The sequence below is a fragment of the Myripristis murdjan genome, chromosome 17 (assembly GCF_902150065.1).
Source record: "Myripristis murdjan chromosome 17, fMyrMur1.1, whole genome shotgun sequence".
Classification (NCBI taxonomy): Eukaryota; Metazoa; Chordata; class Actinopteri; order Holocentriformes; family Holocentridae; genus Myripristis; species Myripristis murdjan.
Genome location: NC_043996.1, coordinates 29,593,808 through 29,665,896, shown reverse-complemented (window position 1 = coordinate 29,665,896; position 72,089 = coordinate 29,593,808). Strand labels below are relative to the sequence as shown.

Below are 72,089 nucleotides of genomic sequence, written 5' to 3'. Positions count from 1 at the left end.
AAGCTCTTCCTCTGCGTTCATTCCACAAACACTATCAAAGCCTCCAGAGAAAATGTGAGAGCAACATGACAATAGAACTGAGCTGATTTACCCCAAAACACAACAAAGTGGTGTCTTGATGTGCACAGCAGATCTGGAGTCACAGGTGGAATGAAGCAGCAGTTTGACCAAAGAAGAAACACAAGTGAAGAAGGAAAGAAAGGACAGTCCTGTTGTTCATGGAGCTGCTTCAATGTAAGAATGAAGGGAGTGTTCAGATGGAAAGGCTGAAGCACAGAGTGAATGGAGAACATTACTAAGCCTGCAGCCACAAAGTTTTCAATCAGTCCTTGATTTTTACAGCCACACTGGCTTTGTGCTCTTGTTCAATAAGCAGGGTTTCTTATAGAGGCCTGAAAAGCCTGGAGAAGGATCCAGAAGGAATTCCATCATTTCCAGCTGAAATTTGGGAGTTGTTAAAGAACAAAAGTCATCAGTTCAATAAATAACAACAAAACAGCTTCCAAAGCAGCGATGAGTGAGATTCTGTCCTTGTATTTTCTGTTGATGCAGTTTGAGGTGTTGGAGGCAGAGCTCTTCTGTTTTAATTTTACATTTTCTTTTCCTCTCCTGTGAGCCAGAGGATTTCTCCCAGGAAAGAACTTTGTTTTGTCTGACTGGACAGATTTTGTCGACTGAAATTTAACACAACAGCACCCTCTAGTGGAGGCTGTGGTTCACCTGATTCTGTTCTTGCTGGGTGTGATGAACTGTTTGAGAGGTGCTGGAGCTAAATCATGAATAATCTCATCGAGCACAGCAACATAGTTGTGACTCTGATCTCACTGAGATGTTTAGTGATGGGCTCCCACAGCGTTTTGTTCATGAGGTTTAAGTGTCTCCTGCTGTAGGAACAGAGAACTGGAGGTAAGGAGGGATTAAAGTGATGCTGCTTGATGTACCAGAGAGTGTTGTGTTGCTGTTGTTAGTGGCAGCAACTGGTTGTGAGGTTAGGAGATGGACAGCGTGGGGGACGTGCACTGTCTTATTGTTATGTTTTTCAGTCTTCCTATGTTAAAATCTAATAACAAATCGCCACCAGGTGGTGCTTTAAGACGAGTCAGTTGGAATTGTAAAGGGCTGAATTCACCAACAAGACATGATAAGGTGCTGAAACACTGAAGACATTTAAACACAAAAATTGTGTTTCTTCAGGAAACCCACCTTCAGCCTTAAGACCATCTCAGAATTGGCAAATCAGTCTATTCTCAAAGTCTGACACTATCACAAACTTACACAGGCGCCAGAATTTGACTGATATATTTGATGCAAACTGGGACAATGAAACTTCTTGTTTCCTCTCGCTGATTTAAATTCCTGCCAGCTTTTTCTCGGAGGTGACTTTAACTGTTTTCTTAACCCTTTACTCAACTGCTCATCTGACAAACCACCTGCAAGTTGGAAATCTTCTAAAGTCATTCATCTGTTTATGCAGCAGCACACACTGTCAGATGTATGGTGTTTTTGTTTTGTTTTTTTAACTCCTGTTCATCGTACTTTCTCTCAGACTGATTTTCTTCCTGAACAACAGACTCCTCTCCTGCTTCAGAAAGAAGAAAGAAATGAGGTTAACCAAACTTAACACATACCCTAATTTTAACCTCTAACTCTGACCCAAACCCCTAATCTTAACCTTATTCCTAATCCTAAACCTAACCTATCCCTGCCCATAAACCCTAACCCTAACCATAAACATTTCAGGATAAACTGAGCCATAAATTGTCAATACTTGAACAACCACCAATTTGGTACTTTGTACCAAATTGGCCGTCTCATCTGATGAAGGTGCTGGAGAGGCTGGTCTTGGCCCATCTGAGGCCGCAGGTGAAGGAGCTGCTAGACCCTCTACAGTTTGCTTACCAGCCCCATTTGGGAGTTGACGACATCGTCATCTACCTGCTGCAACGAGCTCATATGCATCTGGATGGTGGTGGCAGCACTGTGAGAATCACAGTCTTTGATTTCTCCAGTGCTTTTAACACCATCCAGCCACTGCTGCTGAGTGAGAAGCTGTGGGTGATGGGTGTCTACACCTCCATTGTCTCCTGGATTACTGACTGCCTGCCTGTCAGGTAGTCTGTAATCCAGGAGACAATGGAGTTCGTCCGTCTGGGCAGTGTTCTGTCTGATGCAGTGGTCAGTGATACAGGAGCTCCACAAGGGACTGTGCTGTCCCCTTTCCTTTTCATCTGATACATCAAAGACTTTCAGTACAACTCTGAGTCATGCCACCTGCAGAAAATTCTGATGACTCGGCTGTTGTTGGGTGTATAAAGGCTGGATTATGGTTCTGCGGACACTTGACGCAACGCGCACGCAGTTGCCACACAGATGGTGTGTGCCCGGTATGCCTCTGCATTAAACGCTAAGCAATTCTCCGCCAAAATGTTACAACCCCGGTAAGCTTCGCACAACCCCCGTACCCTTCACGTACGCAGAACCATAATCAGGCCTTAACTGGGGGAAGGGAAGGGGAGTACAGAGCAGTGGCGGATAAGTTTATAGAGTGGGCTGGACGCAATCACCTGAGGCTGAATGTCAACAAGACCAGAGAGATGGTGATCAACTTCAGGAAGAAAAGGATGGCTTCACAGCCACTGTGCATTCTGGGAGAGGATGTGGAGGACAACAAGTACCTGGGCGTCAACATCAACAACAGACTGGACTGGAAACCCAACACCGGAGCTGTCTACAAGAGGGGGATGAGCAGACTCTAGCCTACTTTCTGAGGAAGCTGAGATCCTTCAACGTGTGCAATTTTGCCCAAAAATCACAAAATAGTCACATCAACACCTAAAATCAGCAGGTATAAACACTTCATGAAGACTAAAATAGCCCATATTTCAACCAAAACTACAGTAGACCCTCTCTCCCTTACTTGAGATACCGCCATTTTGTTTCTTCTGTCAGGCAGCCATTTTGTTGCCACACAAATATGGGCAAATAGGATTCCAAAAATAGAAAAACACCACTTCCTACAATTAATATTTTAGTTATTGTTAGTCCTGTCATTATTAATCCTATCATTAGTATTAATAATCACTACTTCCAACAGAACTGTTCGTACTATTATTATTATTATTATCATGGTTGTCATTGCTGCTACTATTACTGATATTATCGTTGTTATTATTATTGTTGTCATTGTTACTAATGTTACAGTTACTGTCATTATTGCTATGATTGCCATTAGTATTACTACACAGCTCTACATAGGACTTAAATGGTAAAATGCCGGCTAAAGAGCGTGTTGTTAGCGTCCCTAAAAATGTTGGCTAAAAAGTGTGTTGTTAGCGTTAGCTAATGTTAGGTAGCACGTTAGCATTAGCTAACATTAGTGTTGGCCGTGTTGATAGGTCTATGGGGACGCCAGCGTTATCTAACGATAGGTAAAGCTAACGCTAGCATCCTGCTATTTTGTCGCTTTCTCTTGACACCACATCCCGCCGTGAGTATATCCAATCAGCACCAAGTAAACCCCAAGCCCCACCCAGGAGTTTTTCAAGGCCATTCAGAGCACCTTAGCTCCTGTAAAAGTTCCTGAACTCTGTCCTTCGGGGGTAGTTCCTGCAGTGGAGACACGCAACAACGGCCCCTGCCCCGTAAAATTACCCCTAAGCTCCTGCGGTGGAAACGGGCTTAGAGAGCAGACAGGGAGACAGAGACTGGTGTTAGGTTTTGTTTTAATTGGCCTTATAGTTCAATGTCACTTGTATTATCCAATGTATCATATAGATAAAACAGGAGCCAGATGTACCTTCTCTATCTTGTTAGTTAGATCTGCTGCAGTAGATACAAGCCCAGCCAGCATTCACACACTAGCATCACACATTCTAGAAACAAGGCATGGACAGTGGTTGGCCTGTCCATGTCCGGATAACTGGCCAATTATACTCGGTTGCGTATAAGTCCAGCCTATGTACAGGGCAGGCCCAGCCCAAGAAGATAAATGTGTATCATTTCCTGATATCAGGGCTCATTCTGACTGAGATCCTGTGGGAGCTCTGTCACTCTGAGCCCAGCACTGACTTACTTTATATGTGACCATAATAAATATTTCATCTGAGAGCTGAAGATTGACTCCGGTTTGTTCTTGGGCTTTCAACAAAAGAATCGGGTGCTAACAAAAGTACTCCTTAAAAAGAAGAGGAGGGCTTTCAGGTCTCGAGATAGAGAGGAACTGAGGAGAGTGCAGCACAAACTCAGGGAGATGTTGAAGGGGTGCAAAGACAGCTAAAGGAGGAAGCTGGAGGCCAAACTCCAGCAGAACAGTGTGAGGGATGTGTGGACTGGGATGAAGCAGATCACTGGAAGTAAAGGGAGAGAAAGGCAACCATCAGGCAGCCTGGAGAGAGCCAACAAGCTGAACGGTTTCTTCAACAGGTTCAGCTCACAGCCTTCCCTCACACATCCAGACCCCCATACACCCCCACTGCATCCACCCCTTGCCCCTCTCCCTTTTGTGGTGATTGCTCCTGTGCAGCACCTCTCCTCCCCCTCTACCTCCTCCTTTACTGAGGACACCAGCACCCTCCCCCACATGACTGTGACTATGGGCCAAGTTAGGAGACCTGCTGATGTCTGCTTCACACAAACAGAGCAGACAGAGAGACGGAGACTGGTGTTAGGTTCAACTGTGTATTGTGAGCAAAAAGGATTAAATCCCAGGGAGCACACGGTTCTCAAGTTTAATGATTTGTCATAATCTTCACCTCATGTTCTAAAGCAGAGCTGAACATACTCTGCCTCTGTACAACACATAGATCCGACCGAGCGATCTGATTGGTCAATCAGACGTTTAGAATGTGCTCAAATGAGCAATTGAGCACAAAAAAACCTCATCACTGAAAATATTACTCCGCCCAGCAATATTATTGCCGGAGTCTGTGTGGTTTCCATGGCAACACAAAACAAGACCTTTGTTCTTGTTATTAATGTGTTAATGTTATCAGTTATTAATCAGCCTATTAATCGTTATTCATTTTAGTCTTTATGAGTTGCCAAGGCCATTGATTTAATTAATTTGTCTGTACATTGAAATGAACATTTAATAAATCAACACATCTGTGAAAACTGCCGTCTTTATTTCAGAGGTAAATTGATAATAGCCTGAAAAGGTGATTAGCAAAAGCCCCCGAAAGGTGGGGTTGAAATATATAACTCTGTTCAGCCTTAATGTTACTGTTTATTTTCGTTACTTTTGCTGCTTAGCCACATTCATCGGAGCTGATGTTAAATTGGAGTGACACACCCCCAGCTGAAATAAAACATCTGCCGGTGAGTTTATGAAAAGACAGATGTTTGTTGTGGTGCCAACACTGGAAAGCAGTAGTCTATATTTAAATATATCTGTTAATATAAGTTGGTTGTACATAAAGATCAGCTGTGCTGCTGAGTCGCTGTCATGGCACTTGTTAGATTAAAAATGACTGAAAAGTCGGCAGAAGTATGACTATCAGTCCATTTAAAATATATTTTCCAGCGGATATTCTAGTAACAACATGATTGAGCTAGCAAAGCAGTTTTATGTTGCTATGTGTGGTATTTATTCAGTTTTGGGAAATCACAATGTCTAGAAAACATGATAAGCCCAAGCTGGCTGGCTGACAAGGACTAGTTAATGTCAGATCACATGTTTTCCGCTGAAATGGAGAGAATATTAGCCAAAAAATTTAATTTGAAACCACGCCTCTTCCTGGAATAAAGCAGAGCCTGATAAGCCGTCCCTCTTCCTCTAACTCTCAAACACAGCCAGTAGCATTCTGCCAGACGTTTCCTGGCTCCCTCCCCTTTCACTGATAGGACACTTTAAAGATGGGTGTAAACAACAGGCTGTGAAGTGCCAGAGCTGACAAGCCCGTTCACTGCAGATCAGCACAGGAACATGAAGAGGAGGAGCACACGTTTGTGTTGGATCACAGCTCAACTTTCATGGTTTCAGAGGAAGTGAAACTGTGAGACATTCACTGTCCCTGAGAAGTGACTGGACCGGTGTAATATTCACTCAGGAGGAAACTGACGGATTGCTATAAACTGGACTTGGAAGTAACACGCATACAAACAGGTAAGAAGCATACAAACACAACAATATGACACATAATGTCATAAATGAACTAGAAAATAGTCTCATATGCGATCATGAGCAGGGCAAGATGGCTGCTGTGGTGTGAGTGAATGTGAGAAGCTGAAGTCCGCTGGCTCAAACATTTGACTGTTAAGGTCTATCTAAATCTATCACTCTTTTCGTTTGGTGACTTTTAAAGTTACTTGTGCTGTCTCTGAAGAACCAATTTCGAGTATTTTTTCCATTAAATCCACAAGTTTTCTTTGTGTGTGATTATACTGCCTTCCTCACTGTGTGAGGGTGAAGCCAGCTGGCCTCACAATGAACCAAGACGCTATCTCCCTTCAAACTATCTGGGAGGGGATGCAGCAAATGAAGCTCGAGATGATTTCTCACATAGATGTCAAACTTGAAACTATTAACATCAGCCTTAACAAAATTTAAGATTCACTTTCTACACTTGGAGAGCATGTTGCTGAGCTTGAGCAGAGAGTTGGCGCTAATGAAGACACATGTTGACCGGCCCTTTGCGTAATATCATTTAGCCAGCAATTGTGCTTTATTCTTATTTTCTTTGCAATTATAGGTATGTCGTTTTGCTGTTCTTTTAAATATAAACTGCTTTACCCTTCAGATCAGAAAAAGAATTGTTACTCAGTTATTACTACCTATTCTGGACTATGCTGACATTGTATATCAGAACACCTTTGAAACACATCTTCGACCCCTCAATGAGTATGTTTACATGCACACCATATTCCCGTATTATTCGGAATATTCGCAATATTCTAGTTGCGCACGAGTCACGTAAACACGCACCGCAACCGATTAAGGTCATATTGAGGCATGTAAACACCTTAGTCGGAAAATGCCCCGCACCGGAATATTCAGTCGCCTCTGCACATGCTCGACTCACAATGAATCCTGGGGCGTCTTTGTTGCTATGGTTACTGCAAGCGGGGAGAACGACATGGCGAACAGCAGGGCGAAAAGCAGCAAGAGTCAGCATTTTTGGAGTGAGGAGGAGACTGCAGTCCGCCTTCAGCTAATGAAAGACTTAAATATCATGGAGTATATCGATGGGAGGAAACACAGAAATAGCGAGAGCTTCTTCTTCTTCTTCTTCTTCTTCTTCTGTATTTCCGGCAGACCAGACGCCTATACACATGCTGCTGCCCCCTGCCGCTGAGTGTCGCATTACGTAAGAGAGTGCCAAGTAACATGTAAATGGAATATTCCAGCTGCCTCAGCGCAGTTACCTTAACCGGAACAGTCACCCGAACCGGAATATGGTGTGCATGTAAACGTCATTTACAATAGTCAGATTTATCTTAAGGTGCTCATATTGAACACATCACTGCTCCATGTATGATTCTCTGAACTGGTTACTGGTTACAAGAAGACATTAGCATTGGCTACAATTCATTTTCAAATGTATTCAATTCAATTGCCCCGCGTATTCAAACCACACTGAATCCCATTCACATCTCCGTATCCTCTCAGACACACTCAGCAACCATTTTTCTTGGTTCCAAAAACTAATAAAGAATTCAGCAGACGTGCTTTCAAATTTAAAGCTCCATCGGACTGGAACATTGTTCCTGACAATATACGAACAATAAACTCATTTCGTATTTTTAAGAACTCACTATTTTATTTTCTCAAAACATCATGCAACTGCCTTTAGTGGTAATGTCTTCTTTACCCTAATCATAAACATTGTTATGCATTTGTATTTATGTAATGTATGGTATATATGATGTATAGCCTGATAACCCCTCCCTCTTCTCGTTTCAGAGAAAGTGAAACTGTCAGACGTTCACTGTCACTGACAAGTGAAATGGCGCAGAGAGGAATTCAGCTGGACTCGGCAAAATTCTGCTGTTCGATCTGTGTGGATCTACTGAAGGATCCGGTGACTATTCCCTGTGGACACAGCTACTGCATGAGCTGTCTTAAAAGATACTGGGATAGAGAGGAGCAGAGGGAAATCCCCAGCTGCCCCCAGTGCAGACAAACCTTCACACCAAGACCTGTCCTGGGGAAAAACACCATGTTAGCAGAAATAGTGGAGGAAATGAAGAAGACGGGACTCCAAGCTGCTCCTCCTGATCTCTGCTATGCTGGACCTGGAGATGTGGCCTGTGATGTCTGCACTGGGAGAAAGCGGAAAGCCCTCAAGTCCTGTCTGGTGTGTCCGGCCTCTTACTGTGAGCAGCACCTCCAGCCTCACTACGATGCACCTCCATTAAAGAAACACAAGCTGGTGGAAGCCACTGTGCAGCTTCAGGAGAACATCTGCTCTCGTCACAATGAGGTAATGAAGATTTTCTGCCGCACTGATCAGCAGTGTATCTGTTATCTCTGCTCCATGGATGAACATAAAGGCCACCACACAGTCTCAGCTGCAGCAGAAAGGACCGAGAGGCAGAAAGAGCTCGGGCTGAGTCGGCAAAAAATCCAGCAGAGAATCCAGGTCACAGAGAAAGACGTGAAGGTGCTTCAGCAGGAGGTGGAGGCCATCAAACGCTGTTCTGATGAAGCAGTGGAGAACTGTGAGAAGACCTCCACTGAGCTGATGAGTTTGATTAAGAAAAGATGGTCTGATCTGATACAGGAGATCAGATCCCAGCAGAAAGAGGTAGCGAGTCGGGCTGAAGAACTTCAAGAGAAGCTGAAGCAGGAGATCGTTGAGCTGAGGAGGAAAGACGCTGAGCTGAAGCAGCTCTCACATACAGAGGATCACATCCATTTTCTACACAACTACCCCTCGCTGTCACTACAGGACCTTCTTAGTGAGGAATGGTCCAAGATCTCACTTCCAGTAACTGGAGTGGATGTTCCACTGCCACAACCAGAGCCCAAGACCAGAGCTGAATTCTTACAATATTCATGTCAAATCACACTGGATCCAAACACAGCACACACACGGCTGTTATTATCTGAGGGGAACAGAAAAGTGACGCAAAAAAGAAAAGATCAGTCATATCCTCGTCACCCAGACAGATTCACTGAAAGGCATCAGGTCCTGAGTAGAGAGAGTCTGACTGGACGTTGTTACTGGGAGGTGGAGTGGTTCCGGTCAGGTGTTTCAATAGCAGTCGCATACAAGGATATTAGCAGAACAGGTGATGAGAGCCAATTTGGATCTAATGACAAGTCTTGGACATTAGATTCTTTAGTCAATGAGTTCAGACATAACAGCATCAAAACTCCCACATCAGTCCCTGAGTCTTCCAGAGTAGGAGTGTACCTGGATCACACAGCAGGTATTCTGTCCTTCTACAACGTCTCTGAAACCATGACTCTCCTCCACAGAGTCCAGACCACATTCACTCAGCCTCTCCATGCTGGAATTATGGCTTATTGGTCTGGAACCTTGGCTGAGTTTTGTCAGCTCAAGTAGACAGGAGTTATTAAAACAGCAAAATATAAGATTCTGTTTTTGATTTTTCCCTGAGTCATTGCAGCTTCATGTCGTCACTGAGGTGTTTCTGCACTTCCACCTGTCAATCAAACAGTGTGGGCGGGACTGTAACCTCTTCCTCCCTGCATGTTCCTTGCTGACCCTCTTTGTCTGTTCCATCATGGCGGCTATCGCTGCTCATCCTAACCACCCACATCATCTCCTGTTTCTTCCTGACAAACAGGAAACAGAAAACGCAGGAGAGGATTTTTCCCAGCAAAGAGCAGCCAGACGCTGAGAGTTCAGAGGACATTTATTCATATGAAAACATCAACTGTTGTCTACTGTTGAAGAAAAACCACTGTAGTCCAGTCTAGGAGTTTGCTGTAATGGTGTGAGTTTATTGAAGTATACCGGCACACTGGTGAATTGACCGACACAGAGAGTATCTGGTACGGTGAGCTGACCAAGAGCAATGTCAGGGGAAGACCTTTATGCAGTGAGTACAGACGGTATGTAAATAGGCAGAGAACAAAAGGTGAGGGAAGGTATAGTAAGACAGTGATCAAGGTATTGTAAGGCAGTGATCAAGGTATTGTAAGCCAGTGATCAGGTAGGGTGCGGTTCCAAATGGGAACAAAAGACATGATAAGTGTTCATGTGCACGCCCACAGGATTAAAGGCCAGGCCCAGATGACAGGATGGGTCGGTCAATTAGCAAGTCTGAATCAATCAGGAAGTCTGAGTCGCCCAAAATGTGTATTTTCCTTCCACACTACACACTCCTAAAATCTGTTGCATAATTCTAATATTTTCTGGTTTTCTGTTCCTTAATGGACTCATATTTTGTATTTTGTTCTGCTGGTACTTTGTAAATTTAAAAGTTTAAATTCAAATTTAGTAAATGTTGTTGATGTTATATCCAAGGGGAAGGAAGAAAATGTTTCATTATCATGGATTCAAATAAAAATATCATTGAGTTTGAGTTGTCTTTGTACACAGTTGTTTTATATGTTTCTTCATCTCTGTATTGTAATTTTTCATAAAGTACAATAACAATGACCCTTATGAATCGTGACATCACTATTATGATAATCAATGAAGAGAATGATCATTTTCAGAGGTTTTCCTCCTATTGTAGCTAAGTAGTTTGTATTATTACTTTGTTCTTTTTGCATTTTAGAAAGATTTTTATTCCATTTAGTAAATGTTCTTGATATGATATCCAATAGAAAAAAAAAATTTCAGCATGTCATTGATTTTTTTTTTCTTTTCCAAATAGTTGTTACAAGTGCTACTTTTTCTGTGGATGTTCTGTTATTTTTTATTTCTGTAAAATCAATAAACAACACTGAACTAAACTACCTTTGTTAAGAAAACAGTGTGAGAAATGAAATCATTATTATAATCAATAAAAACAGTGTGTATTTTTCCTGAAGGTTTCAACAATTAATTATGTTGAGTTAATCATTATGAGTTTTATCCAAGAGTTAATGAAGCTCTTCCTCTGCGTTCATTCCACAAACTCTATCAAAGCCTCCAGAGAAAATGTGAGAGCAACATGACAATAGAACTGAGCTGATTTCCCCCAAAATACAACAAAGTGGCGTCTTGATGTGCACAGCAGATCTGGAGTCACAGCTGGAATGAAGCAGCAGTTTGACCAAAGAAGAAACACAAGTGAAGAAGGAAAGAAAGGACAGTCCTGTTGTTCATGGAGCTGCTTCAATGTAAGAATGAACGGAGTGTTCAGATGGAAAGGCTGAAGCACAGAGTGAATGGAGAACATTACTAAGCCTGCAGCCGCAAAGTTTTCAATCAGTCCTTGATTTTTACAACCACCTTACTTTGTGCTCTTGTTCAATAAGCAGGGTTTCTTATAGAGGCCTGAAAAGCCTGGAGAAGGATCAAGAAGGAATTCCATCATTTCCAGCTGAAATTTGGGAGTTATTAAAGAACAAAAGTCATCAGTTCAATAAATAGCAACAAAACAGCTTCCAAAGCAGCGATGAGTGAGATTCTGTCCTTTTATTTTCTGTTGATGCAGTTTGAGGTTTTGGAGGCAGAGCTCTTCTGTTTTAATTTTACATTTTCTTTTCCTCTCCTGTGAGCCAGAGGATTTCTCCCAGGAAAGAACTTTGTTTTGTCTGACTGGACAGATTTTGTCGACTGAAATTTAACACAACAGCACCCTCTAGTGGAGGCTGTGGTTCACCTGATTCTGTTCTTGCTGGATGTGATGAACTGTTTGAGAGCTGCTGGAGCTAAATCATGAATAATCTCATCGAGCACAGCAACATAGTTGTGACTCTGATCTCACTGAGATGTTTAGTGATGGGCTCCCACAGCGTTTTGTTCATGAGGTTAAAGTGTCTCCTGCTGTAGGAACAGAGAACTGGAGGTCAGGAGGGATTAAAGTGATGCTGCTTGATGTACCAGAGAGTGTTGTGTTGCTGTTGTTAGTGGCAGCAACTGGTTGTGGGGTCAGGAGATGGACAGCGTGGGGGACGTGCACTGTCTTATTGTTATGTTTTTCAGTCTTCCTATGTTAAAATCTAATAACAAATCGCCACCAGGTGGTGCTTTAAGGCTGGTCAGTTGGAATTGTAAAGGGCTGGATTCACCAATAAGACATGATATGGTGCTGAAACACTGAAGACATTTAAACACAAAAATTGTGTTTCTTCAGGAAACCCACCTTCAGCCTTAAGACCATCTCAGAATTGGCAAATCAGTCTATTCTCAAAGTCTGACACAATATCACAAACTTACACAGGCGCCAGACTTTGACCAATATATTTGATGCAAACTGAGACAATGAAACTTCTTGTTTCCTCTCGCTGATTTAAATTCCTGCCAGCTTTTTCTCAGAGGTGACTTTAACTGTTTTCTTAACCCTTTACTCAACTGCTCATCTGACAAACCACCTGCAAATTGGAAATCTTCTAAAGTCATTCATCTGTTTATGCAGCAGCACACACTGTCAGATGTATGGTGTTTTTTTTTTTTTTTTTTTAACTCCTGTTCATCATACTTTCTCTCAGACTGATTTTCTTCCTGAACAACAGACGCCTCTTCTGCTTCAGAAAGAAGAAAGAAATAAGGGGGGGGGGGGGGGCACTAAAGATCCCGGGGGATCTATCTATCTATCTATCTATCTATCTGTCTGTCTGTCTGTCTGTCTGTCTGTGTCGTTCTGTATGCCTGTCTGTCTGCACAGATAGATAAATAAATAGATAAATAGATAGATCGATAGATAGACAGACAGACAGTAACGTGTGGTGGGGTGGGGAGCACTGGGGACAGTTAATGCATCAGAACTCAAATTGCATAGCGCTTGCATGTGAAATATCTATTTTACAACAGGTAGATCCGACTTAGCAATCTGATTGGTCAATCAGACGTTTAGAATGTGCTCAAATGAGCATGACAGCACGTCGAGCCGTGCTCACATGAAAAATACCTCATCACTGAAAATGTTACTCAGTCTATATCTTATTGCCCGAGTTTGTGTGGTTTCCATGGCAACACGAAACATTTCACTGAAACCCTGCATAAACGGACCGTTTTGTTGTCAATTTTGATTTAATTGGCGACGTAAGTTTGGATAAATGGCTTAATGAGGAAGACAAGACAGAAGAGAAAAAGCCGAGATACGCGAGAGTGACGAGTGTAGAGCTGGATCAGCTGGAGAGGTCAGGACATTAAGCCGGTACGGCCCGGTCAACGTCTTGGGCCGTCAAATGTAAGACTACCTGGCAAACACCGGGCAAACAGCTGATTTCTCAGCTGTAAGGAAAGAAGAGCTAAACAAGATCCTCCGTGAATTTTATGGAGCTTTAATTTCCATAATAAAGAATAAAATGACTCAGCAGATTCAGCACCACGGATAGTACCCGCTGAGAGCGATTCAGCACCACGGACAGTAGTAAGATTTTCCACAGAGATGTGCAGCTATAACTTTGTTCTTGTTATTCATTTGTTTAGTCTTTATGAGTTTCCTAGGCCATTAATTTAATTAATTTGTCAATTTGTTTGCATCTGTACATTGAAATGAACATTTAATAAATCAACACATCTGTGAAAACGGTCGTCTTTATGTCACAGGGCAGAAGTGTGGGTTTTTGTTTTATTGTGTAGTGATTTTTTATATGCTTGGTGTTTTTATTATTTATGCATGGTTTTATTTGAATTTGGTTTTATATGAATCTGTGTTTTATCCTTAATTTTATTTGCACTTGGCGCGTGACACTGGCAGCACCATTACTCCCGAGACTAACAGTGGCTCTCCTGTATAGCTGCAACCGAAAAGGCTACTGCCCGAATGTTTCTTGTTTCCGCAGGTTGTTGCAACGCGGTGATCCGGTGGCCGAAGCATGGCGCCAGGACCCACGAACGGGACTAGGGCTGAGCCAAGGATTACACGGCAGCTACGTTATGGACTTGTTGAGACTGTAGAGTGGGAAACAAGCATTGTCAATAAATCCCCTTTTTATGGTATGTTATCTGTCTGGTCATTTTAACTCTCTGCTCATCCTGATTTTAAAAGAACCTGTTTTTAGAGTCCTAGGCTCTTTCTCCTAGGTGGCGTTGTCGATCGTTTTTAGGTTTTTATCATTTTTTTTTTTTTTTAGGTTATTTTATTTTATTTTTAGCGTTGTTTTTAGGCCTTTAGCAGCTGGGTGTGACATTTATGTCAGAGGTAAATTGATAACAGCCTGAAAAGGTGATTAGCAAAAAAGGTGGGGTTGAAATGATATAACTGTTCAGCCTTAATGTGACTGCTTACTTTTGCTGCTTAGCCACATTAATCAGAGCTGATGTTAAATTGGGTGTTAATATAGGTTGGTTGTAGATAAAAAAAAAAAAAAAAATCTGTTTGTTTGTCATTGTCACAGCACCTGTTAGATTAAAAATAACTGAGAAGTCGGCAGAAGTATAACTATCAGTCCATGAAAAAAATATTTTTTTCCAGCAGATATTCTAGTAACAACATGATTGAGCAAGCCGAGCAGTTTTGTGTTGCTATGTATTGTATTGATTCAGTTTTGGGGAATCATGATGTCAAGAAAACATGATAAGCTCAAGTTGGCTGGCTGACAAGGACTAGTTAACGTCAGATCTCATGTATTTCCGCGGTGTATTGACCGTTTGAATGAAACGACCAAATTGATCGTCTAGAGAGAGAGAGAACACTGTAGCAAAGTAGATAAACGTAGCCTACCTTCTGCCTGGAAGCTAGCAGGTCAGCTCAGGGTATGAAGAAGCTTTGTAATCCCACCTCCAAATTCATTGTCGTTTCAGCCACGCAGTCATTTTATAGCTAAAGTTAGACAGAGTGTAGCTTTGTGGTGTCTGTAGCTACTAGCTAGCTAGCAGACAGAAAACTAAAGGAAGTCCAGACCGTCACTGTAATCTTGCGTTAGAGCCAACCGACTTCAAATGTTTCTTCCTGCCTCTTTAGGGCTCACTCACAGCTAAGCGGCCGGCATTGTTCATGCTAAAATAATTTAAAAATTGTTTGCCATCCATATTTGTAATTAATTTACTCCGATCAAGTTTTTTAAAAGACTAACGTTAACCGTCACTCACTCCCCTTCCTCGCGCGGCACACGAACATGAATCCTTGGCTGTGATTGGTCAGGTTTTAGGCCAGAGGAGTTTGATGGTTAAAGTAATATTAGGTAAGCCAATAAGATGCTGAATAGCCCGGGAGGCATCACAGAGATTTAATGTGCTGGAGATTTAACTTCGACAGATTTACCTTAAAGAGACAGTAGTACAACGTTTCGTGTCAAAAAAAAAAAAAAAAAAAAAGCTTTTCGGCGTTCAGGGCGGGCTCAGCTGATGATCAGGGAAGGGACAACCCCCTAAAGCCTGTCCTTGAACACGGGTCTGGTTTTCCCTCGCCAAAATTTAGCCAAACTTTGGAGAGATATTTAGCCACCTTACTGAAAACCCAGCATGACATTTCTCAAATGCATCCTATGCAGCTGCAAATTTTCTATATTACCTTTTCCACACTCACTGTCTGCTGTGTTGAATAGAGCTACTCTCTGATCTAAGTCGACTATTTTTAAAAAATTATATATTATAAACTCCTATTATGATTTATGCTTGTCATGTATTCATCTGTTGGTAGCAGAGAATGAATAGTGATCTGTAGGTTTGATTCCAAATGTACAGTGCATTCAGTAAGTATTCAGACCCCCTTCACTTTTTTCATGTTATGTTGCAGCCTGATGCCACAGTCGTTCAAATTCATTTTTTCTCTCATTAATCTACACTCAGTACCCCATAATGACAAAGTGAAAACTGAATTGTAGATTTTTTTTTTTTTTTTTTTTTTTTTTGTCATATTCTGCACTTCATTTCCTCATCAAGCACAAGACTTAAATCCCAGCTTCACAGTCCCTCTCTGCCAGTTTGTTGTTGTAACCTCTGCAGTAACTAAACACGAGGCCAGTTCCTCGTGAAATTCTACTTGTGTTTTGTGCAGAAATTTTCCAGTGTCTCTCTGTGCTCTAGGACTCCTCTGCTCACCTGCTCGGCTTGCCCATCTCCAGGATTTGACCCATTCATCTCTTCGTTGTTGCCCCGCTGCTCTGCCTCAGGACCTCCCCACCGTCCCCACTCATCATCACTCCATTTAAATTTTCCCTTGAGAATAAATCTGTTTAACCAGTTCAGTGTCCAAGTCTGCATGTTGGGTCCAAAGAAGGAAAATACATCCGTTGAAACACTTATAAGGTACTGAGTGTAGAATAATGAGATAAAAAATGAATTTAAAAGATTGTAGCATCAGGCTGCAACATAACAAACGTGAAAAAAGAGAAGGCAGTCTGAATACTTTCTGAATGCACTGTTACAGTGCATAAATGTTATGTACAGTGCCACTGTACATAACAACATTGTTGTTTTATCAAATAATAGCTAACAGTCCAAACTAGATGTTGATCACACAGCTGAAAGTTTTTATAGCCAAATGGAAAATGTTGATGGCATCATAAACAGAAAAATTAACAGTTTTGTACAATAGTAACTAATAACAAATACAACAGCAGAATATTTTCTAGTGAGGAGTGGAAAAGTAGACATTAATTTATTTTATACTGCTAAATACATCAGTCTGGGACAAACAGAACATGACACCACCGGCTCCTTTCAACCAAACCTCAAGTGGTTTGACTGAACCTCTCAGACTACAGCTGCAGGCAGACCAGCAGAGATGCTGACGGGACGGGGTCCCAAGTCAAGACTGGACCTGATGCCTGGACATTAGTGTTGCAAAGGGGTGGAAAGTTTCCGGTAAATTTCCCAGAAAGTTTCTGGAATATTGGAAATTTTCAGAAGATTTTTGCTGTCACTTTTTTTTTTCAATTTTTCCGAAAATTCCCGGGAAAATTTGGCTCGGGAATTTTGGGAATTTTCTTTTTTTTTTTTCTTGTCATCAATTTGAATGAGGTTTTTAAAAAGTTTCCATGAAAATTTAAGCTTTTAAGAAATTAAGAAATTTCGTTTTTGTTGTTGTTAACTTAAGATGAATGGGGCAAAAATAAACAATAATCAATAAAATGACTGTCAACATCAATATCACCATTTTGGAAATGGAAACCCTAATCTCCTGAACTCAGGACTCACCTCTAACCCAAAGGCCACAATGCCAGCATACTGTAAAATCATCATCCCCATACCCAAGTGTGTGAAATAAAACTTAAATATAAAACTTAAATATAAACAGTCAACTTTGCATTTTGGTGGAAACTAATATGTTGCATGATTCAATGCAAATTCAACTGTGCACCATGATTCACATATGCAAATAATTTCGAGCACATTTCATCATCATCAATCAGTAGCCTATACTCCACTAGGCTACAGCACTTCCACTGAGACAGACGATCATCACATCAGCATCACGATTCAATTTCCTGCATTTCTATGCATTTTAATGGGTAGTTTGAACCACTTCATATGCACACCTTAACAATAGTACTGCACACAGTCCATTTGAACAACAGATTTCCCGAGCATTTATATGGGCTACGCAAACTTCAATCCACATGATAAAAATTAATCCACGGACCACCAAAGTAACCTTTGACTGTTTAATTAAATCAACTTTAAATTACTCTGGCATGGTTGGAGGGGGTGAGCTCCAGTACGGTACGGGCGCTCATGCACGAGCACATACAGCGCGATTAACTGCGAATTGCGGCATTGCACAATCAATAATCAACTGATAATAATAATTAACCAGATCCGGCAGACCTGACCGGGTGGCCATGCACACCGTGCGGTGCTGGCCGGCATCAAGCAGGCACGGCTCCCCCAAAATTTCACAATGTTTCCAGCCAGGGGAGCTCATGTCACCACCAGGGGAGCTGTGCTCCCCTTTGCTCCCCCTTATTTCACACACTGGTTATGCCAATGTTCACATCAGTTTGACTCAGCTAGGGAAAATTCCCGAAAATTCCCTGGAAACTCATTATAATGTAACATGTTTGCATGCATATCTGCTTATAACAAACCAAAATGTTTATTATGTATATATGTATATGACCGGGTGAATGCAGTGAATATAAATTCCCTAAAATTACCTCAAAATTCCTGTTTATTCCCGTTAATTCCCATTAATTTCCGAAAAATTTTCCAATTTTGAAAATTCCGGGAATTTTGCAACACTACTGGACATTAAGGCAAAGGTGGAGAGAAAGCAGGAAAAGAAAAGCAGGGACATGATCACCATGCATGAGAGAGACAGTTAAAACCTGATGACAATGTCCATGTGAGAAACTTCAGCAGTAACCGGCAATGGACCAGTCTCCTGTGTTGCTGATCTGACTGATGGTCATGTTCTGTCCACAGACATCAGGACCATGTGTACCTGCATCAGGATACAGACTCAGAGAAAGAAAGAGCTTCCAGTGGTGGGACAGACCACCGTGGGAGCATTTCCTCCAGTGACACACACAGGCAGAGGTGACTGTGTCCCCTGAAAGGGATGGAAATGCTGGTGTTGAACATGGGGGTGTTGAACAGATCACAGCTCGTTCACAAACCTCCAGACAGACTCAATGTTTGACTGGACAGTTTTTGTTAGAACTTTAGTTAGATCTTTGGAGGAGAACTTGTCAGGTGTTATTGAAAGTATAAGTTACCACAACACAAGAATAAAAAGTAGAAAAGGTTCTTTCAAACACTAAATGTTGTTGCTGTTTTGATGTTTGTTATAAGAAGGCAAAACTGGTGCTCTACAGCTGCTCCTTTTAATGGAATGAAGCAGAGCCTAACAAGCCCTCCCTGAGTGGGGATGGGTGTGACTCACCAGTTACGACTTGCAACTTTTATTTGATGAGTCAAAGGGTGTTTCTGCAGTAAATACTTCGACACTGTGTCAGTGGGCTCTGATCTCACTGAGACGTTTTGTGATGGGCTCACACATGTATTTTTAGGGCCCGAGCACTGTCCCAGTGCGAAAAACTTTAACAGTACTTTTAACGAAAAGTACTGTTACTTTATAATGATATTTACTCAAGTAAAAGTAAAAGTACTCATAGAAATAACTACTTGAGTAAGAGTAAAAAAGTATCAGGTAAAAAAAACTCTCACCATAAACTCCAAATGCCTTGAGAAAGTTTGAGCCACTGTCAGTTGCTGTCCTGGCCACTTTTTCCCTAATTTTGTACTCTGCATGGAGCTCTGGTCTATTCAGATTCCCAGGTAACTGTGCCGCCTGGCAGTCCAGCAATCAGTGGTGGTAGAGACATGGCTCACAGAACTCAGCTTTTTTACGATCAAGCTCTGTTTGCTTTTGGCGGCTTCTTGTATTTTCAAGACTACAGTTTTTCTTGACATTACTGCACAGTGAGGTTATAATGTGTGTACCGTGCTCCTGAATGAAGGCAATTCAACCACAGAGAACGGCTGGCTGCCTTCACAGATAAAGTTAGGCAGTCTTGTCAAAGGTTGCCTGCCTTACCCCCGACAAAGACATGGAAAAAGCAGTTATTTTTGCATTCTTGAGGTGAGGTCCCACTGATTCTTGGGAATTTGGATAAAACAGTTTTTAATTTTGAAAAAAAAAAGTGAGTTAAATTACAAAATCTGAAGGTGTATTGTTATAGGCCAAGGTCTTGGCTGTTCAGCAATGTACCGGTGCAACCTCTTCATTTTGCATTTTTTTTTTCCATAAAATAGGCGTTTTTCCAGTTATTACTTTATTGTCAACACCGTCACCATAACGTTTTTTTATTTGAAAAACACATTTTTGTATTAAAAGAGACTATTATTTTAATAACTCAACAGCACCAAAGAAACATATTGTAAGCATATTCATTTAAAACAAATATAACTGCCTCTGATGGTGGTGACACTAATCTGACGGTGGTGACAGTGGCCTCGTTACAACATACATTTCCAAAATTTATACCACTCAAGTCAATGGCTTCTTGCTTAACAACTTTATTTAACTATTTGGTACAAAAAATAACAATCCTGAGCTCTGTTATAAGCATTTTTCAGACTTCAGTCATCACCGTCAGACAGAAAACCTGATGGTGGTGACGTCTGACGGTGGAGACAAAAACCTGCTCTTTCACATGATAAGCTTGAGTTGTTCACATTAGCCAGCTTGTTTTGGCCGTGTTGCTACCTGCATCAGACCTCTTCTTAAAAAGTTTACATTTATTCCATAATCTAATCTTATATTTTTTACACAAAAGAGACAGTGTTGACATGTTATGGTTGTGACAGTAGCAGTGTCCAAAAATATGATGAGATTTAAGAAAAAATAGCAAACTTCCAGGAGCCTGAGTGGTCTTGAAGCATGCAGTAGAGCTGAAGGTTTGAAAAGGGGTCCTCAGGAATGTAATTGACCTTGTAGTTGTAGAGTTTTTTTGGGACACATTTGAGCAATCACAAAATAATAGTAAATATTGTTCAAAACTCATTGTTTGTAGTTTTTAATACATATTATGGTGTACTCTTTCATGCGGTAAATATATTATTCAATGAAATTATTACTTTTTGTTTTTTTAATCAAGTTGAAAAGATCATCTCCTATCCGAGGACAACTGGTTTTGTAGGCCATGGGCCAGCATATAATCATTAAATTAATAAAAATTAAAAATAAACCTATAAAAGAACCTTACAAATGTGCAAAGGACCCCCTGATTATGCCCTTGATTCTTTTTATTCATTAAAATGTTGTCAATTTCCAACAGAAATAGCATTTTCTCAGTGGGACTCAGTCGGGTCAGAGAGGAGTTTCGTTTTCTGCTCTTTTCTATGCAGTCTTCGTACAGCTTCAGCTTGTTAGGGTGAATTTGCTGTTGAAAAGAAGAAAAAAATGTCAATATATCCATAGTTCAATATAATTTGATATTCTGCATTAAAAGTAGAGTCAACAACATAACAGACAAGCCTCATATTCAACTAGCAGAGCATTCTTAACCTATGCACTTTATAAAATTGTGCTTAAATACACTTCTGTTCTGAAATATACTCATTAGCAATGCATAACATACAATAATTTTCTTAGTAACTTTGGATCTATGTATAATAAGGTACGTGCATGTAGTCAGGGCTTTTCCTGTCTCAAAATGGGGTGCTGGGGAGGGGAGGGGACCATGATCGGTCCATGTACAATGAAGGCAATGACTCCGTGTTACCTTATTTGACATAAATCTTTGCATTTTCCTTTTTTTTTTTTTTTCCTGACCATTTGATAGATCAAAATTTCTATCATGTCTGTTATGGAGGTGGTACAGCTCAACAGCCAAAAGAGCAGCTAGGGTTGGCCGCTTGAATTATGAATTATTAATAGTTTGCATTTATCTTTTCCTGTTCCGCTTTTCAGTTCTTAGTGATTCCAATATGTAAACAAAGTCAAATGTTTAGATAACAAAAATCTCTATAGTTTTAAGCATTTACTTTGACTTTTATTGTTTCGTTTAAAAAAAAAAAAGTAATGTTAAATTCAGAATCTTTCACTAAACATTCAGACAGTACATATAAAAGCCACAGTTCAACTACCACTGAATGAGAACACATGAAACTACAAGTTATTTTTGAGAGTTTAAATGTTCAGACGTTTTAGTTCATTCCTCATTCTGGTTCCCAGTAATAGTGTCAGGTGTGTGGGTGAGGCACAATTACTGTAATGTTTCCTACTGCAAGTCTACAACATCGTGTCATAAATATAAATCCTCGCCGAGATCAAATTCAGTTCCAAATGCTAGCTGTCGTGTGTTAGCTGTTGGCAATGTGAATACTGTGACCAATAAGAGTAATGCTAGCCTACTTACCACCACATGTCTTCTCAGATTCAATGTGGAGTTCTTGAAAGACGATATTTCCACGGCTTTGGGCTGACAAAGTAGGCAGCGCATGATATGACTGTTGTTTCTTGTCATCTGGAAGGCAAACAGGGTCTGAATGTTGGGCCATGGATGTTCCTTTTCGCTTTCTAACAATAACGGCAGCGCTTCACCTTCTGCCATGACCTTGACCTGTAGTCAAATGAAGGGGGTGGTGGATGAGGGGGTGGGGCCACACCCCGTTCCACCTGTGGTTCTGCTGTGTTTGGCGGGTAGGCTGAACCAGAGCCACAGGGAGAGACTGGACAATCGCTGTTGTGCGTCTGAGCTCTATACTGAATATAACATTTATTTTTAGATATTAAGAGAAAGTAGCGAGAAGCATGTAGATGAATGTAACGGAGTAAAAGTACATATATTTTTATCACAAATGTACTCGAGTAAGAGTAAAGAGTACCTTGCAAAACAACTACTCCTAAAAGTACAGTTTTTCAAAGAAATTACTCAAGTACATGTAATGGAGTAAATGTTACACGTTACTACCCACCACTGCATTTCAATCAATCAATCAATCAATCAATCAAACCTTTATTTAAAGCCTCGAAGATCATTGAGGTTTCCCTCATTTACAATGATGTCGAGGTCGACATACACCGCAAAAAAGTATGTACACAATACAACATGAAAAATATACAATCAGATACATTCAGTGTTAAAATATATAAAACAAAACATTTTGGATCTTTTCTTCAGTTCTCTTAACTCTCCCTGCATCAACTCTCAAGCTGCTTCTAAGTCACATGAACCGTTTACACTTGAGGAAATCAAGAGCACTCTGAAACTGAAGCAGAATGGAGAATCCCCAGGACACGATGGTTTCCCCTCAGAATTTTTGAGTCACTGTCAAACAAACTTTCCCCACTGTTATTAAATATGATTCATGAATCTTTCTCAGTCTGGTATTCTTCCCCTCACTTTATGCCAGGCCACTGTCTCCCTGATACTAAAAACTCTGAAAACAGAGAAGACATGAAAGTTAATATTTGACTGGTTTCTCTCACTGAACTCATTAGAGAAAGAGACAAAGACTGTGTGTGTTCACCAGTCAGTCTGCCGGTGTCTGCTTCACACACAGAGAAGACAGGGAGACACTGGTGTTAGGTTCAACTGTGTATTGTGTGAAAAAAAAGGGTTAAATCCCATGGAGCTCACGGTTCTCAAGTTTAACGATTCCATATTGATTTGTCATAATCTTGACCTCATGTTGTAAACCAGAGCTGAACACACTCTTCCTCTTTGAAACCGCTCCTCTTCCTGGAATGAAGCAGAGGATGATAACCCCTCCCTCTTCTTCCTGCTCCCAAACAGGGACCAAACCAGGATCATTCTGCCAGACATTTCCTGGCTTTCACTGATCTGACACTTTAAAGATGGGTGTAAACAACACGCTGTGAAGTGCCAGAGCTGATGAGCCCGTTCACTGCATATCAGCACAGGAACATGAAGAGGAGGAGCACACGTTTGTGTTGGATCACAGCTCAACTTTTATGGTTTCAGAGGAAGTGAAACTGTGAGACATTCACTGTCCCTGAGAAGTGACTGGACCGGTGTAACATTCACTCAGGAGGAAACTAACGGATTGCTATAAACTGGACTTGGAAGTAACACGCATACAAACAGGTAAGAAGCATACAAACACAACAATATGACACCTAATGTCATAAATGAACTAGAAAATAGTCTCAATGTGATCATGAACTGACAATATTTGAATACACGGATCATAACACACTACATTTGGAGCATGACATAGACCCGGACAATAATTTCTTCTCGAAAATTAACAATTGCAGCTACGACACGGACACTCAGTATAGCCAGAACATTAAAACAAAGGACAAATGATTGATTATCCACTTCAACAGTAGAAGCTTGTATGCAAACTTCAATAATATCAAGGACTATTTGTACACATTCTCACAACCATTCAATATAATTGTAATTTCTGAAACCTGGGAAAACACTGAGAAAGGGATGGACCATGAATTGGATGGCTTTAATCTCAACTATGAAAAAATAAACAAAACAAGGGTGGTGGAGGAATCGCTATCTATGTTGAAAAAACTTTAAATTTCAAGGTTCTGGATTATATGACAACTGTTGTTGATAACATACTTGAATGCATAACAATTGAAATCTCTGAAGACAAGAAAAGTAAAGAAATGTAATAAGTTGTGTATACAGAGCACCAGGTTCCAGCATTGAAACTTTAAAGGACTGGATGGAATGTGTTTACACTGCTTTTGACAAAAAAATAATTTTCCATCTGCAGATTGTTCAGTTTTATTTGGAAATTTTCACAGGGGAGCGAAAACCACCCGAATTACAGTCCACCTCGGAAATCACAGAACACATTACACTTAAAATATGACAGGGAGAAAGACACTGGTGTTAGGTTTCAACTGTGTATTGTGAGAAAAAAGGATTAAATCCCAGGGAGCTCACTGTTCTCAAGTTAAACGATTCCATATTGATTTGTCATAATCTTCACCTCATGTTGTAAACCAGAGCTGAACACACTCTGAGTCTTTGAAACCGCTCCTTTTCCTGGAATAAAGCAGAGCCTGTTAACCCCTCCCTCTTCTCGTTTCAGAGAAAGTGAAACTGTCAGACGGTCACTGTCACTGACAAGTGAAATGGCGCAGAGAGGAAATCAGTCGGACTTAGCAAAATTCTACTGTTCGAGCTGTCTGGATCTACTGGAGGATCCAGTGACTATTCCCTGTGGACACAGCTACTGCATGAGCTGTATTGAAAGCTGCTGGGATGAAGAGGAGCAGATGGAAATCCACAGCTGCCCCCAGTGCAGACAAACCGCAGAAATAGTGGAGGGCATAGAGAAGATGGGACTCCAAGATGCTCCTCCTGTTCTCTGCTATGCTGGACCTGGAGATGTGGCCTGTGATGTCTGCACTGGGAGAAAGCTGAAAGCCCTCCAGTCCTGTCTGGTGTGTCTGAAATCTTACTGTGGGAAGCACCTCCATCCTCACTACGATGCAGCTCCATTAACGAAACACAAGCTGGTGGAAGCTACTGTGCAGCTTCAGAAGAACATCTGCTCTGATCACCATAAGGTGATGAAGATTTTCTGCCGCACTGATCAGCAGTGTATCTGTAATCTCTGCTCCATGGATGAACATAAAGGCCACCACACAGTCTCAGCTGCAGCAGAAAGGAAAGAGAGGCAGAAAGAGCTCGGGCTGAGTCGGCAAAAAATCCAGCAGAGAATCCAGGACACAGAGAAAGACGTGAAGGTGCTTCAGCAGGAGGTGGAGGCCATCAATCGCTCTGCTGAAAAAGCAGTGGAGGACAGTGAGAAGATCTTCACTGAGCTGAGGTCTGATGTGAGGCAGCAGATCAGATCCCAGCAGAAAGAGGAAGCGAGTCGGGCTGAAGAAGTTCAGGAGAAGCTGAAGCAGGAGATCGCTGAGCTGAGGAGGAAAGATGCTGAGCTGGAGCAGCTCTCACACACAGAGGATCACATCCATTTTCTACACAATTACCCCTCGCTGTCACGTCTCAGTGAATCTACACACTCACCCAGCAACAATATCCGTCCTCTGAGCTACTTTGAGGATGTGACTGCAGCTGTGTCAGAGCTGAGAGAGAAACTACAGGACCTTCCTACTGAGGAATGGTCCAAGACCTCACTGACAGGGACTGGAGTGGATGTTCTACTGCCACAACCAGAGCCCAAGACCAGAGCTGAATTCTTACAATATTCATGTCAAATCACACTGGATCCAAACACAGCACACACACGGCTGTCATTATCTGAGGGGAACAGAAAAGTGACAGAAATGGAAAAAGATCAGTCATATCCTCGTCACCCAGACAGATTCACTGAAAGGTCTCAGGTTCTGAGTAGAGAGAGTCTGACTGGACGTCATTACTGGGAGGTGGAGAGGAGGGGGTCAGGTGTTTCAATAGCAGTCACATACAAGAATATTAGCAGAACAGGGAATGAGAGTCAGTTTGGATTCAATGCCAAGTCTTGGACATTATATTGTTCTAACAATCAGTTCAGACATTACAGCACCCCAATTCCCACATTAGTCCCTGTGTCCTCCAGAGTAGGAGTGTACCTGGATCACAGAGCAGGTATTCTGTCCTTCTACAACGTCTCTGAAACCATGACTCTCCTCTACAGAGTCCAGACCATATTCACTCAGCCTCTCCATGCTGGAATTCTGGTTTATTTGTTAAGTGGAGACTCGGCTGAGTTTTGCCAGCTCAAGTAGACAAGAGTTATTAAAGCAATAAAATGTAAGTTTCTGTTTTGAAAAAATATTTTTCCCTGAGTCGTTGCAGCTTCATGTCACTGAGGTGTTTCTGCTCTTCCACATGTCAATCAAACAGTGTGGGCGGGACTGTAACCTCTTCCTCCCTGCATGTTCCTTGCTGACCCTCTTTGTCTGTTCCATCATGGCGGCTATCGCTGCTCATCCTAACCACCCACATCATCTCCTGTTTCTTCCTGACAAACAGGAAACAGAAAACCCAGGAGAGGATTTTTCCCAGCAAAGAGCAGCCAGACGCTGAGAGTTCAGAGGACATTTATTCATATGAAAACATCAACTGTTGTTTACACACTTCTAATATCTGTTGCATAATTGCGTTGTTCCTGTTAAATTTTCTACTTTTCTGTTCCTTAATGGACTCAGCACCAGAGGTTTCCCTTTATTATAGCTGAGTAGTTCATATTTTGTGTTTTGTTCTGCTGGCACTTTTTACATTTTAATGTTTCATTTCCAATTTAGTAAATGTTGTTGATATTACATCTGAGTGGAAGAATGAAAATGTTTCATTATGGTGGATTTCAATCTAAATATCATTGAGTTTAAGTTGCCTTTGTTCACAGTTATTTTATATACTGCTATATCTCTGTATTGCAATTTCTTTTGTAAGGTATAAAATCAATAAACAACACTGAACTAAACTGCTTGTATAACAGATGAAATCATTATTATTATAATCAATTAAAATAATGCTAATGTTCAAAATATTCTAAATATTTCAATTCCAATTTAGTAAATTCTCTTGATATTATATGTAAGGTGAATATTTAAATTCAATAAGAATTTCACTGAAATTTTGACTTTTCTGAATAACTTTCCAAATGCTACTTTTTCTGTGGATGTTGTGTCATTTTTTATTGGTGTAAAATCAATAAAAAACACTGAACTAAAATGCCTTTGTTAAGAAAACGGTGTGAGGAATCAAATAATTATCATTATAATCAATAAAAACAGTGTGTGTGTTTTCCCTCCAAAGTGCTGACACATTGATGGTGAGGATGAAGAGAATATGTAGAATCCTTCATCAGGCTTTAGCCACTGCACGTGTGAACAAAGTAAAGGTTTCAACAATTAATTCTGAGTTTTATCCAAGAATTAATAAAGCTCTTCTTCTGCGTTCATTCAACAAACTCTATCAAAGCCTACAGAGAAAATGTGAGAGCAACACGACAATAGAACTGAGCTGATTTCCCCCCAAACACAACAAAGTGGCGTCTAGATGTGCACAGCAGATCTGGAGTCACAGCTGGAATGAAGCAGCAGTTTGACCAAAGAAGAAACACAAGTGAAGAAGGAAAGAAAGGACAGTCCTGTTGTTCATGGAGCTGCTTCAATGTAAGAATGAAGGGAGTGTTCAGATGGAAAGACTGAAGCACAGAGTGAATGGAGAACATTACTAAGCCTGCAGCCGAAAAAGTTTTCAATCAGTCCTTGATTTTTACAGCCACACTGGCTTTGTGCTCTTGTTCAATAAACAGGGTTTCTTATAGAGGCCTGAAAAGCCTGGAGAAGGATCAAGAAGGAATTTCATCATTTCCAGATCAAATTTGGGAGTTGTTAAAGAACAAAAGTCATCAGTTCAATAAATAACAACAAAACAGCTTCCAAAGCAGAGATGAGTGAGATTCTGTCCTTGTATTTTCTGTTGATGCAGTTTGAGGTTTTGGAGGCAGAGCTCTTCTCTTTTCATTTTACATTTTCTTTTCCTCTCCTGTGAGCCAGAGGATTTCTCCCAGGAAAGAACTTTGTTTTTTTCTGACTGGACAGATTTTGCCAACTGAAATTTAACACAACAGCACCCTCTAGTGGAGGCTGTGGTTCACCTGATTCTGTTCTTGCTGGTTGTGATGAACTGTTTGAGAGGTGCTGGAGCTAAATCATGAATAATCTTTGATCACTGATCAAGTTTTTTTAAAACAGACTAATGTTGAGTCTCTCTCCCTCACTCGCGCAGAACGTGAACATGAACGGTGCGTTCCTTGGCTGGGATTGGTCAGGTTTTAGGCAAGAGGAATTTGATTGGCTAAAGTAATATTAGGTAAGCCAATAAGATGCAGATTAGCCCGGGAGTCATCACAGAGATTTAATGTGATGGAGATTTAACTTAAAGAGAGAGACAGAGAAAAAAAAGATTTAACTTAAAGAGACAGTAGTATAACGTTTCGTGTCTAAAAAAATAAAAAATAAAAAAAAAAAAAGCTCCTCGTCGGTTTTCGTTCAGGGCGGGCCCAGCTGGTGATCAGGGCAGGCACAGCACACTAAAGCCCGCCCTTGAACACAGATCTGTTCCAGCCTCTCCTCCTGTATCTCTACTCCCTGTCACCTGACGATTTAGGATGCAACAACCATAGATTTTGGTGGTATGGTTATAGTCTAGATATAGAAAAACTTCTAGAGTATAGAAAAAAACATTCTCTTAATTATTATGTGTAATCTATTCCACATCAATATGGATGTATAAAATCACATTAACATTTGTAATCTGAGGTTTTACTGTATTTTCCTCACAGACTGAAAAGGAGAGATGCCCGTAGCAGAGGTGAGGAACGAGTTGGTGGGCATATTCCACCCACACCAGATGCTTGCTCCAGGACGCAGGGTTCTGTGACACCAGGCACCGAAGACCTGTCTCCAACTCCTGGTTGAGACGTTCCGTTTGGCCAATGGACTCTGGGTGGTACCCTGAAGTGAGGCTGACGGTGGCTCTGATGAGCTTACAGAACTCCTTCCAAAACCTGAGGCCTGAATCACGAAGCAAGCTTAGTTTTTGCTGGATTACTCAGACCTATCCGGATACACTAATCAAGATCATGGTGATCAGGGATAACTGGTATCACGATACTAGTTATCAACTCGCTCATTCGATCCAGGTTTGCCTCATCAAGAGCCGTGAACGTGCACGTATAAGGGCTGGGTTCCGAGGCAACCGACCAATCACAAACATGAGCAACAAGGAAAAAACGCAACGTATTATACTGGAAAAGTATGAGGAGGAAAAACAAAATTTACACACTAAATCGAACACCGCGAAGAGAAGGCAGAATGCTTGGCAATGTATTGCCGACTGCATTCAGCCCAGGGGCAAGAGGGAATGGGAAGTGGTTGCAGCAGCCCCATCTGCGCTCTGCAAGAGGTCTTGTTGCGGGCACAGATGAAACATGCCTCCACATACTCCCGCACTTCCCGTTCCATGGAGGGCCACCAAAACCTCTGGGAGATGGCATACATGGTTCTTTTAACTCCCAGGTGACAGGTGAGCAGCGAGGTGTGAGCCCAGTGGATCATCTGTGGGCGCATATTGACAGGGTGTGGGGCTCTCATCATCATTTTTGTGGTCCGTCCAAACTATGAAAGGGTGCTGCGTGCCCTCTAACCAGTGTCTCCACTCTTCCAGCGCTATTTTGACCACCAGCAACTCCCGGTTTCCCACATCGTAGTTGTGCTCAGCCGGTAATAGCTTCCTAGACAGGAAAGCACAGGGGTGAGGTTTGTTGTCCTTCTTGGACCTTTGGGAGAGTACAGCTCCTACCCCATCGTCATCATGGAGAGATGCAGTTATGGTGCTGAAGTTCCTGATAAACCGCCTATAAAAGTTAGCAAATCCCAGGAATTGCTGAATTTTTTTGCGGCTATCGGGTGTAGGCCACTGAGCCACAGCACTAACTTTAGCCGGATCCATCTGTATCTTTCCAGAAGCTATGATAAAGCCAAGGAAAGATACAGTGTCAGCATGGAACTCACTCTTTTCAGCTTTCACATACAGCTGATTCTCCAGCAGCCGCTGGAGAAGCTGGCAAACATGACCAACATAGGAGTCCTGATCTGGGAAAAAGATCAAGATGTAATCCAGATAAACATAGACAAAGTGGTTCAGGAAGTCTCTGAGAACATCATTTATCATGGCTTGAAATACAGCAGGAGCCTTAGTCAACCCGAATGGCATGACCAGATATTTGTAGAGGCCACTAGGGGTGTTAAACCCCACCTTCCACTCATCCCCCTCCCTAATTCGAACCAGATGGTAAGCATTTCTTAGATCCAGCTTCGTGAAGATCTTGGCCTGCTGAAGTTGTTCAAAGGCAGATGACATGAGTGGCAGGGGGTAATGATTCTTTACCGTACCGTCATTTAAAGGGCTATAGTCAATGCATGGTCGGAGGGTACCATTTTTTTGCCCACAATAAAGAATCCTGCCCCCGCAGGGAATGAAGATGGTCGAATAAGGCCTGCCTTTAACAAGGACTCTATATACTCAGTCATAGCTTTTCTTTCAGGACCTGAGATAGAGTATAGCCTGCCCTTAGGGATGGGGGAACCTGGGATCAGATCAATAGGGCAATCATAGGGTCTGTGGGGTGGAAGAGAGGTAGATTTAGCCTTACTAAACACATTCCCTAGGTCATGGTGTAAATTATGTCATATGTATATTTTTATTTTTTATTTCTGTTTATTTGAAACCTGTTAACCTGAATGTTGTTGTCCACCAGGGGGAGACAGTCACGCACGTAAGGTGAGGAGATAGAGTAGAGAGACACGAGTAAGAGTAGAGACTTGAGAGAGAGAGAGAGAGAGAGAGCAGAGCAGGAGAAAGGAACAAACTATTCTACAACTGGTCAAGGGCGCACACGGTAATTACTTTCTTTTGTTCTGGACTGACCCTTTTTTTCTTCATAAAAAAACACTCAGTGGTTTGAAATGTTAACGTTTAATGGTTTGTTTGCATTTCATTATTGTGCATGATGTAGCTAGCTTATATTTGGCTATTGGCTATTCACAGTTAGCTTAGTAGGCTCACAGTGCTTGTGTTTACAGTTCAAGCCTTTGACTTGATATTCTTAGATAGGAACATTTACTATCTGTCATGGAAAATATTCACTGAGATTGTTTATCTTCTTTTTGTTTTAGTTTTCACGGTGTTTAATGAAGGTATTACATCAATGTGTCCTGGAAAATAAATGCACTTTATTACATCAGTAAGAAGCGTGGACTCAGTGACTGACCAGAGAGTAGTTAAACATGGTAACAGCTCGGCACAGATGTCAGATTAGGAGGTTCACAGTCTGTGTTAAGCAGAATTAGCATTAACAACAGAGTTCATCTTTAAACACTTGTTCTGACAGTTTTCAATCCAGTTCATCACTCTCCCAGTCACCCAGTCCATGTGCGGATTATGCTCCCGCAACCAGGGAAAGCCCAGAATGAGGGAGTGCTGGGAAGAGTGAAACAAGAAAAAACTCATTATTTCATGATGATCACTGACAATTATCTCCACAGGTTCAATCTTGTGCGTGACCTTAAAAATCTGACTCCCATCAAGAGCGCTAGCTTCTAAAGGTTGGGACAGTATTTCAGTTTTTGACATCAGTTTTTTTTTTGCAAAATCCCAATCCATGAGACTTTCATCAGCCCCTGAGTCAATAAGAACCCTGATGGGAATAGTGGTGTCATGATGCTTTACCTGGATTTCTGTTAAAGTTCTGGGAGGGAGTTCAGAGGCGGAGAAACGGCTCACCAGTACCCTCCCAGCTACTGGCGAGCCTGCCCTTTTGCTGGGTACGCCGCGACAAGATGACATGACTGACCACAGTAGAAACATCTGCCCTCCTTTAGCAGATGATGACAGCCTGACAGGTTCTTCGATGGTTCCAAAGGCGACCCGCCGAAGAACCTGACAGGCTGTGAGCTTGTTTGTGCTCCTACAAACGATGGTCAGTTCAGATAGCTAAGGTAATTAGTGAGTCCAGGTCAGACAGTAAATCAATAGGCACCAGCAGGGTGCCTAGTCAGAGAGTCGCTTGAGAAAAACATCATACAAAGCAGTGGCATTCCACCCGCTGTCAGTGGCTAGGGTGTGAAAACGAATGGCGTAGTCAGAAACAGTCCCCAACTTGCTTGATGTAACTGAGCTCACATGCAATTTCCCGGTCAGTCATGAGAGGTTCGAAGACCCTCTTCAGAGCTCGGATGAAGCCATCAATAGAACCACAGATCTCCGAACCACAGGACCACTCAGCCGTAGCCCACTCAGCCATAGTTTCAACTGTGTATTGTAAGCGTGTCATGACCCGGCTCATGAGCCATGGCAAAAAGTGGAGGTACACAGTGTTAACATAAATATTTACAGATTTATGAACTCAAATTAACCAAAAAGCATTCTAAAGTTATGAAGTGTGTAAATCTGTGATATCAGTTATGTGATATGAGGGCAGGTGGGAGGGAAGAAGAAGGAATGAGAGAGGGGGCCTTTTAACCCCTGGGAGACTAAACAGGCGCTCCCAGTTAGGGTAATAAGTCTCTGCCCACCAGCAACCTACAACACAGGAAAAAACAGACGGGGAAACACATACACACACCCAGCAGGCCCTGCTAGGCAGGAGACTGTCACAGAGCGAAACAGATTTTACAAGTTATTGCTCTCGACTTTAACTCTTCCATAATTTTTTGCCTTATTCTTCACACATTATTGTAAACAGGAGCTAAAAAAAAACCTCAAGAGCCTGATAAGCCCTCCCTCGTCTTCCTGCTCTCAAACACAGTCAGTATCATTCTGCCAGACATTTCCTGGCTCCCTTCCCTGTCACTCATCTGACACTTTAGATGATGGTAAAGATGGGTGTAAACAACACGCTGTGAAGTGCCTGAGCTGATGAGCCCGTTCACTGCAGATCAGCACAGGAACATGAAGAGGAGGAGTACACGTTTGTGTTGGATCACAGCTCAACTTTTATGGTTTCAGAGGAAGTGAAACTGTCAGACGTTCACTTTCCCTGGCAAGTGAAATGGCGCAGAGAGGAATTCAGCCAGACTCGGCAAAATTCTGCTGTTCGATCTGTCTGGATCTACTGAAGGATCCGGTGACTGTTCCCTGTGGACACAGCTACTGCATGAGCTGTATTAAAAGCTGCTGGGATGGAGAGGAGCAGAGGGAAATCCCCAGCTGCCCCCAGTGCAGACAAACCTTCACACCAAGACCTGTCCTGGTGAAAAGTACCATGTTAGCTGAAATAGTGGAGGAAATGAAGAAGACGGGACTCCAAGCTGCTCCTCCTGATCTCTGCTATGCTGGACCTGGAGATGTGGCCTGTGATGTCTGCACTGGGAGAAAGCTGAAGGCCCTCAAGTCCTGTCTGGTGTGTCTGGCCTCTTACTGTGAGCAGCACCTCCAGCCTCACTATGATGCAGCTCCATTAAAGAAACACAAGCTGGTGGAAGCCACTGTGCAGCTTCAGGAGAACATCTGCTCTCGTCACGATGAGGTGATGAAGATTTTCTGCCGCACTGATCAGCAGTATATCTGTTATCTCTGCTCCATGGATGAACATAAAGGCCACCACACAGTCTCAGCTGCAGCAGAAAGGACCAAGAGGCAGAAAGAGCTCGGGCTGAGTCGGCAAAAAATCCAGCAGAGAATCCAGGTCACACAGAAAGACGTGAAGGTGCTTCAGCAGGAGGTGGAGGCCATCAATCACTCTGCTGATAAAGCAGTGGAGGACAGTGAGAAGATCTTCACTGAGCTGATCCGTTTGATTGACAAAAGAAGGTCTGATGTGAAGCAGCAGATCAGATCCCAGCAGAAAGAGGAAGCGAGTCGGGCTGAAGAACTTCAGGAGAACAACAGTTTTTCTTTTATAAAGGCCTGTAAGGTGAATTGTTTGTACCTGACAAGTTTCGGCTACCTTGCTTCTGCAGCCTTCATCAGAGGTGTCACGTGATGTTGGTGTGACGTCTTCTGTGATGTGTTATATGGATTTTGCCATCCCACCTGAAGTGATGGGATGGCGATGTCCAGGGGCGGGGCGCCCTCTGCCGTCTGGTGGTCTGCTAAACGACCGGGGGTGGCCCTGCAGGACTGTCCATATAACACATCACAGAAGACGTCACACCAACATCACGTGACACCTCTGATGAAGGCTGCAGAAGCAAGGTAGCCGAAACTTGTCAGGTACAAACAATTCACCTTACAGGCCTTTATAAAAGAAAAACTGTGGTTAACATTAATTTGTAGGCCAAATGAACCTTTTTAATATAAACTTCAGGAGAAGCTGAAGCAGGAGATCGCTGAGCTGAGGAGGAAAGACGCTGAGCTGGAGCAGCTCTCACACACAGAGGATCACATCCATTTTCTACACAACTACCCCTCACTGTCACGTCTCAGTGAATCTACACACTCACCCAGGAACAATATCCGTCCTCTGAGCTACTTTGAGGATGTGACTGTAGCTGTGTCAGAGTTGAGAGAGAAACTACAGGACCTTCTTAGTGAGGAATGGTCCAAGATCTCACTGACAGTGACTGGAGTGGATGTTCTACTGTCACAACCAACGCCCAAGACCAGAGCTGAATTCTTACAATATTCATGTCAAATCACACTGGATCAAAACACAGCAAACACACAGCTGTTAGTATCTGAGGGGAACAGAAAAGTGACACGAATGGGAAAAGATCAGTCATATCCTCGTCACCCAGACAGATTCACTGAAGGGGTTCAGGTCCTGAGTAGAGAGAGTCTGACTGGACGTTGTTACTGGGAGGTGGAGTGGAGGGGGTTATGTGTTTCCATAGCAGTCGCATACAAGGATATTAGCAGAACAGGTGATGAGAACCAATTTGGATCCAATGACAAGTCTTGGACATTAGATTGTCATTACAATCAGTTCATACATAACAGCATCAAAACTCCCACATCAGTCCCTGTGTCCTACAGAGTAGGAGTGTACCTGGATCACAGAGCAGGTATTCTGTCCTTCTACAACATCTCTGAAACCATGACTCTCCTCCACAGAGTCCAGACCACATTCACTCAGCCTCTCCATGCTGGAATTGGGTTTTACTGGTCCTGTGGAGACTCGGCTGAGTGTTGTCAGCTCAAGTAGACAGGAGTTATTCAAGCAGCAAAACGGACGTTTCTTTTTATTTAAAAAATATTTTTCCCTGAGTCGTTGCAGCTTCATGTCACTGAGGTGTTTCTTTACTTCCACCTGTCAATCAAACAGTGTGGGCGGGACTGTAACCTCTTCCTCCCTGCATGATCCTTGCTGGCCCTCTTTGTCTGTTCCATCATGGCGGCTATCGCTGCTCATCCTAACCACCCACATCATCTTCTGTTTCTTCCTGACAAACAGGAAACAGAAAACGCAGGAGAGGATTTTTGCCAGCAAAGAGCAGCCAGACGCTGAGAGTTCAGAGGACATTTATTCATATGAAAACATCAACTGTTGTCTACACACTTCTAATATCTGTTGCATAATTATAATATTTTCTGCTTTTCTGTTCCTTAATGGACTCAGCACCAGAGGCTTCTCCTTTATTATAGCTGAGTTCATATTTTGTGTTTTGTTCTGCTGGCACTTTGTACATTTTAATGATTCAGTTCCAATTTAGTAAATGTTGTTGATATTATATCCAAGGGGAAGAAAGAAAATGTTTCATTATGGTGGATTTCAATCTAAATATCACTGAATTTGAGTTGTCTTTGTACACATTTGCTTTAAATGTTTCTTTATCTCTGTATTGTAATTTTTCAGGTACAAAATTCAATAACACTTCATTAAAATATGAATAATTACATCTATTATGATAATCAATGAAAAGAATAATCATGTTCAGAGGTTTTCCTCCTATTATAGCTATCTAGTTCATATTTTTACTTTGTTCATTTTACATTTTGGAAAAAGATTTTTATCTCGTTAAGTAAATGCTCTTGACATGATATTCAAGAGAAAAAACGATATTCCGTATAAATTTAATCGAATTATTGACCTTTCCAAACAGTTGCTCTAAATGTTACTTTTTCTGTGGATGTTTTGTCATTTTTTATTGGTGTAAAATCAATAAACAACACTGAACTAAACTACATTTGTTAAGGAAATGGTGTGAGGAATTAAATCGTGATAATTAAAATCAATAAAAACAGTGTGTGTGTTTTCCCTCCAAAGTGCTGACACACTGATGGTGAGGATGAGGAGAATATGTAGAATCCTTCATCAGGCTTTAGCCACTGCACGTGTGAACAAAGTGAAGGTTTCAACAATTAATTCTGAGTTTTATCCAAGAATTAATAAAGCTCTTCTTCTGCATTCATTCAACAAACTCTCTCAAAGCCTCCAGAGAAAATGTGAGAGCAATATGACAATAGAACTGAGCTGATTTACCCCAAAACACAACAAAGTGGCATCTTGATGTGCACAGCAGATCTGGAGTCACAGCTGGAATGAGGCAGCAGTTTGACCAAAGAAGAAACACAAGTGAAGAAGGAAAGAAAGGACAGTCCTGTTGTTCATGGAGCTGCTTCAATGTAAGAATGAAGGGAGTGTTCAGATGGAAAGGCTGAAGCACAGAGTGAATGGAGAACATTACTAAGCCTGCAGCCGCAAAGTTTTCAATCAGTCCTTGATTTTTACAGCCACACTGGCTTTGTGCTCTTGTTCAATAAGCAGGGTTTCTTATAGAGGCCTGAAAAGCCTGGAGAAGGATCAAGAAGGAATTTCATCATTTCCAGCTCAAATTTGGGAGTTGTTAAAGAAAAATGACAAAAGTTATCAATTCAATAAATAACAACAAAACAGCTCCCAAAGCAGCGATGAGTGAGATTCTGTCCTTGTATTTTCTGTTGATGCAGTTTGAGGTGTTGGAGGCAGAGCTCTTCTGTTTTAATTTTACATTTTCTTTTCCTCTCCTGTGCACCAGAGGATTTCTCCCAGGAAGGAACTTTGTTTTGTCTGACTGGACAGATTTTGTCGACTGAAATGTAACACAACACCGCCCTCTAGTGGAGGCTGTGGATCACCTGATTCTGTTCTTGCTGGTTGTGATGAACTGTTTGAGAGGTGCTGGAGCTAAATCATGAATAATCTTATAGAGCACAGTAACCTGGTGTTTCTGCAGTAAATACTGAGACACAGCGGGCTCTGATCTCACTGAGATGTTTTGTGATGGGCTCCCACAGCATTTTGTTCATGAGGTTAAAGTGTCTCCTGCTGTAGGAACAGAGAACTGGAGGTCAGGAGGGATTAAAGTGAAGCTGCTTGATGTACCAGAGTGTGTTGTGTTGCTGTTCTTAGTGGCAGCAACTGGTTGTGGGGTCAGGAGATGGACAGTGTGGGGGAAGAACTTTTGTCTTCAATGTATTTTTTCTCTCCTTTTCTATTTTTGTATCTGTCTTTATGCTGGCTCTCTCTCTGGTTATGTGCACTTTTTTCCCATCCAATCATGGCTGAGGGGTTGGTGGCAACGACATATACGTACACTGTCTTATTGTTATGTTTTTCCAAGTCTTATTATGCTAAAACCTAATTGCCACCAGGTGGTGCTTTAAGGCTGGTTAGCTGGAATTGTAAAGGGCTGGATTCACCAATAAGACATGATATGGTGCTGAAATACTTAAGACATAAAAACACAACAATTGTGTTTCTTCAGGAAACCCACCTTCAGACCATCTCAGAATTGGCAAATCAGTCCCATTCTCAAAGTCTGACATGATATCACACACTCATGTTTGATTTGTGGTTTTCTCAGGGAGGGTTTTTTTTGGCAGGAGCCTGACTTTGATCGATATATATGATGCAAACTGGGATGGAATAACCTTTTTTAGGAACTTCCTGTTTCCTCTCGCTGATTTAAATTCCTGCCAGCTTTTTTTCGGAGGTGACTTTATTTTTTTTTTTGATAATTCTTTTTATTGCAGAAGGGTGATGTACATTGTATTCCATTACTTACATTATGTTCTGCAAGTTTCGGAGGTGACTTTAACTGTTTTCTTAACCCTTTACTAAACTGCTCATCTGACAAGTCATCTGCGAGTTGGAAATCTCTTAAGTCATTAGTCTGTTTATGCAGCAACACGCACTGTCAGATGTATTGTGTTTTTTTTTCTTTTTAACCCCTGTTACGCCCCTCTGCACAACCACTGGCTCTGCTCACCAGTTTGGCGTTTAAAGCTGCCTCGAGCCCGGCAAACCACTGAAGTAGGTATAGTTTTTTTTTTTAAACACATATGATAGGCTGAGAGTCACTCAACAGGCTAAAACTAGTGACGCTCTTGAATTTCTGTGGAGTTTGTTGAGAACGGTGTGTTTGTGAGCTCTGCTGTGTGTTGGAATTCTCAGTAGCTTGTCTTTTTGGAAATACTGGTTTATGCTGAGCCCTTCAGTTGTAGCAGGAGCTTGGAGGTTTTTGGAGACCATTTGCTACTGATGGTCTTGTGTTCAAACTCTGTACGTTTGGGTGAGCAAGCATATGGGCCCGGTTTCGCAGACAAGGCTTAAGCCTAGTCCCAGACTAAAATGCTGTTTGAGCTGGCTTAACTTTAAATCACTTGCACAGACTTATCTTAAAATAGTCATAGATTTAGTCTGTTCTGGATTAAACAAAGCCAATTGCAAGAGGGTGGATTAGAGCTGCTCTAGGACTAAATAGAAGTTTATATTAATCCTGCAAAGAGGCAGGTTTAACTTCAGCTTAGTTCTGTTTGTGAAAGGGAGCACAGATGGTTTGGGAGCATGGAGTATTTGGAATATCTAAATGAAGACCAATATTCGTGACAGAGGCCAGCCAGACAAATACTTGTGGATAGGAGTAATCCATTGAATCAGTTTGATGAAATAACTTCCTGAGACTGCTTTTGTATAAGAAGATGTACTGGAGAGAATTATTTTGCTTGAGCCTAGACTTTCCTCCATGTCTCAAAGAGGAAGGCCTGTACCCAGTTCTCTCGAAGTTCTGATCACTTTGAGATTCTTGGCATCTGGATCCTTTCATCGTGAAACTGTTGATTTGTGTGGTGTCACTGAAGTAAGTGTGTAGAATAGTTCACAATGTCTGCAGTGCCATTTGTGAACTGAGAAATCTGTACATTACATTCCCCGATGCTGCTGAGCAAGCCAACTATAAAGTGCGATTCTACGAATATGGAAACTTCCCAGGAGTGATTGACTGTATAGATGGATGTCATGTTGAAATCAAGTGTCCATCAACTCCTGATGCTGAGGAGTACAGGAACCATAAGAACTGGTTTTCCATCAATGTTCAGGCTGTATGCACTCCCAATTTAGTTTTCAGACATTGTTGCCCGTTAGAAAGGAGCATGATTCAAGGATTTTTCACAACTCTTCATTGTGTGCTCAGTTCTTCATGTCCACTGTCCAAATGGTCATCATCTGGTATACCATCCAGAGGTTGCTGGTCCTCTATTATTCCAGTCAACAAGTCAGCCAATTCATCGGTCTTGTCTTTACTTGGTGGGGGTCCACCACCAGTAGTAAATCTCTCTCTTCTGGCCTCTGCATTCCATTTTTTTTTTTCAAATCTAATTTGATGTTCTTCCACAGAGTCTATGAAGGCGGATATCATTCAATATAAACAATGTCACAAAACTATATGACATCTGTGATATACAGATCATAATAGACATGTCTCACCTCTCACAGCAGTTGCTGTACTGCTCTTGTGGTTACATTGTCATTTGCATTGAATTCACTGCAAATGGCAGCCCAAGCACTCCTCTTCTTATGTCCAATAGCAGTATGGCCTTTTTCAATAACAGCCTGATTTCCCACAATTTGTTTAAGTAGAGTTTTTTCATACTCAGTATAGTTCGTTCAGCGTGTTTTTTTAGCTTCAGCCATTGTTTGGTGTCAAAATTCCCTCCAGCAAAGCTGTCCTCAATTCCATTGCAGGTTTTTATGAGCACCATTAGACTAACAGGCTGTGCTCCCCCTTAGGCTAATGAGGTGTTTTCATTTGAGCTTACTCCACTACCTAAGACAAATGTAAGCCACGCTCATGGAAGCCACTTAAATGACCTAGCTTTACTAGTCTGACTTAGGCCTACTCCTGGCTTGATATAAGCCTTGCCTGCGAAACCTGTTTGAGTGTTGCAGTTTGTGTAGACATGCCCATTGTGTGCATGTAGATCAACGGGTGCCTAAAGATGAACATGTTGAGAGGAATGTGTGAGATTTACCCCTCCAGGACCCTCTCAGAACGTCAGTCAAGGTGGACAGAAAAAACGTCACAACATTTACGAGTCTGAGGTTTAATCAGGGAAACTACTTGCTCAGCAAACTTGCAAGCTACCTCTTCACATCATATCACTCAAATTAATCCTCCCAACAGCGAAATCATTCATGATCAATTCAGGGATTTTTTTTTTACATTATGCTCTGTATGCCTCTGGGATCTCGCTCCCTGCATCAACTCTCAAGCTGCTTCTAAGTCACATGAACCATTTACACTACAAATCAAGAGCACTCTGAAACTGAAGCAGAATGGGGAATCCCCAGGACACGATGGTTTCCCCTCAGAATTTTTGAGTCATTGTCAAACAAACTTTCTCCACTGTTATTAAACATGTTTCATGAATCGTTTCAGTCTGGTATTCTTCCCCTCACTTTACGTCAGGCCACTGTCTTCCTGATACTAAAAAAACAGATAAGGACGCCCTCCATGAACATTCCCACTATACCATGTACAAGGAATATTCCCAAATCCCACCACAAAATTCATCAGAGCACAACACTGCATTTGACTAAAAAAAATTTTTTTTTTCCATCTGCAGATTTTTCAGTTTTATATGGATATTTTCACAGTGGAGACTGGTGTTAGGTTCAACTGTGTAGTGTGAGCAAAAAGAATTAAATCCCAAGGAGCTCATGGTTCTCAAGTTTAATGATTCCATATTGATTTGTCATAATCTTGCCTTCATGTTGGTGTGTGGTGCTGGTGTGTTCACCAGAGCTGAACACACTCTGCCTCTTTGAAACTGCTTCTCTTGCTGGAATAAAACAGAGTCTGTTAACCCCTCCCTCTTCTCGTTTCAGAGAAAGTGAAACTGTCAGACGTTCACTGTCACTGACAAGTGAAATGGCGCAGAGAGGAATTCAGCCGGACTCGGCAAAATTCTGCTGTTCGATCTGTCTGGATCTACTGAAGGATCCAGTGACTATTCCCTGTGGACACAGCTACTGCATGAGCTGTCTTAAAAGATGCTGGGATGGAAAGGAGCAGAGGGAAATCCCCAGCTGCCCCCAGTGCAGACAAACCTTCACACCAAGACCTGTCCTGGTGAAAAACACCATGTTAGCAGAAATAGTGGAGGACATGAAGAAGATGGGACTCCAAGATGCTCCTCCTGATTTCTGCTATGCTGGACCTGGAGATGTGGCCTGTGATGTCTGCACTGGGAGAAAGCGGAAAGCCCTCAAGTCCTGTCTGGTGTGTCTGGCCTCTTACTGTGAGCAGCACCTCCAGCCTCACTACGATGCAGCTCCATTAAAGAAACACAAGCTGGTGGAAGCCACTGTGCAGCTTCAGGAGAACATCTGCTCTCGTCACAATGAGGTGATGAAGATTTTCTGCCGCACTGATCAGCAGTGTATCTGTTATCTCTGCTCCATGGATGAACATAAAGGCCACCACACAGTCTCAGCTGCAGCAGAAAGGACCAAGAGGCAGAAAGAGCTCGGGCTGAGTCGGCAAAAAATCCAGCAGAGAATCCAGGACACAGAGAAAGACGTGAAGGTGCTTCAGCAGGAGGTGGAGGCCATCAATCGCTCTGCTGATAAAGCAGTGGAGGACAGTGAGAAGATCTTCACTGAGCTGATCAGTTTGACTGACAAAAGAAGGTCTGATGTGAAGCAGCAGATCAGATCCCAGCAGAAAGAGGAAGCGAGTCGGGCTGAAGAACTTCAGGAGAAGCTGAAGCAGGAGATCGCTGAGCTGAGGAGGAAAGACGCTGAGCTGGAGCAGCTCTCACACACAGAGGACCACACCCATTTTCTACACAGCTACCCCTCGCTGTCACGTCTCAGTGAATCTACACACTCACCCAGCAACAACATCCGTCCTCTGAGCTACTTTGAGGATGTGACTGCAGCTGTGTCAGAGCTGAGAGAGAAACTACAGGACCTTCTTAGTGAGGAATGGTCCAAGATCTCACTGACAGTGACTGGAGTGGATGTTCTACTGTCACAACCAGAGCCCAAGACCAGAGCTGAATTCTTACAATATTCATGTCAAATCACACTGGATCCAAACACAGCAAATAAATATCTGTCTTTATCTGAGGGGAACAGAAAAGTGACACTAATGAGAAAAGATCAGTCATGTCCTCGTCACCCAGACAGATTCACTGAATGGTCTCAGGTCCTGAGTAGAGAGAGTCTGACTGGACGTTGTTATTGGGAGGTGGAGAGGAGGGGGTCATGTGTCTCAATAGCAGTCGCATACAAGGATAGTACCAGAACAGGGAATGGAAGTGGATTTGGATCCAATGACAAGTCTTGGGAATTGGACTGTATCCGTAACAAATTCAGACATAACAGCATCAAAACTCCCACATCAGTCCCCGTGTCCTCCAGAGTAGGAGTGTACCTGGATCACAGAGCAGGTATTCTGTCCTTCTACAACGTCTCTGAAACCATGACTCTCCTCCACAGAGTCCAGACCACATTCACACAGCCTCTCCATGCTGGACTTTGGACTCAGGGCATAGTTGGAGACTCAGCTGAGCTGTGTCAGCTCAAGTAGTCAGCAGTTATTAAAACAATAACATGATATTTTGTTTTTCTAATGCATTTATAAAATTTTGCCTCTATCTTTGGTGCCATGGACTAATTGCTGTAATGTTTCTGCACTGCACGTCCCAAAGATTGCCTGTCAATGTATTCTACTGATGGAGATTGAATTTCTGTAGTTATGGTGGTTATTGCGGCTGATGCTAGCTGCCCAGTGCTGATTCTGCGTTTTCCAACCAAACCAGAAATGAAAATCGCATCACTTCACGCACAGCAGGAAGAAGCGACTGTTGTCTGTTGTTTTGAACAGCAAATGCAAAAATTTTGATGAATTGGATATAGCACCATAAAGCATTAGAAGGTTGTTCTTCATTATAACTGAATAGTAATTAATGTGTTTATTTGGTACCAATACTTTGTAAAGTTGAAAAGTTTACCAAACAAATGTAATCTATGTAATATGTAGTACTATGATCAATGTGTTTGTTTTCCTGGGTTAACAAACCGATTGTTTGAATAAAGTGAAAATGTAGATGAATTTTTTTATGACGTTTTCGAGACTGGATGTGTGAGCAACTTTTTTTTTAAACAATCAATAAATTTGTTTTTTTTCCCCCCAAGAATGAATCAAGTATTTCTATGTATTAATTCCATGAGCTCTATCAAAGTTGTTAAAAGGAAATGCAAAACTAAAATGAGTTTAGCTGAGCTGATTTTCCACTAAAACATTACAAAATGCAGTCTGAATGTTAGGGTTTGGGTTCGGGTTAGTTAAGTCAGTAATTTAATTTGTAATTTGAAAAGCATTTGACAATACAGTTGATTGCTGGGTCTCTTTTGACATCTGACATTCATTATTACGCAGTCTCCACCTTCATTGCTAAGCACTCATTGCTATTATGGTGTATTATGAACTGCACTGCACTTCCCAGAGATCACCTATCACACAGATTCTCATTCTTACACCGATCACTAATTTCACACAAGCATATTTTTCATTCTATTAATACTGGATTGTGAGCCTTTTTTTTTTATTATTATTTCACTTGATCATTCATCTGACCAGTCTTTTTTTTTTTTTTTTTTTTTTAAATAAAATTCGCTTGTTTTTGTGTTTCAGTTTACAGCAAAAATATCACATGGGTGACTCTGAGATACTGTTCACACAATCTAAAAACAGACCATATTTTCCACTGATTAACATAAAATTACCACAGCAACCCACAATGAAGTAGATAAATCAATATATTTTTAATACCACAGATTTAACATTGTTTTTTTGGCAGTGATTCATAAAAATGTTAAATTTGAACTTAGATTATTTGGGATTTGGGATTTAAGAGCTACTGGTTGTATCCCACTGTATTTACTGACAGATCCTGCCACCTAGTGGAGCAGTAACGACACTAACACTCTGTATAGTAGCATATTTTACAAAGTGCCTAATATAAGCAAGGAAGATCAAAGGCAATACACAAAAAAGATGGATGGTGGTTATGCCAGAAAATATATAACAATAGTAGTACAAAGGTGGAAGAAGAGTGATGAGTGTAAGGCCTGTCCATAAGGATTGTCAAAGTCAAGTCAAGGCAGATAAGATTAATTTAATAAATACAACATTTTCACTAAGGAAATCACTTGAATAGCCTTTTATATTCATGCCACATATTCGTTTTTTCCAGTTGAACATGAAATCAAAAGGTAAACACAAATTCTGAGTACATTTAACATTAGCATTTCTTATTTTTCCATGAAACAGTCGTGTTGTATTCACACCGTGCAGAAACAATGGTCAATATGAGCTGCTTACTCATATCTTATTAATAACCTCAGCTTCATTTGATAAATTTTAGATTTTACTGGTTGATTTAAATCCAGGTTTGGTCATGGACTCAATGTTTCTACGTACTGACAAATGCTGGAAATTATTGATTCATTTCATTAAAACAAACAAAATCTTCACCATGAGTTTTCGGGAATTACAGCTCTTAAAATGCCAAGGCACTGCAGATCTACTTTCTTCATTTCTGGTTTGTGGTTGATATTGTAATGTTTGGTTTGTGACTCAAAACGTCTGATCACCATGGTCATGTGTTAATTATGAAACACCAACGACATCCAGAGAAACTTCCACTGTGACGTCTTGGTGGCTTCAGGTGAGTCTGAATGTGAACAGGTCGGTGCGTTTTAACGTCAAGCTGCTATTTGACTTCCATGACTGCAGCATCGGAGAGGTGAAACCAGGGGAACGCTCTGATCTCTTGTTGATTTCACCTTCAGTCATGAAGGAGGGATGGAGATAAAGGAAAAAAATGGACTACGAAAAAAAGGAAACAGCCAGGACGAATAGTTAGTCAGATTAAGTCCATTTCACCGACATTTTGACGCACATCACAGGTTACTCTTCCATTTGGTGGCTTGAGATGATTCAGCTGGAAAAAAGAGATATATTTAGCCAAACGCATCAGTACAAGAAGCCTAGATTCCTAATTCACCAACCACACTTGGAAAATTTTTTATAATAGTGTCCATAAATATTCTGAGTTTTTATACAAGAAAAAAAATAAATTAACAATTTGACCTTTGATCCAGGGAATGATCAACAGGATTTACTATTTACTACTACAGGACTACTCCTGTTTTGTCCACTGTGTGGGTGTTCATCTATGCTGCACCGTATGCTGGTCATATGACCTGTATCAAATCAGGAATACTGTCATATTCACATTTATAATGGAATACCAACAGGCTGGGGAACTCTTTTAGACTAGATGCCATTGCTTTTGATTAAATCCTCTGAAGTGTTAATAGTGGATACACACACACTGACAACTTGATCATTATCTGTGTTTTTGAGTGTGCATGTACAGTATGTATGTGTATACGTATGTTTGTGTGCGTGTCTGAATGTGTATACATATATCTTTTAATGCATGGGTTTTTCTTTGAATTGGCTTTTATCTTATTGCGTGTGTGAAGCACTTTGTAACTGTGTGTGTTTTAAAGAGTGCTATATAAATAAAGCTTTACTTACTTACTAACGTGTGGGTGATATCTCATGATTCCTGGGTTATTTTCATTGGGTTATTTCAATTTTATTGATTCCAGTTGGCAAGCATCAGACACGGTGTATAATGTTGGATTTGTGGTGTTTATGGTATCAGTACAACTGTGTTTTACGGTATTTGGCAGATGGCATTTTGTGGAATTGTTTTTAATACAAAATCAGATCAAGAAACCTTTTTTGTTTCGGCTGATTGTTACTGCTGTTGTTGCTGTCACTTTTTTCCCCATCAAATCCTGTTGTTTGTGTCTTGTGTCTTTATTTGATGACTACTAATTGCTGATTAAATTGTCCCTTAGGTATACTGGAGATCTGCTCTACCATACTCCAGTCTAATTCACACCTGGAATGTGAAAGCAACTGACTAGCCGGCGTGACAGCAAACCAGCAGCACTCTGGGACTGAAGACAACGGGTCGAGTCACACTGACTGTTTGAATGTGAAGTCTAGAGCAGATTTAACTCCACTTCACTTACCTTTCACTCGATTTCAGACTTCATTCATTTGATTTCAGCCAGAAACACTTTATTCACCCACTACAATAAATTTAGTGAGATATGTTCCACAACATTCTCAGTAAACTGTGAAATAACGTACCCAGACTTATCTTGCCTTCTCTCTCCAGTTTCTTTAGGTGATGGACGAGGTTCACCTCAGCTGCTTTGTGCAAGTATTCAGGCGTCTCCTAGACGAGAAGACAGTTTTAGTATTTAAAGGTAGTAAAGGGTTTCGAAATGCACTGATAACCTCAAAAAGGTTAGGTACTAAAAATGGGATTTACATGTTTTATTCTCTTTTGGGACTATTTTATCTGAGGGACTCTATTGTGCACGGTCTGATTTTGGTCTGACTTAGGGAGGAACACAGAACGTACTGTTACACAGAACTTAATGTACTTATGTGCTTTCATTAACTAAAAAAAATAATCCTGGGAACAACGTAGAGTTTTCAAAACAATACTAAATCTGAGATCAGAAACTAAGAAACAGTTTAGAAACACTATAGAAGTAGAAACATTTCCTGCAATATCCAGTCTGTACAAAAGCCTGTAGATTACAGCCATACTGACAGGCAGCTTCTGAAGCAGTGAGGACACAACACCCTCCATTAATATCCAAAATACTGACACAAAACATAAACAAAACATAAACATGAAATGAAAATAAGAAAACACATTTGAGGAAAAAAGTGAAGTAAAAAAAGAAAAGAAATACTAACACTAGCACTCATGGCAGTGAGTACTGCTGGGAGTAGCAGTAGTACTGGTAGCGGTAGCAGCAATATTAGCAATAGTAACAGTAGCAGTAATTGCAGTATTAGTAAAAGTGGTAGAGAATTGCCAACCAGTTTGAGCAGTAAGCGTGCTGTACTGGTCAGTGTGGTTGGGTTTTTGGGGTGAAACGTCAGTGTGTGAGGAGGGCGTGGCGTGTCCTGACCTTGTAGACGATCTTGACGAGCTCCATGGAGGAGAAAGCCGTTCCTGCTGCCGCTTGGATGGCCGACAGGATCTGCTGCTCTCTCTGGTTTCTGTGGCTGATGTACTCTCGGATCTTAGAGGCTGCATCCTGAACCACGGGGCCGTGACCTGCGCAGGGGAAACCATTACCATTACCTTGCTTTGGGCGTGGAGACGGTGCAGCTAACAATCACAGATATCAGCGCAGCAGCTCGCTTTGTAGCAGAAATATAACAGAGAAAAGAAAAATGGAGGACAACCGCCAGTCCTGGTCAAACGAGGACATTAGGGCTCTGCTCATTGTCTGGACAGAGGACAATGTCCAATGTCAAATTGACGCTGTTCGCCAAAATGAGGACGTTATGTGATATATAGCGAGAGAGCTGGCTGGGGATCCAACAAAAAACGGGACATGTCTGCCAAAAATGAGAAAACTTGACGTCTCGGTTCAAGGCAGTTAAAGCACACAACGCACAAAGTGGCAGCCAAAGAAGAAAAATCCTGGACCATCGCCCCACAATCAGCAGAGAGAGCGCCCAAGACAGTGAGGTCGTGTCACTGGAGGCAGATTCAATCGGTGAGTTGTAATTTATTTCGCTTGCAAAACAGAGAAAGTCTATCAGCTGAACATATCTCAGCCTAGTTGTGTTATAGATTCCTGGAAGGCGTTAGCTGAAAGGACTTACAGTGACTGTTGGACACACAGCGAGATAAAACCCAGTCATGAAAACTAAAGAATACAATTCATCCATCATCAAAAACATCTGTGAACTGAAGGCGGATACCAGAATAAATACACAGCCGCATCACATAATTACTGTGAGGCAAACATTTTAAAAACTCTCTCATGCTTGATAAATTTGTGAAGAAATGAAAATGTGTATCATGCAATAAAGAGTCCACATTTTCTGTTATTGAGATCCACAAATGGAAAAACTGTGCATCAAGGAAAAAATCAGTTCTTCCACTTATACTGTATTCTTGCCAGTCACAAGTGGAAATCTTAATAAAGAGTCAAGTTTAAAAAAAAAAAAAAAAAGACACTGTGTGCGCGTGTAAAGCCTGACCCAAAATAATCACATATGCTGTAAATTCACAACAGTCTATTGTTTATTTCTTACTACATTAAAGTGTCCACAAGCATAGTCATGCCTTTGGTATATTTTCATACTGATCACACTTTTGGTTTGGTCCTCCCTGCCTCGCTAGGTTCTGTTTGATATTTCGCATGATGCAGAATCTCTTAAACTTTGTTCATGTGACTGCAGCGACACGCGGTTTTGCCAACCTGGGTAGATGAGGTCGGCTGTGGAGTCCAGCAGGGTTTGCAGGGACTTCATGTAGTCGTAGAGATCCTCGAACACGGCCGTGCCTTCGCCCAGGATGCAGTCTCCAGAGAAGAGCGCCTTCTCCTCCTCGAGCATCAGCGCCATGTGGTCGTCTGTGTGGCCCGGGGTGAACAGCACCCTGCGAAACAAACATCTGTTCGTCTCCATTGCGGCTTTTATTTCCAATCAAATGTGCTTAGCTGGGTTGAAATATAAACATACTTTCTGCTGCAGCAAAAGAAATAAGTGACTGTGGCCCGATTCAGCTGATGACCGTGACAATTTGAAGAAAACAGTCTGGTTCAATAAAATACAATTCAACCACTACGTGTGACTTTTAATGTCATTTCTGTCTGAAGTTGTGCAGGGTAAATATATGTTTATATTCATATTTGGCATGGCACAATGATGAGTTCTTCTTATTCCTTTATATTTACTGCAGAGCATTATGGTAAAGTGTCAGTCTGTCTCAACAGCACAGGGCATTACTGTTTGTTTAAAAGCACTCTGTTAATAAAGTTGAACTGACTTGAGCGTGGCTCCCTCCGTCTGGATGACATCGCCATCTTTTAAGTAAGTGAAGGCTTTGTCTCCACTCGCCTCCTCTGTCTGGCTGGGCCGAGGCAGTTTGCTGACTTGCACCTCGAAACCTGTGGGAGGGAAAACCGAAAGCTAAAAATGACTAAACACAAAAACCCAGCCGCTCATTTTTTCTACTTTGTGATAAAAAAATCATAACAGTGCCACTACTTGGGGTGTCACAAATACTAAACATAAAGAAGATCAATGGGGAAAAACGAAAATAGGCTTCATCAGTGAAGTCTGAGTGAAGTCTTAATGAGAGCTGCATGGTGTGCAGATCCTAACCCTAACCCAGCAGAGCTCCAGACTGATCATGCAGGAACACTGTTGTGTCCCGTGCCCTCCTCACCAGTGACGTCTCTGCAGATGTCGGCCACCCCGCCGGTGTGGTCGTGATGCCAGTGTGTCACGATGATCTCCTGGATGCTCGTGTTGAACTGCTGCAGCGCCTGTTTCAGACAGCTGATGTACTCGGGCACCGCAGGCTCCCCGGTGTCGATCAGCACTCGCCTGGAGGACAGACACACGTTCAACATATAGACCAACTGCTTCAAGACAAGCCCACATTTCCACAGTTATTATACTCCCAGAAGTAGTCGTTTTGTTTTGGCTGGTTTTTGAGTAGAGTTATGATTAATACAAGAAAATTAAAAGCTGACATGTCCTGACAGAAATGTTGGTCCCTGTGTACCTGGATCACAGGTATGCTCTGTTCTCTGTCCTTCTACACCAGTGGTTCTCAAACTTTTTTCAATAATGTGCAACCTATGAAATATTTTTTTCAGCCAAGTACCCCCTGACCAGTACAAAAAAAAAAAAAAAAACGCATTTGGTAGAGAGGAAATCCCATATAAAAAACCAACCCATCTCCATCAGTGTTACCGTATTTCTTTTTCTGCTTCTTCTCTTCTGTCTTCTTCTTTTCAGTTTCTCTTTTCCTTCAGTTTTTCTTGTTTTTTAATAAATTTAAAAAAATTCTACAACTCTGTTTTCAATTTGTTATATAGGGTACTGAGTGTAGATTAATGAGAGAAAAAATGAATTTAAACGATTGTAGCATTCTTAGCTCCCGATTCTTTTGTTGAAAGCCCAAGTACAGACAGGAGTCAGTCTTCAATTTTCTGATGCAATATTTATTATGGTCACATATAAAGCAAGGCAGCGCTGGTCTCAGAGTGACAGAGCTCCCACAGGATCTCAGTCAGAATGAGCCCCGATATCAGGAAATGATACACATTTATGTTCTTGGGCTGGGCCTGCCCTGTACAAAGGTTGGACTTAAACGCAACCGAGAATAATTGGCCAGTTACCCGAACATGGACAGGCCAACCACTGTCCATGCCTTGTTTCTGGAATGTGCTATGCTATGTGTGTGAATGTTGACTGGGCGTGTATCTAATGCAACAGACCTAAATAACAAGATAGAGAAAGTACATCTGGCTCCTGCTGTGTCTATCCTCTGCTTAGCAGCCAAGCTGTCCTGAACTATGTAATACATTGGATAATGCAAGAAACATTGAACTATACGGCCAATTGTAACAGCATCAGGCTGCAACATAACAAAAGTGAAAAAAGTGAAGGGGGTCTGACTATTTTCTGAATGTACTATCTATCTATCTATTTATCTGGCATAGGTTTTATTCAGCTTCAGTTTTAATTGTTTTGTGATGGGTATTTCTCTATCTAAAGTTATGAGGAAAACAGGACTATTTGAACTCAGCTCTCTACTGGCTTACAGTATCATCATAACATAAAAACATCATGTGCTTGGGAAGCCGGGCCAAGTAGAAGGCCATGCCCCTTCTCCATTCATGAAGAGGCATGTTAAACTTCATTTCACCCCAAAGAAATTTATGTATGACCACTGGGGATAAAATTAAAGACTGGCCTAAATTTTTCTTTCCTTGAAATATGAGCAGAGGTGAGCATTTTGAAGCTAATCTTCAGAAAAAAAGGTGTAGGTTATCATCATTTAATAAAAGCAATGATTCCCAGTTTCCCTTAGGGTTTTAAAGCCAAACTAAATGGATATGCAATGGATGCAAGAGTCTGAGCTTTCCAGTCAAACCCAATTTATGCAACTTCACCACTGTTTAGGCGGCAGTATACAGAAATACACCATTTTAGAACAGGCGACAGTAACACGTTTGTGCTGCACGCCAAAGTCCCGCATCATTTTCAATACAATGTGAAAACGTGTTTGAACGTATTCCCAACGCTAGCTGACGGGCGACCCGATGATAAAAAATCATAATTATTTTTTTCTGGTGTATTGGACACATGCCGAATTGAAGAGTGACCACATGTTGTTCATAATCGATCTTAAGTCAGGTTTTCCATCTAGTGTAAATACACAGATAAGCACGAAATTCATAATTCACAACATTTTGAATGGGGATTTGAATGCAGCGAGAGGTTCGTTTTCTCCAGGCGACAGAACGGAAATATTAGACGGTTCCTCACTGTTAGGTTTATTTTAGATGTGTCATTTCGCAATTGAGTCGTTTTATTGATAGTAATTAACCTATTTGCCAGAATAACCTTCACAAATATCCGAGTTACGTGACGATACCTTTTGCCAGTGCCGACCAGGTAAGTGTTGGTTCCCTGAAGTGTCATCGGTCCCGGGTTACAGCCCAAAACCCGAACGACTCTGCAGGACAGCTGCTCTATCCGGGGGAGAATGGCGCTCATGGCTGGACACAACACGCCGACAACCACAGCAAATTAATGTGTGCAAAATAAACTCCAAGAAAATGCGTAAACTCCGAGCAACTGTCGTCCTGTTTTGACCCGAGAGCGACCCGAGTTGGAAATCTCGCGGTACTCACAAGTAAACATATCTTTTTCTTTTTTTTCTTTTTTTTTAATCTTTATTGAAATACATTCAACAACACAAACATTTCAGATATGTGATCATAACATAATATGGAGTGTGTATGAATAAAAAAAAAAATTATAGACTACATTAATGAAAAATCGTTAGAGGATAAGAATACAACACGTCGGTTATTCCTCTTCAAAGAGCTCACGGCACGGACTGACAGTTTAATTCTTTTTTTTTTCAGATATTTCTAAGTTTGATAGCCCTAATATATTGTTGAAGGAAACATGTTTTTCAGTCTTTATTGAAAACACATTAAAATTTACAAATATTTTAGGTATGTGCTCAACATAGTATTATACAAAAACAGGACTATCCATTTAAATTAATTACATTAAATTAATTAAAAATTCTAATAAAAACGGTATTGGTAAAAAATAAATAAATAAATAAATAAATAGAATCCATTAATTTAATCATGTATTCGTATTTCCTGAATCCTGTATGACGCCGTACAGGCCTTCAAAATAAAAGTCTTGTTTCGACAGGTGATAGTTATGATTAATTTGTTGACGTAAAGATGTACAGGATAGCATTTTGAGCCATTTTGTGATGAACGTTTTAAATATGGGTTTGTTAACTCACCTGTGTTTATTGGCAAGTCGTGATATATTGTTGTAAATGCTCTTTAATTTGTACATTTGTCACTGAGATCAGTCAGAGCCCGTCGTTGCTGTATTCTGAAGATATTAACCGTATTTTTCATAATGGTTCCTCTGTGTCATGGTGCATATCCATTGATACATACATTCATATTTTTATATCATATTGTTAATGCTTTTAAAAAAAAAAAAAAAAAAAAATGTTATTGTTTGTTTTTAATTAATTAATGAACTTGCTTGCTTACTTACTGTATACTGTATTTGTGTTTTTACAGCTGAACCTAAAGAAGGTAGCTGTAGTGCCGGCAATCAGACACTTGGTGGCGCCATTGTCAAATCTTCACATGTGGTCATGAGTGCCTCCTCTCTGACCTGAGAGCCAACATTTTGAAACCTGAAAAATACCAAATGGAAAAAAAAATCCATGTCCAATCCATTTATTTTAAATTTTTAAATTTGTCACTGTTATTATTACTATCATTATTTTATTGGGATTGCATTTATTGTTATTATTATTATTATTGTTGTTGTTGTTGTTGTTGTTGTTGTTGTTGTTGTTGTTGTAGTTACAATTGTTTGTGCATGAGATGGATTATTTTTTTCTGTATGGGTGAAGGGTGTAAATGCACAAATGCACACACACACACACACACACACACACACACACACACACACACACACACAAAGTATCAATGTTTGTCCATTAAGAACAGGACACATGGCATATGTACAAAATGATAAGAATGGAATAGATGTATTGTTTGATATGAATTATATACAATATGATAAGGTTGGTTTGGATGTAATGTCTGAATTTCCTGACGCAATAAAGTATATAAAAAAAAGAAAAATACCAGAGGGTTGTGTATTAGAGAAGAGCAGAGAGAACCTTTTTCATGACCACGAGCCACACTTTAATCTTAAGTAATGAAAAATAAATGGCCATAATGAATGTGACTGATCTCTTTACAGTAAAGTTTTACGTTTTTGTTTTTGTTTTTTTTTTGCATGCACTTCTGTTACTTTTCAACACAGCATGCAGTATGACACCTATGTGTGGGATAAGTTAAACGTGTGTTTTATGTTTTTGATTCTGAATGAGATGCAGTATTCCTCCATGACACTAGGTGGCGCACGGTTAAGGCACAGGGCATTTAAGCTCATCATCACTAATCACAGGTGTTGCTTATGAGCAGGAAGCGAATGATTTGGCATGCACTGATTTTTGGTCTGGGTGTGTTCGATCTCTCATTACACTGAAACTCACTGGAAGTGGCGGATCCCTCAGATGTGAGGAAATAAACGCCTCATTATTTCAAGCATCGGTAAAGACTTAATATTGTATTTTTTATGAATAAATAACGTCTAAACAATTAAGAATGATTCGCAACCAGTAGCAGCTCAAGTAGAGTCACCACAGGGTTAAAATCTCTATAATATCCCTATGATATCACTATAGGAGCTTGCAGTTTTCCTGTGGTACTCAGGAGTCCCTTTACAGTGAGTACAGTGAGGCTTTTTTCAATGCTTTTAGTATTTTTGGACTCTTTTTGCTTTGGCTTGGTAGTTTACCGTTGCATTTACACACCATCCTGGAACCGGGTCGTCTCTGGTTCCATCCCTGCAGCAACCATGTGTCCGCCCAAAGTGCCCTTGAGCAAAACACTGGACCGCCGTCTTGTTTGACGAAGCTGTGGACAGGAGTGTCAGCTAAATGGAAAGGGAGCGTTGTGCCGCCAGGAGGCTGTGGAAGGTGAACCCAATTAAAACCTGCTGATCAGCCTTTTTCAATATAACAGAGGAGAGCTTATCACCAGGAAAGATGTATTCAGAGAGGATCTTTAAAGGGGAAAAACACAAGGTGACATTACTACAACTGTTCAGATGAATATGTCTGTTTTGATATTATCACTGTATGATATAATAACAGTGATATATCTCATATCCAGTTCATAAATCCTTTCCATTTGCTGTTCCAAAGACGTACCCTGCATTCCAAATTGCATACTTCTACTTTTTACTTTTAGTATGTACTGCAGCTGCCCTTGCAAAGTATGCAGTGTAGTATGCAGTATGCATGCTTTTACATACTATTGGGACACACTACATACATCATCCCTGACCTCCGACCCTCTTGCTCACTTCCGCCGTCGTCCATAGCACCACATTTGAATGTTGTGAGTTTTGCGCAATATGTGTTTTGTTGTTGTCCGTATGTGGGCGTAACTCAGTCAGTGCGACATAACTTCCGGTGCACAAAGGATTGTGGGTCAGAATGGCCAGAGAAGCATGCTGAAATCCATACTGCGAAATCTGACTGGATGTAATAAAACATCCTGGTACTCTTGGCATACTGCATCTGACATACTATGTACTGGGACATACTAATTCTTTTCTTTGTCTACTAAATAGTATGGTAGTATGAGTATTGGAACGCAGGGACAGAGTCTGGTAGCTCTTTCCTGCTGCACAGGAAGTGATGTGTTTATGCAGAAAATCCAAGGAAAAGATTAATCACGGTTGCCTAAATCTACCAAAAACGGGTCACGATGAAAAACTCCCTCTCTTTGTATTTGTAGGTTTTTCTGTCGTGCATTAGCAGCCACCAGGGAACACACAGGAGCAGAAAACACCCAAAACAATGGCTACCTACCACATTACTTCACCAGTCAGCTTCACTTATACGTTTACCACCACATCACTGGGTATTGGTGTAATTTATGACTTTTTCATGGACTTGTACAGTAGTTTTGCTGTCATGTCTCCATTGTGTCCTTCTAAAATCAATTCAATCATTTTTCAAACGAGAGGAGTGCATTGAGTAGAGGACAGATGTGTGTTTGTGTGTTTGAGTGGTGGAGTGAAGGGGAGACGATATGCAGAGCTCGATATCATGCCGCCATAAGTGACAGATGAATGTTTTCCAGCAAACACAATGCTGCAGTGTGTGTGTCTGAGTGCCTACAAGCCACAGTCGTCTTACCTTGGCATGCAAATCTGCACAGGAACAGTTCCAGAAGACCAGTGACCTAAAATGTCAATTTCAAAGTGAAAATGTCGACCAACATGACCCACGCCAGCGGTGCAACACACAACCATTGGGGCAGAATTTGACTAAAAATATATAACCACACCTCCACACATACACACATATATATACAGGGTCCGGTGGAGGAGGGTAGACATAAGAAAAAAGGAATAATAGGAATACTGATGATAACAGTAAAAGTACTGAGCTAATAATCATAATAATTATACTACTAATATAACAACAATACTAACAATGATAGTAGTATCGTACCCATTGTAATAATAGTAATCATTATAATAATATTCCATAGGCTACTATTATACTTACAATATTAAACATACAAAATGGAGTGGGGATGGGAAAAAGAAAGAGAAAATAGAAAGGATAACCGAGTATTTAACAGTTTTGAGAGAGAAAAAAAGGGAAGGAGAGAAGAGAAACGAGGAAAGACGTGATATGATGTGATGGCAGAAGAGGTGGGGAGAGGTATTCGCATTTGAATCCCTGGGAACAAGACATGGCGGGTAGAAAGAAAAACAACAAAAAACAGGTATAAAACAGGTTTCTCAGTGGTTTTGAATCACCACCATCATCATAGAGTCATAACTGTACACCAAAAACATGAGGCCCAGTCATATTTGAGATTAGCTGCGGACAGACACACACAGACAGACGCACGTGATTGCACACATGATCCCCTCCAGGCTGCCACCCGATGGAGATAAAATTCCTTTTTTTGAAGCCATTAGTCCCTCTGCTCAGTGCATCATCGGTAATCGTACATGCATTACAACACGAGATCGATGCAGTCAGATGAGGCTATAAAAACGGACGGAGACGTGGCGGTAAATCGCCTGACGGGGTTGCATGCGTCGCCTTTAATGCCATGTTTGATAGTTGTCTCCAATAAATTGCCACCTATAAAAGCTCCATATAATATTTACAGGTACAACAGGCGGAGGGGAAAAACAGAGAGACATTATTTCCCTAAATGAAATAGATCCTGACATCTGGGTGTCCAAGTGCCCCGTCCTACTTTCTCTCTCTCTCTCTCTCTCTCTCTCTCTCTCTCTCTCTCTTCTCTCTCTCTCTCTCTCTCTCTCTCTTTGTAATTACACGACATAATGGCGGTGCAGTCGGCCCGTAATCTCCCATTATAATCAGTCTCGGCTGCCTCCACCTCGCTCTCCACCACAGCTTCTAATTCAATATAAATGTAAATGACTGGAGGTGGAGGGGGGGGGGGCTGGGTGAGGTGGGGTTTGGGGGGTGGGTGGGGTGGGAGGGGGGAGAGATGGAGAGAGGAAGCGAGGGACAGAGTGAGGAGGTGGTCTGACAGCAGGCTCCGGGAAGATCAAACTCACGCCACTTCACTTTTTGTCGCTTCACTCCATCAAAAAACGTCTGAGGAAGTTTCATTTCACCGTGTTTTGGAAAGTGACGTCACCCAAAGGTTGGACCGGTTTATTGGCCCAACCCATCTGTTCATCTGCCTTTTTTCCTGATATGGGATATCAGCGTTCTCATGTCTCCCCTCGTTCAATATGCGATGTTTTTCTCTAGCTATTGTTTGGAGGCTTTTCTTCCATCTCTCGCATCTTATTTTCTGCATCTGTTGTGCATTTGCAATAGTCTTTTGGTTAATTTCATCTCTTCTTGTGGAGATTTCCCCAATAGCGGCGGCAGATTTTTCTGTTTTGTTTTGTTTGTTTGTTTCCTTTTATTCTAATCAGACTTCACCGTCACAGACACTTATCAAGCATTCTTCAGTCAATGTCCAACAGTTTTTACTCGTTTTTTTTTCTCGTTGTACCGCGTGTTAATCGTCTTTATCATGTCCATTTCCTCTTTCTCCTCTCTCTCCTCCTGCACCCCTCCTGCACACAGTACCTCTGCACACCCCCAGGGGGTCTGCGGAGGTACTGCAGGGGGGGTTGTGAAATTTTTTGGGCTGATTAGACAATTTTTATATATATATATATATATATATATATATAAAAAAAAAAACAAAAAAAAAAACAATTTTTTTCCCCACAAATTTAAAAGTCTTTAATAGTTCAGTAGTGTTTGCAATGTTACAGATGTGTTTATTCATGGTAGTGGCACTGATAGGCCACCACTTCTTTTTGTTTCCACTTTACCTTTTGCTGTCACTTTATCTTGCATGGTTAAAATAAAAAATTGAATAAATGAACCTGTGTATTATTTGAATAGCTTAGTATTGTATACAAAGTAACAAGGTGCATACATGTCCTTAGGCCCCTGAAGTAGAATGTTATTTTCCCATTCATATCGACAAACCAGGATGACAGAATCAGAATCAGAAGTACTTTTTTAATCTCCCGTCTTTCTGCCTGTTTTCCTCTTAATGTCTTGCTCTCTTAAATGTCAGTTTAATGAGCTTTATAAGCATTAAGCAAAATGCGTATTACCAATGTTTTGGTGGCATTCAGTAATAATTATGTTAATAAATATGATTAAAAAGTAGAATAAAATGAAAAGAAACATTAATAATAACTGTAGTGGTTGTCTGTTTTCTACTCTTTGCTCTCTGTCTACCTAACTCTCCCTCCATTGCTGTCTCTTTACTGTTCTTCTCTTCTCTTTCTCTAAATCACTCTCTTCTGTCTCTCCCCTCCACATTACCCTTCTCTCTCTCATCTTTCTCTCCCCTTTTCCCTCTTCACCTTTTTTCACTTTCCTTTTTCTTTCTTCTTGACTTTTTAGATTCTATGCTTTCCTCTCAGTCTCTCTCTCTCTCTCTCTCTCTCTCTCTCTCTCTCTCTCTCTCTCTCTCTCTCTAGTTATTTAATTCTGTGGCAAATTACAGTTTGAGAGGAGAAAGTTAATTACGCAGCATTCTGAATTATAAATTGTGCTACAGTTTAGTAACGTGCTGCCTCATTTCTCTCCGCAGACTGAAGCTGTGATGAGATTTTTCACGACTACTTTGAAGGTATCAAAGGTGCGATGTTCACTGATATCTTTAATATTAGCTGAATTTTATATGAGCTCGGTATTATCTTTGGCGCAGGCTCATACCAGGAATGAAGGGTGGCAACCTCAGAATGTTGCATTTTGTCATACTGACTGTGGGAAAAGCCAACCTGAATTTCTTCAAATAATAATTCACACACACAGGAGACTCAAACCATCCAAAACACAATAGGTCTTAAAATGGCTCCTAACTTTGATAATAACCCCGTAATGTGGTTCAGCTTCATGCCAGCAGTTGTTTTACAAGAGCAGGCAACGTCGTTTTCAAAATCTTAAAAATGGAGTGTCTTAAATCCACTGAATTTTACACATTAGCGAGCACGTTATGGTTATGGTTTTTATGGTTTCAGTAGAGATTAAGAACTGCTCTGACGTTTCAAACACACTACAAACTAAAATCCAATTATGAACACAAACACAACAAATGCAACGGTGGCTCACTAAATTTTTATTCTATATCCCCAGACGAGACAAGATACTGAACATTAGAGGAACAGAAGGTGATTTACTCTCAAACATCTCACAAAGTCCCACTTGTGAAAGAGAAAATCCCCCCTTGAAACTTTTTTTCGGACATTGTCATTTTGTTGTGCAGCGTTTAGTTGTTTTGGTGAACCCACTTTTCCACGACTACATTTCCCAGAATGCCTTTTACTTCTTCTTGCTTCCCAGTTAACCAAATCAGCCAACAGGCCAAAGACGGTTGGTGCTGGGCTGAACGCAAACACATAATGAAATAAGAAAATGAACAACTCCAATGTCCATTTATTTATTATACACGGTGACATTTTACTCATCATCCCCTCCCTCGGTGCGGTTCATTTGTTCGGGTGTGAAACCAGCAACTAAAACAACCAGGCTGAGCTTTAGGGATTCAGAACTAATAACAGCAAGAAGCAACTCAGTGGTGTTAGTGACTAGCAACACTGGAGCAAAACGAATTGAGGGGTGAAACTCATCGCCTTTTTTTTAATACGACCCAAACAAGCTCTGCCATAATGCCCATGTTGGAGACTGGACTGACCAAATGTGTTTGCACAATCAAGTGAGAGAGGACAAAAAAACAATTAGGAAGTAAACATTTCCCTTCTCCACCTGTCAACCCGCTGATGTCTGTCTGATCCTGACCAATCAGAAAAATCAGAAATACCTCATTGATCCCTGATGGGAAAGGCTGACGGCGCCCACATGGCTTCTGTTGATGCATTTTGGTTTGTTTGAATTTTTTGCCGTGTGAAACCAAACCGACACCAAATGATGCTGTATCGGCTGTTCCACTGATTCGAACAGACTGCAGGTGTGAAAGCGCCCGAAATCTTGATTTAGGAATGAAACACAGAGAAATCAGTGGAGCTTTTTTCCAAGGCTGCAGAATCTCTGAATTGTTTGTGTTTCCATTTTGCAGAACAAAACCCGAAAGATTCTTTATGTCTAGTTCACACTGCACAATTTTTGCCCTGATTTTCCACTCGCCGACGGTTTTTGGAGTTTGCCGACAAAAGCCCCAGATCAGAGGCCAACCAGAGGCTTCGCTCGGAGCTCGCAAATCACCGCGCGAGTGTTATTTGTTCAAGTCAAGAGGATCACCGACGTGTCACTGATGAATCCCAGATATCTAGCAGGCTAAATATCTGGATCTGTCAGCTGTAGTGGCCGGCTGTAATCTGTGTAGCCGCCTGTAATCTGTGTGGCCACCTGTAATCTGTGTGGCCGCCTGTAATCTGTGTGGCCGTGGCTGCCTGTAATCTTTGTGGTCGCCTGTAATCTGTGTGGCCGCCTGTAATATGTGTGGCCGTGGCCTCCTGTAATCTGTGTGGCCGTGGCCTCCTGTAATCTGTGTGGCCGTGGCCGCCTGTAATCTGTGTGGTCACCTGTAATCTGTTTGGCCGCCTGTAATCTGTGTGGCCACCTGTAATCTGTGTGGCTATGGCCGCCTGTAATCTGTGTGGCCGCCTGTAATCTGTGTGGCTGTGGCCGCCTATAATCTGTGTGGCCACCTGTAATCTGTGTGGCCGGCTGTAATCTGTGTGGCCGGCTGTAATCTGTGTGGCCGCCTGTAATCTGTGTGGCCGCCTGTAATCTGAGTGGCTATGGCCGCCTGTAATCTGTGTGGCCGCCTGTAATCTGTGTGGCCGGCTGTAATCTCTGTGGCCGCCTGTAATCTGTTTGGCCGCCTGTAATCTCTGTGGCCGCCTGTAATCTGTGTGGCCGCCTGTAATCTGTTTGGCCGCCTGTAATCTGTGTGGCCGGCTGTAAATTGTGTGGCCGGCTGTAATCTGTGTGGCCGGCTGTAATCTGTTTGGCCACCTGTAATCTGTGTGGCCGGCTGTAATCTGTGTGGCCGCCTGTAATCTGTGTGGCCGCCTGTAATCTGAGTGGCTATGGCCGCCTGTAATCTGTGTGGCCGCCTGTAATCTGTGTGGCTCTGGCCGCCTGTAATCTGTGTGGCCACCTGTAATCTGTGTGGCTCTGGCCACCTGTAATCTGTGTGGCCGGCTGTAATCTGTGTGGCCGGCTGTAATCTGTTTGGCCGCCTGTAATCTCTGTGGCTGCCTGTAATCTCTGTGGCCGCCTGTAATCTGTTTGGCCGCCTGTAATCTGTGTGGCCGCCTGTAATCTGTGTGGCCGCCTGTAATCTGTGTGGCCGGCTGTAATCTCTGTGGCCGCCTGTAATCTGTTTGGCCGCCTGTAATCTCTGTGGCCGCCTGTAATCTGTGTGGCCGCCTGTAATCTGTTTGGCCGCCTGTAATCTGTGTGGCCGGCTGTAAATTGTGTGGCCGGCTGTAATCTGTGTGGCCGGCTGTAATCTGTTTGGCCACCTGTAATCTGTGTGCCCGCCTGTAATCTGTGTGGCCGCCTGTAATCTGAGTGGCTGCCTGTAATCTGTGCCATCGTGTTACAGTCAACCATTTTTCAGCTGTGCAACTACCTGTGTAAGTACTGCTACTACCTATCACTATTACAGCCACTACTACTGTTGTTACTACTACTACTGCCACTACTACCATTATTACTCCTGTTAAAACTATTACTACTATTGTTACTACTACTACTCTTACAACTGTTACTGCTGCTACTGTTACTACTGCTGTTACTACAACTAAGACTATTAATATACTATCATACTACTACTATATAGTACAACTACTGATATGGTAGTACTACTGTTTTCACTTTCTTTTACTTTTGTATTTACTACTACTTCCACTGCCACTATTACAGTTTTAACCAACTGCTACACCATAGCAACCACCTAGAAACACCCTAGCAACCACTTGTAATCACCTAGCAACCACTTTGTAGCACCTTGGCAACCATTTCATTTTTTTTTCTTTTATACTTTCAGTTGCTTACAGATCATCTAGTCTCTGATGTTTTCCTCTTCAAGAGTTCTTTCTAAAAACTACATGAAGGTGGATAAGAGGTTGAAAGTGCCGGCTTTACTGTGCAAAAAAAGATTTGAGTGACAGGATGCTTTGTTTGAAAAAATGTTTACTTTCCGGCGCTGTGCTGGAAGTTGGAAAGTCTCATTGTTCCCAACTACTTTATGTCAAATACCCCACAGATGTGTGTGTCATTGCGAGCAGAGCGAAGTCGAGTCTGTGGATAATCCATGTGTCAAGCTATCTATTCCGTTAGTGATGTCTGTAAACCCTTAGGTTGTTTTTCCACAGTTTTAGGCCACGTGCTGACCACCAAAAGTTTACTACAACAAAGCTGCTAATTGGCCACTGAGGTACAGCGCCACAGGCTGAAATCTGATTGGCTGTGAGCATGTGGGGAGGGTCGAGGCCTTTGATCTGTCCTTCTGGACACTGATTTGTTTATAATCAGCTGGAGAGATTAAAGCTGCTGTCAGAAGGATTCATGCTGCTCTGCTTTCTGCAGGTAGAAAGCAAACCATGTGCTGGCTGAATAATTCAAGGTTTGTGTGTGTGTGTGTATGTGTATGTGTATGTGTGTGTGTGTGTGTGTGAGAGAGAGAGGGTGATTTGTATGGATTTGTATGTGCATGAGTGTGTATGCCTCTGTTCAAGCACATATGCAATGTGCCTTTATGCACATATTAAATCCTACCTGTGTGTGTGTGTATGTGTGTGTGTGTGTGTGTGTGTGTGTGTGCCGACATGCTGGCAGCACCTCCAAATGAAACACACCACTGGATGTGAGAGACAGTTATTCAGCAGCAGAGAGATGGATTCCCTCTGGACTAAATTAAGGTGAGCGCCTCTCCACCGACATGCTGATTCATGGCACGCAGGCTGGAAAGCAGCGTGAACAGCCTGAAGGTGGCGCTGCAGTTCTTTTGCATTGGTCTACACGTTGAGTCTACACATGACCCACTCAAAACCTGGAGGGAAACACTGACCACAAACCCAGAGGCAGCCGGCTGAGGACGGGAGCTGGTGTGAGTATAGTGCACATGTACAGATAATAATAATAATACAGTACAACACTGTAATGCTGCATCATATAGGGCTGTTACACACTATTACAATTTATCATCTTCCATAATCATAAGGAGATGATTTGGGGATTTGGGAATATCGTGACACACAATTGTGCTGCCTAAACCTCTGATAATAAACAAAATGTTTTATTTCAAGGATCACACCAGTGATTTTGAATGTTTGGCTCACTTACTACAATTTACCCACATTTTACATTCCAACAAACCATTTTGCGAATAAACAAAGTCATAGTCATTCATAAATGAACTGATAGTTGGCTGTGTGAGGCAAATGTTTCCCCTGGGGGACTATTTTCCCTGGCGGAGGAGGAGGGAGCATATCACTCCACCCCAAATTCAAAAAGTCCTGAAAACACAACAGTGCTGCTGCTTTTAGGAAAACTCATGTGGAGGACTTTATTCTGCTGATGGAAAACTGGAGTGAAGACAGTTTGAAGTCTCTGAAAGTTCATTTTCATATCATAGTGGAATGAATGGAAACCAACGGCTGGAGAAAAAGCACGAGAACATCCCGCTCATGTCAGCTACAAGCACTGTTACTTTTCTGATATCTGACTCAAGTAGAACTAAAAGTACTGGTGTAAATATCCATTCAGCTCATTAAAAAGTAAAATATCAAAGTGAACACTGTCAAGTTAGTTTTTAGAAAAGAGAACATGACAGAATAGAGTTCAAAATAGATTTTTTTGAAGTGGAAAAATGAGAAAATAAAAAAAGCGAAATAAAGGTGACAAACAAAATGATGGCCGATTCCTCTCTTCTGCTTGCCGAGTCAGCTGAGCATTGCTAACAACTTCACAATATGAAATGTATCACGATACAGAGGCCATGATATGATGCACATCACCTCACAGAGTTTTTGAAAGAAAATTATTTATCTATTTTTTTTTTAACTTAAAATGGTGTTTTTTGTGTTCTCTCATGCTTTGGTGCTACAATAATGCATATTCACTTGTATTTAAGTGCACATCCTGCATATTACATGACTCATGTCCAAATCCCAGCTGCATGGCATTTGCATAAAACTAATGACGTAACCATGTATTTGGTGTGCGCTGCCCCCTGTTGGCGTTTTTGTGCATTACACAGTGAGTGTCTTTATTTTTCAAGATTGATACGTGAATCAGCACAGAGTTCGTCATGATATATCGCCCTTTTTTTTTAGGACAGCCCTAGTTTATGTTGCTAAATCTGCTCTCTGAAATTGGCTTTCACATGGATTCAGATACAATAAAAATAACAATAATCAATCAATCAATAAAAAAAACTAATTAAAAAATGACTAAACAAAAACACTACTGAGTCACAGGAACTGGGTACATGCAGGGGCCGGTACAGCACTATGGGTTGTATATTATGTTTATATGATTATACTTTATATGCACAATGAGGAGCGTGTATTATATTATATTTGTGCCTCATGGTAAATGGTCAAGATTTCCTCGGAGGCTGTCGAGCGGGTCGAAAATCCAACTCAATTCAAACGGATCAGAGTGACACCCCGAGGCCATTTCGACTAACTGGAGAGCAGACAGACAGGCAGAGGAGGCAGATTCTCAGACAGACAGGCAGACAGACAGGCAGACAAGGCAGACAGACCAACCGGATTGTGAGCTGGTGTCTAACTCCCTCTGATTTGGAGGCCAGCCAACTAGGGGAAAACTGTCAGACACTGGCAGGAAGCTGCTGATTAATCTGAGCAGTGAAGGAGAAAAACAATCCTGAGAGAGCCGGGTGTATGTGTGTGTCTGTGTGTGTGTGTGTGTAAGACAGAGAGATAGAGTGAGAAAGAGAGTAAGACAGCAAAATATGAAGTGGTGAGCGACAGAAAGGTGAAAGAGAGAGATGTTAATTGTTGTGTTGTCATTTTTTTATTCTTTTTATTCAACTGCTTTGGCAACAACACAGCTCATCTAACATTCACACTGGCAAAGCAAATTGAATTGAAATTGAATTGAGTACAGAGAGAGAGAGAGAGAGAGAGAGAGAGAGAGAGGAGGGAGGGAGCACGAGGGAAAATTAAGGAGAGAGGAGACATAGTGAAAGAAAGAGAGAAAGAAAGGAAGGAAGGAAGGAAAGGAGGAAGACGGTGGTGAAAAATGGAGACAGGGAGGTGCAAGACAACAAAAAAAAAGGAGGGTTTACTCAGCTACAGGTCCACTCTTCATTTCGGCACACATCCAGCCACCAAGCAACACTTATTTCAACGATATGTCAGCTTCAGAATATGATCCGAACCCCGCCGCTCCCACCGGCCGCAGTGCATTTTGGTGGCAAACCAGTGGAACAACAGGCAAACTTTGTTCTAGAAGTTGAAACTTTGTGGAGACCAGGGATCACAGGTGGGTCAAACTGGACGTTCTCGAACGAGTCTGAGGGTTTGTTTGTTGATTTGTGATTTGTGAGTATTTCAGCAGCGGACACGCAGCAAAGGGCCCAGGCTGGAGATGACACCTGTTTCTCACTGAACGTTACGGGAGCGAGCTGAAGGAGGAGCGTCCGAACTTTCAGCGAGTGGCACCGCTTTGGGTTAAAAAATCAATCATTTGCCTCTATTTGGGTGCACAAACTCTCTAAAGCTCTGCTATTGGCTGGAAACTGCAGTGAAGTTCATGCCAGGAAGAGCAGAGATGGATGTAGACGGGCTTAGTTACAAAACTACAACAAAAAAGAAGAGAAAAAAAAACGAGTTTTGGTCCAAAGTGCAAAGATTTTAAATGCGACTAACTAATATTCCTCACCACAGATGAAGGTGCTCACTCACACATTTTTCTGAGGTAAAAGTTGGGAAAAGTACACAAAATACATCAATGTGCACTCTGCAAGATGACGGGTTCATGTTATTATGATTATGAGGCTTTCAGATCCTGTCAGTTTCCAGGGTGATGTCATCGGGTAGCCGCTCAGGTCTACGACTTTGCTTCAGTCGTCCCTGAACCATCGCGGGCGCCTGTTTAGACCAGCGTTTGGGCACACGTGAAACCTGCAGTCACATCTAGGTGTGGACCTAAACAAGTGAAACCCTGTCTGGTTGCAGGCCAACTGCAGTGTGCGTCATTTGTGGTGTGAACATGAACCAAACAAGAGCCGACCCAAATACAGGAAGCTGCGTGTTTTGGACTAACGCAACTCCTGAACCCAGCTCCGATGCACATTATGGATTTGTAAATAAATACAAAACAATATACAGATTTTCCCTGTGGGGAAATTTGTCTTGGACTCAAATGCTTCATGCATAAATGCCTCCACAGTTACAGTGAAACAAACGACAAAAAACAGCACCAGTAGCACCAATCACAACAATAAATATCCCCATAATCTGCATTGCACATATTGCTCATACATTACAGGTAACACATTGCACACATGTAGTGGTGGACACCCTGAAACTACTGCACCATCCCTTCAGCCTCAAGCAGCATTGTTTAAAAATCTGGAACAAATGAGCTTTTACAACGATAATGTTGGCAGTAGGGAAACTGTGTCGTCTGCCAGAGGGCGAGAGCCGGTGTTCTGCGTGGAGGATGTGTGGCGGGTCGGTCATCATCCTCTGGGCTTGCCTAAGAACAGACAGCTGATAGATGGACTGGAGGGGCTGGTACTCATTCTTCCTCATCACCAGAAACAGGGAGGAGCAGGACCAGAGACTGTGTTAAGAGCCTCTGCAGCAGACAATGAACGGGGTGCACAAGTCCACCATGCACGGCGGAGCCTCACTGTTAGGTCTGGCCCCAAAAGACCACCGTGCACTTTGCTGCACACGGGTCAGCTGCAGTGTTCACCGTGCTGCAACCACTGCAATTATTTAGGCACCTATCAGCCCATCACACTCCTCGTTATCAACTAATAGCGCTTAGAGTGAAAAACACCAGCCCCACGTTGTGATTATTTACACTGCTAACATGGGTGTATTTACTTATTTGTTTATTACGATTTATGTAGTTATTTAGTTATTTTTTTTGTCATGTTGGCTTACAGAGACAGTGGAGAGAGACAGGAAGGGCAGGGCAGACATGCAGCAAAGAGGCTTGCTCAGCGGTACGCGCTCTACCACATGGGCCTTGGCATCCCAGATGGATAGATGGAAAAAAAAAAATCACTGTCCAATTTTGGTGTGGTGCTTGACGTCTCCCGTATGAACAAAGACAGAGATAAAACTGAAAAAGATACTTTTTTTTTTTTTTTTTTTTTTTTTTTTTTATACAATAATAGTTAAACAATAACTACTCAACAAGCATTACTGGTAAGTGATTACCAACCGTTGTTACACTCCACCTGTGAATGTACTGATTTCTTACATATGCCACAGTATATAAATGTGTTTATGTTGGATGTATGTACCTTGTCCTGTGTGTGACTGCAGGTTTGTGATCACATGAAAGACATCACACACATTATAATTACATACATTGCAATCACTGCTGTTAATCTACCTGGATATGATGTGATTCTAGATTCTGTAATATAATATCTGTAATACATGTGCTGATTTCCTGTGTTGCATGATGATGATTACATGCAACATCATATGCATTGTAATGACACACATTGTAATCATTGTTTGTTGTTTTTTTTTTAATTCTAATACGTGTACATGCTGTGATTCTGCATATGATATGTACTGATTTCTTGTCCTATATGTGGTAGGACAAGAAATCAAATTTGAATTTGATAATGAATTTGATAGCGGCGTGTGTGAGGGCTAAAGCCGGGACATTTTGGTGTATCGAGAGTTCAGCTCCACAGTCACAGCAGCGCCATCCGTCGTCGATCATCTCTAGCTTTATATTTGCAAAACTGTAATTTGCTTTTCTCTGTCGGTTGTTGCTGTTCTGCAAAACGGGAGAAAAACTGGATTTGGGTTGTGTTAAAGTTGACGGAAAATAGCACTATAAAAAATAAAGATTGTATATTTCATTTCATATATTTCATTGTGCCTCTTGATGTCAGCACTCTTTTAAGTTAACTGTTTTCTTTCTTCAATGTTGCCTTCCTTTCTGCTTTTATTTTTTTCTTTTCTTTTTATATATATATATATATATATATATATATTCTTTCTGGTATTTGTGATGCGCCCTAGCTCGTCATGCACATTTTCCTTGCCTTAATATTGATGAGAGTCTGCCATGGGGAGGGGAAGACCTGTTCCCGAAATTAGAAACTTTTCTGCAAAACCAAATCTTTTTCCCACAGGAATGCAAAATGGCCAGTGTGACGGTTTTATTTTATTTTATCTTTTTTTATTTTTTCTTGTGAGAAGGTTTTATGCATATGACTTTTTCATTCTCATTCACTTACATCCAGAAAAAATAAATAAATAAATAAATAGAACCTGAGTCAGACAGAGAGAGGAATCCACCGCCGGGCTGTTCTCCAGCACAAATGTGTTTTCCTTGACCGGCCATCATCTGGCCCAGACAGGTTTTCATTACACTGTCATTTGCCTCATCTTTCTCCCCTCAGAAAAATCACATCCAGACAACACAGAATCCCTCTGAAATGGCACGGCAGCCACTGGCGGTCAGAGGAGATTTGCAATTCAGATTCAAATCACCTCGGTGAGAGAAAAGTTTTAAATATTAAATATCCAGGAGTCCAAACGCGATCCTGGTTGATTGCGTGTCATGTCAACAGCAAGTTCACTTTAATTACTTATTTAAAGTGCCGTGGGTGATTCACTCACCCTTATATAGCCCTGCACTGATGGAGTGAGTCAGATTTCTTTTTTGTTTTTTTTCCCGAACGCACAGCAGGAGTTCACCTGTCGAGGGACTCGCTGCTTTCTGATCTTGATCTAAATGAGCGCTGTGCTATTCTACTTGTCACACATTTTAATGGTGTCTGCCCACATGCAGACACACATCTGCACACATGCAACCACACACATACACACACACACACACAAGCCTGACTGCTCACAGACATTCAGCCCCACTCACACAAACTGCCATGACGACACAAATAAAGGTTTTTTTGGGTCATGCTCCATGACTGTTGAGAAGAAATTAAAGTTCACTGCCACTTTAAAATGTTCATATGTAGAAATTTCCTGGTTGAGGATGTAGATAGAAACCTTATATGGACTGCTGAAGCAAGAAACTGAGGTTACTTCAAGCTGAAGTAAAAAAAAAAAAAAAATCCTCCACGTTTGTTAGTTAAAAACACAGTGTGTCCTTTATGAACCAAATCTGAATCAAAATCTTTTAGATTATTTCAATCCATCCATCCATGTGTGGTCAAAGCTTTGCCTGGCTAGCCAGCAGTGACAACAGTAACTCTAGAAATTATGTCATTTTACTGTTGAAATAAAAGTACAGAACTGACCATTACATGCCGTATAAATATGACCTTTGAAACCCATGCTATTGGTTTTAATGCTGGTTTTTGGATTCCTGTGCTAGGACGGCTAATGCTAATGCACCAGTTTGATCGAAAGAAGAAAAACACTTGATGATGCCACCGATCACAGCAACACGAGGGCAGAAAGGAAAAGAAACGAAAAGGAAAAGGCTTGGCAGAGCCCAGACCTCAGGCAGATATAATCCTTGTAAATATAGTTATGTATGTCATGTACTGTTTGCCCAATTACTTTTGAGCCTCTGAAAATGGGGTGACAATGTATAAAACTGGCTGTACTTCCCAAATGGTTGATGCCATGTTTTTGTTCAGCCCCTTAAATTAAAGCTGAAAGTCTGCACTTCAATCACCTCTTGATTATTCCATTTTAAATCCGCTGTGTTAGTGTACAAGGGCAACATTATGAATATTGTGTCACTGTCCAAATACTTAGAGACCTAACTGTATAACTCTCCATTTGCTAAAATCAGGCATGCTAATCACATCAACTGCTGGAGCCACAGAGTCAATACAAAACGGATATCATCTTTAATTTACGTGGGTAGCATGACACAGTAGCTGCATTTACATGGGCACTAATATTTCACTAATAATCAGAATAACAGCTCAATCAGAATAAAAATGCCTCATGTGACCGCCTCAATCAGAAGAGACTGGACTGATCAGAGGGCAACCTCTGTGTCCAAAAGCCTGGAAACCTCGAGTCGTTCTCACGTTGTTTGAAAAGACGAACGAAGCTGGAATCCACCGAACCATCGAACAAATCAAAAAGCTGCTGGAAAAGTCTGAAGGCTGCCTGTTACAAGAATAAAAGTCCAAACGAGCCAGCCAGGTATCATTTTTACAATCTGGTGGACGACCAGATGGGGGCGCCACCATTGGCCAACGTTACTTAGCCTGGATTATATTTATATTTCCATCACATCAGAAGCTTTACCAGCAGGTGGAGCCTCTGTGCACATGTTAAAAGAGTTATAATCTGATTAAAAGCTTTGTGGAAGGTAAACACACGTCTTATCGATCACTTTAGTCAGCCTCCATGTAAACAGTGAAGCTGGAGTCTCTAGAAATATTGCCCATGTGACCGCAGCTAATGTGACTGATGGCTGGAGGCTGAACGATCAGCAGAAAACAGAGGAAAACAGGAAGAAAGAGACAAGGACGACAGGGAAGAAGTTAAACTGTAACGTACAGTAGGCTAACGTTGGCTGAAAAGTTTCTCACGTCTTAAGCATCCAGGTCTAGTTGCTTTAAGATACAAACAGAATCAATGGGTGATTTATCATTTCAGTTGTGTCAAATTATTGCTTTTCTTTCATAACTAATCAACGTATGTATCAAGCAGGATAACAAACAGCCAGGCGAAGGACGCACCTTTCAGCACCACGGACAGCGCCTCAACAGATTAATGTGTATATTTGGTTTGAACTGTAGGCGTGAAAAGCAAAGAAACAGGTCAATTTTTTGGTGAATTTTATTGTTGTACAGGCATTTACCAGGACTATCCCAGACAGACCGGGATGTGCGGACATCATTATCCCTCACAAAATGCACCCAAAATGCCAGGTACATAATTTGGAGGAGATCCAGCACTGAAAGGAAGTTATAAAGTGTGCAGGCGGCATGTTTAAAATCTGCCCAAGGCAACTTTTAAACGTGCACTGCATTAGATTGTTTCCCATATAATGCCTTCTACCTATTTGTACTTGTTGTATATTGTACATAGGTTGTACATTGTATATAGGAATGTTATATATACTTTCTATTTTATCTTTATTTTATTTTTTTAACTATTTTATTCTATCTATTTTTACTTGCACAGTGCCGGAGTTGTTGCAATTACATTTCACTGCTGCTGTACCCGTACATTCATGCATGTGATGAATAAAACTTGAACTTGAACAAGAGGCTACAGCCAGTCTGATTTATCTGGACTATTTAATTTTTTTAGTTATACAATGACAGTAGGAAAACTCATCCATCACCTGTGATTACATTTGTGCAGCATTTCTAAACAACAATATTACTCCATGGATCACTGTGGAAAATCTTTTTTCTTGCCACTTCTTCCACAGGGAGGTTGGAGGTCAGCTACAGAGCAGCAAGTAGGGATTCGGATAAATTCCTGTACGTTTTTATTGTACCTTTGCGATTAAAGTGAGTCTGCTGCCCAACAATGAGATACCATCATAATCCAAAATGACAGGAGGGCTTATTCCCCCGTTCCCTCATTAGCAATCTGACGTCTTGATTGACACGAAACCAACGACACCGCGGACCCACATCATCTCCGTAAGCCACATTACAAACATCCACCTCTCATTCCACTGATAGGGAAGCCATCTTGACTGAAAGGCAACCCCCCCGCATCCCCCTGCATCTCTCTCTCTCTCACTCTCTCTCTCTCTCTCTCCCAGTTTGAAGATTGCCTTGCGGTGAATGGAGAATGAGCTGCGTCAGCCTCAAAAGAGGCAGGTAAGTTAAGCCTCGCTTTTCATTCTTCCATTTAAGCCCAGGGAATGAATCTCCAGATAATACCCACACCTTTGGCCTCGGGAATTGAAAAGCCCCCGTGTGTCTGCCTGATGCGAAGCCATATTGGATCTGGGGAAAAAGGCC

At 41.5% G+C, this 72,089-nt stretch overlaps 3 protein-coding genes and 1 pseudogene across 3 annotated transcripts; 3 read left to right on the top strand and 1 right to left on the bottom strand.

The window, feature by feature from the left end:
- Positions 1-7,909, top strand: part of LOC115375347 (tripartite motif-containing protein 16-like) — an 11,014-nt pseudogene extending 3,105 nt beyond the window's left edge.
- LOC115375346 (E3 ubiquitin/ISG15 ligase TRIM25-like) lies at positions 6,014-26,693 on the top strand. The gene is made up of 3 exons (XM_030074763.1): positions 6,014-6,103; positions 7,901-9,352; positions 24,483-26,693. Exons 2-3 carry the CDS (start codon positions 7,944-7,946, stop codon positions 26,128-26,130), a joined length of 3,057 nt encoding a protein of 1,018 aa, XP_029930623.1. The 5' UTR covers positions 6,014-6,103; positions 7,901-7,943; the 3' UTR covers positions 26,131-26,693.
- A 6,273-nt stretch (positions 26,694-32,966) lies between these two features.
- LOC115375345 (uncharacterized) lies at positions 32,967-42,711 on the top strand. Its single transcript, XM_030074762.1, has 3 exons — positions 32,967-33,786; positions 34,216-35,056; positions 41,004-42,711. The coding sequence occupies exons 1-3, from the start codon at positions 32,967-32,969 to the stop codon at positions 42,709-42,711; spliced, it is 3,369 nt and encodes a 1,122-aa protein (XP_029930622.1).
- A 1,353-nt stretch (positions 42,712-44,064) lies between these two features.
- On the bottom strand, positions 44,065-51,955 carry lactb2 (lactamase, beta 2). Its single transcript, XM_030073583.1, has 7 exons — positions 51,701-51,955; positions 49,478-49,638; positions 49,076-49,196; positions 48,507-48,685; positions 47,199-47,347; positions 46,360-46,447; positions 44,065-45,130 (listed from the first exon to the last, which is right to left on the bottom strand). The coding sequence occupies exons 1-7, from the start codon at positions 51,820-51,822 to the stop codon at positions 45,090-45,092; spliced, it is 861 nt and encodes a 286-aa protein (XP_029929443.1). The 5' UTR covers positions 51,823-51,955; the 3' UTR covers positions 44,065-45,089.
- Between the last annotated feature and the right edge of the window lie 20,134 nt (positions 51,956-72,089).

Coding starts and splice junctions, on each gene's coding strand:
- LOC115375346 (XM_030074763.1), top strand. CDS start 7,944: ATGGCGCAGAGAGGAATTCAGCTGGACTCGGCAAAATTCTGCTGTTCG. Junction 9,353..24,482: donor GAGTCTTCCAGAGTAGGAGT/GTACCTGGATCA, acceptor TTCTCGTTTCAG/AGAAAGTGAAACTGTCAGAC.
- LOC115375345 (XM_030074762.1), top strand. CDS start 32,967: ATGGCGCAGAGAGGAATTCAGCCAGACTCGGCAAAATTCTGCTGTTCG. Junction 33,787..34,215: donor GGAAGCGAGTCGGGCTGAAG/AACTTCAGGAGA, acceptor CTTTTTAATATA/AACTTCAGGAGAAGCTGAAG. Junction 35,057..41,003: donor GCTGAGTGTTGTCAGCTCAA/GTAGACAGGAGT, acceptor TTCTCGTTTCAG/AGAAAGTGAAACTGTCAGAC.
- lactb2 (XM_030073583.1), bottom strand. CDS start 51,822: ATGAGCGCCATTCTCCCCCGGATAGAGCAGCTGTCCTGCAGAGTCGTT. Junction 49,639..51,700: donor CTGGTCGGCACTGGCAAAAG/GTATCGTCACGT, acceptor TCTGTCCTCCAG/GCGAGTGCTGATCGACACCG. Junction 49,197..49,477: donor CATCTGCAGAGACGTCACTG/GTGAGGAGGGCA, acceptor TCCCTCCCACAG/GTTTCGAGGTGCAAGTCAGC.